At 34.6% G+C, this 72089-nt stretch overlaps 1 long non-coding RNA gene across 1 annotated transcript; it reads left to right on the plus strand.

Moving 5' to 3' along the window:
- The first annotated feature begins 17912 nt into the window (after positions 1 to 17912).
- LOC149544343 (uncharacterized) lies at positions 17913 to 25919 on the plus strand. The gene is made up of 3 exons (XR_016355772.1): positions 17913 to 18085; positions 18175 to 18256; positions 25216 to 25919. It is a non-coding gene; the product is annotated as an uncharacterized LOC149544343 (long non-coding RNA).
- The last annotated feature ends 46170 nt before the right edge of the window (positions 25920 to 72089 follow it).

The raw sequence follows: 72089 nt of genomic DNA on the forward strand, positions 1-72089 counted from the left end.
GGTGATGTGGGTAGCATTCCTTAAAGAAAAGTTTGAGGAATTTGAGAAGTTTAAGTTGGTAAAAATAGATTTGAGAATGATTTTGGAGTGAAGATTAAATGTTTAAGATCAGATAGAGGTGGAGAATTCACCTCGAATGAGTTAACACTTTTTGTGAACTGAATGGCATTAAGAGACATCTATCAACACCTAAGACTCTTGAGAAGAATGAAATTGCTAAAAGAAGAAATAGGTCTGTAACATAAGCAACGAAAACCATGATGTTTAAGAAGGATGTATCAAAGATAATTTGGAGAGAAGCAGTCAATACAACAATATACACAATGAACAAAGTGTAGATCAAAAAAGGTACAAATTATGGTTTGGACATGCAACCTTAGTAAAGTATTTCAGAATTTATGGAAGCAAGTGTTACATAAAGAGAGATGATGATATTGGTAAGTTTGATGCAAGAAGAGATGAAGGTATGTTCCTTGGTTATTCATTGACAAACAAAGCTTATAGATGTTTTAATCAAAGAATTAAGTCAATTGTTGAACTAAGTCAATTGTTGAGTGCACAAATGTAAAAGTGGATGAAAAGTTTATCTGTCAAAGAAAGAATGTTGGATTGTGATTATGAAGAAGAGGAAGCTAATCCTAAGCCTATCATTGAAAAATTTTGAAACTTTCTTTCAGACTAACAATGATCTGCAAAATGATGTTCAAATTGTTGAACAAAGAGAAGAACCAAGATCTAAACCTAGAGAAGAAGTAAGAGTTGTGTTAGTGATGCCTAATCCTAATAGGAATTTGACAAAGAATTACCCTATTAATCAAATTATTGGAAGCAAAAAAAAATGAGTTATGACAAGAAATAAAATGGATGAAGAATTGTGTTTGATTTCTCAAGTTGAACCAAAGAATGTAGATGAGGCATGCAAGCATGATCATTGGATTTGAGCAATAAAAGAAGAACTAGATTAGATTGTGAAGAATGAGATAGGGAATTGGTTCCTATACCTAGAGATAAGATTGTTATAAGAATTAAATGGGTTTTCAGAAACAAGATGAATAAACAAGGTGAGGTTGTGAGAAATAAAGAAAGATTATTATGTAAAGGATATTCACAACAAGAAGGTATTGACTATGAAGAAACATTTGCCCCTATTGCCAAAATTGAAGTGGTAAGAATGTTCTTGGCTTATGCAACAAGTAAGAAGTTCAAAGTGTATCAAATGGATGTGAAGTTAACATTTCTAAATGGAGAATTTGAAGAAGAAGTCTACATTGAGCAACCTAAAGGATTTCCTTTGATAGAAGAAAAGGATATGGTATGTAAACTAAAGAAAGTGTTGTATGGACTAAAGTAAGCACCTAGAACATGGTATGTAATGTTGGACAAGAATTTGGCAAAGTTAGGATTTGCTAAAGTTACAAAAAAAAAATTGTATTTGAAATAAATTGAGGATGGCATATTAGTTATTGTGATATTTGTGGATGACATAATCTTTGGAGGTAATGATGAAGCAAGTGACAAATTTGAGATGAGTATAATTGGTGAGATGAAATATTTATTGGGTCTACATATTGTGCATAACAATGATGGTATTTTTTTATCACAGACTAAGTATTTGAAAGACTTAACGAAAAGGTTTGGCTTGGAAAGTTGTAAGCCTTTTGGAGCACCTAGAATAAATGGTCACAAGTTATCTAGAAAAGGATGAGACACCTACAGTTGAGAAGAAGAGATATAGATCAATGATTGGAGGTTTACAATATCTAACTCATACCAGATTAGATATAGCGAATGTAGTTGGTATAGTTGCAAGATTTCAAGCAGATCCTAGAGAAGCACATTATGCAACAGTAAAGAGAATATTTAGAAATTTTAAGGATACACCTAATTTTGGACTGTGGTATGACAGATTAAGTGACTTTACCTTGTGTGCATATACTAATGCGAATTGGGCAATATGGATGATAGAAAGAGTACAAGTGGTGGAGCATTTTTTCTTGGAGGAAGATTGGTTTCTTGGCTAAGAAAGAAACAAGATTGAGTTTCATAGAGGACAACATAAGTTGAGTATGTAGTTGCAACAAACAATTGTAATCAGATCACGCCAATGAAACATATGTTGAAGGACATTGGGATAGAGTTTTTAGTTGCTATTATCGTACACTATGATAACATGAGTACAATAAGTGTGTCTAAGAATCCTGTGCTACAATCCAAGACCAATCATATGTCCATTAATTATCATGTTTTGAGAGAGAAAGTTACAACGAAAGAAATCATATTAGAATATGTGAATACAAAAGAGTAGATTATAGACATTTTTACGAAATCTTTGCCTAAGGATACATTTGAGTATTTGCAATGTATGCTTGGGGTTATGCCCCTGCCTTCTTTTGAGTAGATGATGTAGAGAGTGCATCATTCTAGTGATACATAACACTATGGTTTATATGGAGGGAATTTTAATGCTTCTTGTATGGGGGAGTATCTATGATGCACATAGTCAACAAGGACTCTTGATAGCTGGTATAGAATAGTGTCTTTGGAAACTTAAGCTGATTGAAGACTCTGGTAAGATAATTGACATAACAAAGCCTTGATCATTGATGTCAATGGGGGAGACGATCACATAAAAATATCTTCTGATATTATGGGGAAGATTTGTATTAATGGGGGAGAGATGTACTAGAGGAAGATCAAAAGCACATCGAGTTATATCAATGGGGGAGAAGTGTGAACAACTAATGCCCATCCATGTAGTGCCTCTCGTGTTTGCAGTCTGTACCCTATTGTCTATTTTGATTCGAGAGATACTTGATACTCTTATTTTGTACCTTATGATGACTCGAGGGTTGGATGTTATACTTTGATTCGGTACCATAGATGCTATATTGCTATGTTGTTTAGTTTATCATATTTGCATGTTGATGCTATTTTGAGATGACAATAGATCTATGATGATATCTAGTTATATGGTTTATTTGGACATATTTGTTGGTTATGTTATGTGATGGATTTTATGCTATGGTGATTTACTTCATTCTTGTTCTTTTACACTTTCTGCAAATGTGAGTGATGTAAATGGATTAAATAGGTATTTTGATACATGTTGCTTTTGCTATGATATTATATGCAATTGCACTTGATCGTGTGTTTTAGTGTGCAAGAATTATATCCTTAGTAGTGGCCTATGGAGTTAGTGTTTTGGCTATTCATATTTTACCAATGTCATCCTTCTGTGGTCAACGTACCCTTAGTTTAATTATTTTAATTAAAACCTTTCGGTGATTAGTAAATCCAAACTCTTTTGCGTTATGTGATTAGATCAGTGAGTGTGTATTTGCATTTAAAAGTTCGTATTTGTCACAAAAGTGTTAAGTTATTTTTGGTAATTTTGGGTTTTTGGGCTTTAAATCTTTTCAGATTTAATTTCTGGTAGCTTTGCGTTAGGCAAATTTTTGTTACAGATAATAACCTATTATTGTTTGGGTCGATTTGGAGTTTGGCTACTCCAACTAGCTATTTTTCATAATCAACTATTCACTTAAAAAGTGAATAAGTATTGGAAAAGTGAATTCATTATCCACTTCTCACTTTTAGAAATTTTGAGACCAAATTTGGAAATCCTCTTCTAAATGATTCTTGTTTTGTTTATTCTAGGAGCTCTGCGAGCGTGGGATCTTCGTGAGGTTGGTCTTGTTGGATCCAGCTCGGGAAGTTTATGCTTTGCCGTCACTTTCAGAAGATTTGGTGGATGATTTATTTTATTGCATGGGTTTCAATTTCTACCCTTTTTGTTGTTAGGTAGGGCCTTCCCATTTTATTATTTTCACTCCACTTAAGCTTTTCTTTCTTGTAGCAATATGTTAGGAGGCTGAGAACTAGTGTTTCCCTCTATTTCTGTATGTTGGTTCTGCCTGGTTGGTCGGGTATGAACATTTTCTCTATTTTTGAAATGGGGGTTTGGGATTTTGAGCTGTTATGCTAGCTATTTTTGCATACGGTGTCTGTTTCCTTTTATTTTTAGATTTGTAGGGTTTTTGCACCCAAAGGCCAAATGGGTTTTAATTTCAAAATTTGGGGTTTTTACCTTATTTTGCATGCCACCCTATTTTCTCGAGTTTTCTTAGCACAATGTGGTTTGTGGACCTGGATGATCCACTTGTATATCAGTCAGACCACTTTTACATCTTTTGTTGCATTAAGATGTGTGTTGCATTCATTCTCTTGATTCTGTTTTTAGTTGAGGGACTTGTTGCTTTGTGTTCTCATCCTGTCCTTTTGTTATGATCTTCATGATGGTGGTGTGCCACACACGAGTATGTGCATGTACATTTTCAGATGACTTGCGAGTATCGGTCTTCTATGGTAGTTCCAGAATTATGATCACTGGGGTTGGGTTGGGAATTTGTATGCCTACGAGCACTCATCGTTCAATGAGCATGGGTAGGGTAGGGTAGCATATGGAGGGGGCTTCTATCTTGCAACCTGGAAATCATGGCGCCATGGGTTGGCAGAGAGAGCTTTATACAAGTGATAACTAAAGAAAATACTAGGTGGTAATAAAACTTAAGATAATAAAATGTGTGAGCACCTGATTAAGTGTGAGGACACAATGTGTGAGCACCCATTTGAGTTTGAGGACACACGATTTGAGCTTGGGCTTGTTGATGCCAAGCGACTCTCCATGATGTCAACCCCTACATAGTAGCCCTCTAAGATGTCTAACTAGGACCTATAGTTATGCATTGTCTTTGTCTTGGATTTAGTCATCGTACTGCTTGGCGTGAGTGTTAGCCATGGATGTTTGCTTTGTGTGTGGTTGTGGTTGATTCATTATCTCCATCAGCATGGTGGGTGTGGACCTACGGGTGCCACATGGTTGGGAGGTGTAGCTACCTACACCACTACTAGGAACTGATGTATAGAGACGATCTTGTATCCTAGTACGACCATTGCTAGATGTGTTCTCTTCGTACTTCAATTTACAGAGTATGCTTCTTGTGATTTATGATTTCATTAGGATGTTATTTATCATGATTTGATGATCTTAGTTTCGATGCATTCCTTATTATGATGATTAGCATGTGATAGGTGATGTTATCTACTTGCAGGTTTATCTTATGCTTTACTACTAGCATGTTAGATTTTCTTGTGCTTTTGTTATTAGAATGTTTTAGTAGTGATGTTCCTATCATGATAGTACCAACGATTTGATCGATGGCTTGGGATGGTCTTATGATGCCATTGACAGTTGGGAGGAACTGCATACTTACTTTAGTTATTTTGTTCATTGCAATATTAATTCAATTACTGCGATGTTGCTTTAGTTCACTGCGATATTCCTTTTGTACCTTTGATTCTTACTGCTTGTTAGATGGTTAGATGTAGATTTCATCTTTCAGTAGTGTGTTTGAGTGATCATGCCTCAAATTGTAGATTAGATACTCCCTAGTGTGGAGGTTCTGAACTCAATTTTAGTCTATTTTTTGTTCTTAAGTGTTTTTCCTGTGTTCTCTGGGCAAGCTTTTATCAGCATGGTGCGATACAATATTGTATTGTAGGCCCATTGAAACTATCTTGTGTGTCCCCTAATTCTATCGCATGCCTCTTGGAGAAATATCATGCGATACGTTCCAATATCACACCTCCTTGTAAGAAATGTCATACGATACCCTTAAAGTATCGCACGCCTTTGGGAGAAGTATTGCCTAGTCCCTGAAAATGTTGCCCTCCTTCTTTAGAAATGTTGCACAATACTTTCCTGTGTTGTATTAAAGTATTGCCTGGGTTTTGTAAAAACCTATGCAAGAGGGCAGTAGACACTTTTTAGTATGGTCTGAACTTTTTAAGAGTTTATTTGGATACCCTCTTCAGTGTTCTTCAACCCTATGGTGTCACATTTTGAATTCAGAATGTGTTCGATTCAAATTTAGTTTTGTGTTCTTCATATTCAATCGTTTTGGTTAGTAGTGGCATTTGGAGATTCATTGGGTGTCAGGATGATGGTTCAATCTTCCGTTGCGATCTTTGTGATCCATGTAGGTTGTTGACATGTGCACTTACACTTGTGTAAAAAATATAATAAAAAGCTGGCTTGTATTTCATCCTTGTTCCAAGGATCTCTAGGCGAGGCATTACATCTAATATCAGAGCCCATGTTGCAACATTGGGATCTCTATGTTATGCTTCCACTATGGTTTTGTTTTTCATTATGTTTTGTTATTTTATGTTTTATTATTTGATATCTTGTCCATTCATGGTTTTAACTCTTATGCATGTGATCTGTTTGTTCTGACCTTATCTTGTTACTCCTATAGTGATGCCTCCTACACGTAGACCTGGTGGTCATGGTGATACCCATAGTGGTAACCGTGGAAATGAACATCAGGAAGAGGAAAATCAAGAAGGAGAGGGAGAACAGGATAATAATGCTAATTAAAATCTCTTGGGGGCATTGATGCCAATGCTCTAGGAAATTCTTACTCGAATGGGCCCTTGTGTTGAGGAGTGCTAGCATGATTAGGAGTGGGAAGAGGGATCTTATCATGGAGAGTCCCACCATTCAAAGCATATAGAGAAGGAACATGAGTGTGAATGTGAACATTCTTGTACACCACTTGATGAGAGAAGGCATCGATGGAGGGGCCATGGTCGAGATGATTTTGATCTCACATAGATTGAGATGATGTAGGAACTTTAGAGATCCAAACCGCTAGAGTTTGATGGCCAAGGAACAGGACTCAAGGTTGAGACCTAGTTACTTGACATGAGGCGTTGTTTCTCATTATTACCTTATCGGAGCAACATAAAGGCCCATTGTGCGATCATGCAGCTGAGGGAACATGGTTCCATTTGGTGGGGTGAAGAGAGTGAAAGACTTGGTATCAATGTCGCAGATCTCAACTGGGAGATCTTCAAGGAAAGGTTCAGAGAGAAGTTTCTGTCACCACAATATCATGAAGCTCGCATTACTGAATCCCATGAGCTTAAACAAGGCTTTATGATGGTTGATCAGTATGAGAAGAAGTTCCTTGGTCTGAAACAATATTTGAGCTACAGGCATGATGATGCACTCATCACCTAGCATTTTGCTAGAGGCCTCAAAGACTCAATCATTGGTGATGTATGTGCTCATCAACCGAGGACACTTACTCTTGCCGTTGAGAAGGAAAGAATCATTAAGAGCAATGTGGCTAGGGGATACAGTGGGAAATTTGGTCCTCATAACCAAAGTGCTCAAAATTCAGGACAGGATGCTCAGATCACTCAGTCCTCAGGCAAGGGCCAATCCCAATTAGAACACTCTCAAGGTGGTTACCATGGTAAGAGTAAGAAGAATTTTTGGGGAAAGAAGGGACAATCTTCTAGTACATCAGGAAAGAAAGAAGATAACCAAAATCGGGGACAAAAATCTCAGTAGGATCATCCTCCTCAGAGAAGTCAGTAGAATTCCAACACGGGTAGTGCACCTTACCCTAGTGCTACTCAGGGTGGCCATGAAATAGGTGCCAACTTTGGAGGAAATTATTTTTCTTGTGGCCAACTTGGCCATAAATCTTATGATTGTTCAATTAAACCATTCACTAGACATGGTAAGGGTGCAGCGAGATATGCGCCTACTGTAGGAGATGCGGGTAGGAATCACAAAGTCTTTGCAACGATTGACAACTGTCAAGCTGAGCATCAAGGTAAGGTAGTCGAGGCTACAGGTACATTGCATGGTATTTCAACTTCAGTTTTGTTTGACTCTGGTGCTTTTGATTCTTTAATTTCACCATCTCTTGTTCAATGATGTGGGCTAGTGGCAATGCATCAGGTTGATAGGTGGTAGGTTGAGTTAGCCACGGGTCCTAAGGTGGTTGTTGACTCGTTGGTTAGGAGTTGTTGTTTGAATTTGGGAACCTTCACCACCACAGTGGATTTATGCATTCTATCTCTAGGATCATATGACATTTTGTTGGGCATGGATTGGCTAGCCCCCCATTAGGTGAATATCAATTGCCATCGCAAGGTGGTACAGTGTGTGAATGACATAGGTGGGTAGGTAGAACTTTTGGGAGTTTAGAGCCCAGTCTCACTTCGTATGATCTTAGCAAATTAGTTGAAGCAGAGTGTGTAGAAGGGTTTCTAGTTGTTCCTTGTGTCTCTCAGTGATCTTGAGGAAGTTGAGAGTCATAGTGTGACACTTGATGATCACCCACTCCTTTTTGAGCATGCAGATATGTTTCTTGATGAGATTCCAGGTATGCCACCACAGCGTGACATTGATTTTTGGATTGATCTTGTACCAGGAGCAGAGCTGATTTCACAAGGTCCTTACCACATGATTACTTAGGAATTGAGTGAGCTCAAATTGCAGTTGGAGGAATTGTTGGCCAAGGGCCATATTCATCCTAGTGTATGCCCATGGGATGCATCAGTCATCTTTGTGAAGAAGGATGGTTCATTGCATTTGTGCATCGATTACCAGTAGTTGAATAAGGTGACGGTGAAGAATCATTATCCTTTACTGAGGATAGATGATTTGTTTGATCAAATGAAGGGAGGATGAGTGTTCTCAAAGATTGATCTGAAGTTGAGATACAATCAGCTTCGTATCTAGGAGGTTGATATTCATCAAACAGCTTCTCATACACGGTATGGGCATTATGAGTTCACGGTTGTACCCTTTGGGTTAACCAATGTGCCATTAGTATTTATGAGTTTGATGAATAGTGTATTTCACACTTACCTCGATCAGTGTGTCATTGTATTCTTGGATGACATATTGATCTATTCAAAGACTGAGGAGGAGTATGAAGTCCATTTATATCAAGTTTTGCAATGTTTGAGAGACCATCAGTTGTATGGCAACTTGAGTAAATGTGGGTTCTTCCAATCTGAGGTGAAGTATTTGGGACACATCATCACTGGTGATGGAATTGCAATGGATCCAAAGAAGATTCATGCTATCATGGATTGGCCAGCACCCATTAATGTCTCAGAAGTTCGTAGTTTCATGGGATTGGTGGGTTACTACCATCGCTTCATGAAGGATTTCTCACGAGTAGCCCATCCCATCACTTCTCTTCAGAGGAAAGGGAAGAAGTTTGTTTGGTCAGACCAATGTGAGGTAGCATTTAATTCTCTTAAGGAGTGTTTGACTAGTGCACCTATCCTTGCAGTGCCTGATCCTATAGGTGATTTCATGGTTTGCACAGATGCTTCGTTGGAAGGAGTGGGTGCGATGTTAATGCAGGATGGTCAAGTGATTGCTTTTGAATCTAGAAAACTCAAGGACCATGAGCTTAACCACCCCACTCATGATTTGTAACTCGCTGCCATAGTACATGCCCTTGTCCATTGGAGGCATTTTCCTTTGGGACACAAGTTTGAGTTGCATAACGATCATAGGAGCTTGCAGTATATCTTTACTTAGCCAAACCTGAATGCATGACAACATCGTTGGATGGATTTCTTATGCGAGTATGACTTTAATGTTCATTACATTAAAGGGAAGGAGAATGTCATCACGGATGCTTTGAGCAAAAGGAGACATGAGGTACTAGTGATGTCAAGTGGACTTGCGAAGCTGTATCTTGGAGGATTTGCTTAGTGACACTTGGTATCAGGAGGTGACGGTGGAGATCGAGTCTGGACGTACCCTTGAGGGGAGGTTTTTAGGTTATATGCTTGAGTTCAATGGACTACTACATCACATAGGGCATATCTATGTACCTGTGTTGGGTGATTTGTACCTTGATTTTGTCAGAAGTGCATCATGCTCTGTATTTCGCACATCTTGGAGTCAAGAAGATGCATGTTGATCTCAAACAATTTTACGTGATGTTGCTGATTTTGTTGCTAGATGTCTTGAGTGCTAGAGAGTGAAGGTAGAGTATCAGCATCTAGCAGGTCATTTGCAGCCACATACCATTCCAGGGTGGAAGTGGGATACGACATCCATTGATTTTATCACAGGGTTTCCTATGTCATCACAAAGACATGATTGTATCATGGTGATAGTGGACAAGTTGTCCAAGGTAGCACATTTTTCACCCATGAGAGCATCCCACATAGCTTCTTCTATAACACATATTTTCTTGGCAGGTATTGTTCGTTTGCATGGGATTCCTTGTCGGATCATTTCAGATGGAGATCCAATGTTTACTTCTGCACTGTGGGCATCTCTCCAGCATGCTTTGGGTGTGCAGCTCAATTTTAGTTCAGCTTATCACCCAAAGACTAATGGTCAGACTGAGAGAGTAAATCAAGTTCTAGAGAATATGTTTCTCATGTATGTTATGGATAGGCAGGTGAAGTAGGAGGACTATTTGTACCTTGTTGAGTTTGCATACAACAATGGGTATCATAGTTCTCTTGGCATGTCACCTTTTTAGGCCTTGTACGGTAGACCATGTCGTACCCCTTTGAGTTGGGATCATTGAGAGGACTGAGTTCTTTTGGGTCCAAAGATGCTTTAGGATATGGAGCAGTAGGTTGTTTGCATTAGGGAGCATTTGGTTACTGATTAGGATAAGCAAAAGAAGTATGTAGATGCCCATAGGGTGGATCATCACTTTTCTGTTGGTGACAGGGTGTTTTTGCGAGTGCATTTGAGGAAGAGCCCCATCCATTATGGAAAAGGCTCTAAGTTGGTACCATGTTTTGTCGGACCTTTTGAGATCCTCGAGAGGATTGGTCCTATTGCATATCAACTAGCATTGCCACCTTGCCTATCGCACATCCATCATGTTTTTCATGTTTCTGTTTTGTGGTAGTATATACTAAATGTGACCCATGTTCTTGATTGGGATGCTTTGTAGGTAGCAGATGGGCAACTTACTTTGGAGCCCATTCATATCTTATAGTAGTAGAGGCTGACCTTACAAGGTCGAGACATAGAGCAAGTAAGGGTCCAATAGGACTTGAGTGATGAGACCTCTGTGACTTGGGAAAATGCTACACGACTAAGGGGATTGTACCCCTACCTTTTTGTTGGCTTCCAGGAGTAAGCCTATGCTAGTGGGGGAGGATGTAGTGCCTCTCGTGCTTGCAGTCTGTACCTTGTTGTCTATTTTGATTCGAGAGATACTTGACACTCTTATTTTGTACCTTATGATGACCTGAGGGTTGGATGTTATACTTTGATTCGGTACCATAGATGCTATATTGCTATGTTGTTCAATTTATCATATTTGCATGTTGATGCTATTTTGACATGATAGTAGATCTATGATGATATCTGGTTATATGGTTTATTTGGACATATTTGTTGGTTATGTTATGTGATGGATTTTATGCTATGGTGATTTACTTCATTCTTGTATTTTTGCACTTTCTGCAAATGTGAGTGATGTAAATGGATTAAATAGGCATTTTAACACATGATGTTTCGGCTATGATATTATATGCAATTGCACTTGATCATGTGTTTTAGTGTGTAGGAATTATATCCTTGGCAGTGGCCTATAGAGTTAGTGTTTCAACTATTAATATTTTACCAATGTCGTCCCTATATGTTCGATGTACCCTTAGTTTAATTGTTTTAATTAAAACCTTTTTGTGATTAGTAAATTTGAACTCTTTTGCATTATGTGATTAGACCAGTGAGCGTGTATGTGCATTTAGAAGTTCATCTTTGTCGTGAAAGTGTTAAATTATTTTCTGTAATTTTGGGTTTTCAGGTTTTAAATCTTTTTGGATTTAATTTCTGCAATTTTGCCTTAAGTAAATTTATGTTATGAATAATAACCTATTTTCATTTGGGTCGATTCAGAGTTTGGCTACTCCAGCTGGCTATTTGCCATAATTGACTATTCACTTGAAAAGTGAATAAGTATTGGAAAAGTGAATTCATTATCCACTTCTCACTTTTAGAAATAGAATTTTGAGAGCAAATTTGGAAATCCTCTTCTAAAGGATTCTTGTTTTGTTCATTCTAGGAGCTGTGAGCATGGGATCTTCATGAGGTTGGTCTTGTTGGATCTAGCTCAGGGAGTTAATGCTTCGTCATCACTTTTAGCAGATGATTTATTTTACTGCGCAGGTTTCAGTTTCTGCCCTTTTTGTTGTCAGGTAGGGCCTTCTCATTTTATTGTTTTCACTTCATTTAAGTTTTCATTTCTTGTAGCAGTACGTTATGAGGCTGAGAACTAGTGTTTCCCTCCATTTCTATATGTTGGTTCTGCCCAATTGGTCGGGTATGAACATTTTCCCTATTTTTAAAATGGGGGTTTGGGATTTTGAGCGGTTATGCTGGTCGTTTTTGCATGTCTGTTTCCTTTTATTTTCAGATTTTGGGGGTTTTTGCACCCAAAGGCCAAATGGGTTTTAATTTCAGAATTTTTCCAAAATTTGGAGTTTTAACCTCATTTTGCGTGCCACCCTATTTTCTCAGGTTTTCTTGGCACAATGAGGTTTGTGGACTTGGATGATCCACTTGGATATCAGTCAGACCACTTTTACATCTTTTGTTGCATTGGGATGTGTGTTGCATCCATTCTCTCGATTTTGTTTTCAGTTGAGTGACTTGTTTCTTTGTGTTCTCATCCTGTCCTTTTGTTATGATCTTTGTGATGGTGGTGTGGCACACACGAGTATGTGCGCGTACATTGTCAGATGACTTGCGAGTCCAGATCTTTTGTGGTAGTTCCATAATTATGATCATTGGGGTTGGGTTAGGAATTTGCATGCCTACAGGTACTCATCATTGGATGAGCATGGGTAGGGTAGGGTAGCATATGGAGGGGGCTTCTATCTTACAGCCCAACGATCATGGCACCATGGGTTGGCAGAGGGAGCTTTATACAAGTGATAACTAAATAAAATATTGGGTGGTAATAAAAACTTAAGATAATAAAAGGTGTGAGCACCTGATTAAGTATTAGGACACAAGGTGTGAGCACCCATTTAAGTTTGAGGACACACAATCTAAGCTTGGGCTTGTCGATGCCAAGTGACTCTCCATGATGTCAGCCCCTACATAGTAGCCCTCTAAGATGTCTGATTAGGACCTATATTATACATTGTCTATGTCTTGGATTCAATCATCATACTGCTTGGCGTGAGTGTTAGCCATGGATGTTTGCTTTGTGTGTGGTTGTGGTTGGTTCATTATCTCCATTAGTACGATGGGTGTGGACCTATGGGTGCCACATCGTTGGGAGGTGTAGCTACCTACACCATTGCTAGGGACCAATGTACAAAGACAGTCTTGTATCCTAGTGCGACTGTTGTTGGATGTGTTGTCTTGGTACTTCAGTTTATGAAGTATACTTCTTGTGATTTATGCTTTCATTGGGATGTTGTTTATCATGTTTAGATGATCTTAGTTTTGATGCAATCCTTATTATGATGATTAGGATGTGATAGGTGATGTTATCTACTTGCAGGTTTATCTTATGCTTTACTACTAGCATGTTAGATTTCCCTGTGCTTTTGTTATTAACATGTTTTAGTAGTGACATCCCTATCACGACAGTACCGACAATTTGATCAATGGCTTGGGACGTGATGCGTGAGGGATGGCTAGGGCCCACGATGGTCTTATGATGCCATTGACGGTTGGGAGGAATCACGTACTTAGTTTGGTTATTTTGTTCATTGTGATATTAATTTAGTTATTGTGATGTTGCTTTAGTTCACTGCGATGTTCCTTCTATACCTTTGATTCTTACTACTTGTTAGATGGTTAGATGTAGATTTCATCTTTTAGTAGTGTGTTCAAATGTTCACGCCTCAAATTGTGGATCCAGTACTCCCCAGTGTGGAGGTTCTAAAATCAATTTTAGTCTGTTTTTTGTTCTTAAGTGTTATTCTTGCGTTCCCTGGGTGAGCTTTTATCAACATGGTGCGATACAATATTGTATCGCACACCCATTGAAACTGTATCATGCGTCCCCTGATTCTATCACATGCCTCTTGGAGAAATATCGTGAGATACTTTCTAGTATCACACCGCCTTGTAAGAAATGTCGTAAAATACCCTTAAAGTATCGCACACCTTTGGGAGAAGTATCACCGAGTCCTTGAAAATGTCACCTTCCTTTAGAAATGTCGCACGATACTTTCCTGTGTTGTATTAAAGTATCGCCTGGGTTTTGTAAAAACATGTGCATGCAGGTAGTGGGCACTTTTCTGTTTGGTTTGAACTTTTTGAAAGTTGATTCAAATACCCTCTTCAGTGTTCTTCAACCCTATGGTGTTGCATTTTGAATTCATAATGTGTTTGATTTGAATTCAATTTTGCGTTTTTCATATTCTGCCGTTTTGGTTAGTAGTGGTGTTTGGAGATTCATTGGGTGCCAGGATGATGGTCTAGTCTTCTGTTGCAATCTTTGTGATTTGTGTAGGTTGTTGACATGTGCACTTACACTTGCATAAAAAAAAAATTTAAAAATTTTTGGCTTGTATTTCATCCTTGTTTTAAGGATCTCTGGGCGAGGCATTACAATCCATGTAAGAATGAGATAGCACAAATGGAGAGTTATTCCTTTGAGTTTCAAATTTGATTGATGAAGAGGATTTGAAAAGAAGAGAGCAACAACAACAAAGCTAGATTTGATATTCTTGGAACTTAGATGTTTTTTTATCAATGTTTCCATCAATGCCAAAGGGGGAGATTGTTAGCATGAATGTTGATGGTACTCCTTTGGGGGAGTATTCTAAGCATTGGAGACCTCGTTAGCATGATTGACATGTTGCATCCATGACTATGTTTGTCATTGATATCAAGTTAGCAATGTTTTTGTAAAGACTGACATAGTAGTAGACAAAGAACAAGGTCATATAGACTTTGTATTGCAGATGAGGTTCAATGTAGTTGAGGATATGTTCTATTATGTGTTCTAATGAAGTAGACAAGTGCGCATGCAGAGACGCAAGGAAATGCAAAAGTTATTCAACAATTACAAAGGACAATGTACATGTAGAGTACTTGAGAAGTAGTTTTTGATGATTCGTTTTGTATCTCTTAATAGGGATAGAATCATGATGAGAAAAGATAGAAAGTGATAGTAGACAACCTGATGATGACATTAGAGTGTGCAAGGTAAGAGGTCACAAGTGTGAGAAGTTGTATTTATTATGAGCCGACAGTGTTTTGTAATTGTGAAAAGATGTAATGAATTGTAATATCTTAATGAGGTCCTATTATAATTAATTGGGAAAGCCTCAAGGCTGACTCAATGAATTATTTTGAGGATATGGCATAAAGGAAGGTTATTTTCCTTGTGGTGAAGTGTGAAAGAGATGTGAGTGATTTTGCAAGTGTAAATTAAGCAAGTGATATGTGAAGTTGGTAAATGTGTGTAAGTGATCAAAGGGATTAGTGTGATGTGAGCTCGAAGATTTGGTATTGAGATTTGAAGAGGTTTGGTTTGGTCATGAGGACGGAGAACAAGTTTAAGTTATTTCATTTCTATTATTCTATAAGGAATAATACAGAGATCGGTTGGATAGTGTGTTCAATGGTCCTACCCTGAAGTTGTTAGGATAGTGGGTCCATTTGTCTTCTACAACTCCTAACAGGGATTCAAATTCTCCTAATAGGGACTAATATGTACTGAATGTAATTCACTGGCTCCTAACATAGTCCATTCTCTTACAAGGAACTTTTATATTAGTACATCATTTTGTGGGTACTATCCCCACTGGGTTTTTCCCTTTGATCAAGGGTTTCCCTAGTTAACATATCTGGTGCTATTGTGTATGTGTATCTTCTTATTGTTGTTGATTATATTGTTCATATGCTTAAGGTTTATTAAGGTTGATAAAAGTTATATTGATCTGACAACTGATTCATGCCCCTATGGCTCCTAACATAGTCCATTCTCTTACAAGGAACTTTTATATTAGTACATCATTTTGTGGTTACTATCAGCACCGGGGTTTTCCCTCTGATAAAGGATTTCCCCAGTTAACATATATGGTGTTATTGTGTATGTGTATATTCTTATAGTTGTTGATTATATTGTTCATATGCTTAAGGTTTATTATTTTTGCTAAAAGTTATATTGATCTAATAACTAATTCATGCAACCCCCACCACCACGTTATCTTGGTGGACTTTACTTTCTAATGGACATTTCAAAATTCACAACAATTAACCCTCCCTATAACAAAGTCCAAGTTGTTGAGTACAAATTTTAGATGTCATGTAAGTGCTTGTGAATAGAGAAAAACATTTTAGTAAAAGAACATTCAAGTAGCTTACTAGAGAAGTCCACAGTGGTCTGTTTAGCTGGTCGTACCAATACACAAATACCAATAGCCATGGGATCAAATCCACATGAATACAACAAAAACCACTCAAACACATTTCTTGAGTATAACAACTAAACAAACCCAAATAAAATTAATCCTCAACAATTTAATACCTTTCTGTACAAGGGAAAACTTTGTGTATCATTTCTTAGAAGTTACATTACAAAATTGGTAGTTACCTCAAGCAGATATCCATAGAATTATTATGAAATGTTTATCTGGCTTCTTAAATTCAACAAATCCTCAAAGAGATTTTTAGCGAGGGTCTACAATACCTCTTTTCTATTCTTCAGGTTTTAGCTTAAGATTTTCCATTGTTGATTTCAAGCTTTATTCTACAAGAATCTTAATTATGTTTCTTCAATAATTAGACAAATACTTAATATTCTGTTTATTAGTTAAAGATAAGTTTATTGAGATGTTTCTTTTCGATAATGGAACAATGACCATTTTTTCTCTTTTGTTTTCAACTTCTAGGAGTTATTTGAAGCTGGCATTTTCATTGACTTTGTGATTTTATTGTAGAAAATTTATTAGAAAGACAAAGAGGGATAAAGAGAGGGGGAGGGAAAAAGGAGAGAGAGATCAAGCCATAAGAAAGAGGAAAGGTAGATAGATTGATAGAGAACAAAGAGATTTTATGAGGGAGATAGAAATATAAAAAGAATGGTGAGAGAGAGGAAGGGAAGAGAAAGTGAATTTCAATTTCCATGATTCCACTTTCTAAACTCCCATTCAATATTTTGAAAAAACATAATTATTCAAATTCTTTTAACATTGATTTTATCTATCTCGACTTTATAATGGAAAACATGTCTCATAGAAGACAAGACAATAAAACATAAAGTATTTGAAGACTTTCAAGTTTTTGAAATTTTTTTTGCGATTGAGGATCGGTGTTACTTTTTTCTGTATTCAAAACATGTTTATATCTTCTAATGTAATGTAGTTTGGCCTTGATAACTTGATAATGAAGGGATAAGCGTGGACTTAGAGGGGTGTAACCACTTAAAACATGATATATAAAATTAAAAATATTATAATGCCATGAAGAAATAATGTCTTTATATCTCCATGTGCTCATGTTAACATTCCAAATTCAATGTTATAGGTGCAACACCATGTGTAAAAATTTGAGGATGATAAAATGACTAAGATACCAATACCTCATGAGTATGGTTGTGTGTGTGTCAAGAAGATTCAATTGTCATGCATCTACAAGCCATCAACATAGTTTTTGCTGTATTTGCTATAACATATTACTATAATAAATTAATGACTCTACTAGCTAAAATTATACAACTAATTATAAGCTAAAAGCCATCAACATAGTTTTTGTTCTACTTGCTATAGCATATTACTATATTAAAGTTGACGACTCTACTAGCTATAATTATACAACTAATTATGGAAGAATTTTAAAATGTACAATGTTTGAAAAAAATTGATCAAATTTTTTCAAGAAGAAGACAAAATTCTCACTCATTTCTTAGAAGCTAACCCTCAATCATATGTAAAATTAATATTTTATATTGACTAATGAAAAATGCCAAACAATATCAAAACTAAATAAATGCAAAAAGATGTTGAAAAATGAAGTATTCTCATTGGACAATTGAAACAAACAATTGCTTTGTATAAATGCAATAGTTTCCTTCCCACAAGACAACTAATAGTAAAAAATATAAAATATAATATATATAAAAAAAAAAAAAAACTAGGGTTTGCAAAAAGATAAATAAACGACTTGGATTGTTAAGGGTTAGGGTTTCACCATCGTAAGGAAAAAAACGTTTCTCTGTTATTTTTCCAGTGCAGCTCCAGATGATGAAATTATCAGGTAAGCAGTGTAAATTTCTTATAAGATTCATTACTTTGCTTGCTGTTACGGTTTTCAAGTTTATGTGAGTGGTGTGGTTGAGTATGTAGGTACCGCAACTGTGTATCACAAAGTACGATGGAAATTCTTTGTTGAATTTTCTTCCTAGGATGGACGGAACTGGAAAGATCGGTAAGAAATATGCTAAAATAACTGTTTAGATTTTCAAATGTTTTGTAAAATTCTTCAAGATCCAGCTATCAGTTTAAAGAGGGCCAGAAGGGCATCACAAATATCTTTACAGTTTTAGAATTGGTAAAAAAGAGCGTGAGGTTTCTTCAATTTAAGTTTTACTCAAGCAGAGCCAGAACAGTTGTGAGTTTAATTTTAATTATATCAGATCTAAAAGTTTCTTCACTCTGTTTTAATTGCATGTTATTTTTTTTCTCCACTTTCTGTTCGACTGAGCATTGAATGTTGGTAAATACAGTTTGTAATACGTGGGGATCTGTCATATGGGCAAATTCCAACCTGAATTTGATTTTTCTTGTTCTGTTTTTGATTTATTCTAATTTGGGAGCTCCAGGATTTTTATTTACATTCTTATTTTATTCCACAGTTGTAGACAACTGTTTTTGGCATATAAGGAATGGTCAACCATCTGTCTTCCAAATTCTAGTGGACACCATTTTGAAATGTTAAACATACTACCAATATTTGTTTCTTGTACTGCAAAGATGATTCCTTACCTGCCCTGATCTGAACCATTGAATAGTTGTACATATTATTTTACACAAAAGTCTACATTGTCGATGTCGCGTTGCTCATTGTACTATATATAAGACTCCAGGCTATCAAGATATTGTTCATTACACTAGGTATTGACCTCGTTCTATATTGAATTATTGTCAACATGTGCCAAACACCTTAAGGATCATCGGAGCCAAACGTCTGTTCATTGTACTAGGTAAAACCCCCGTTTACTGTTCTACATGTCCCAAACATGTTTAGGACCAGTGGAATGAAATACAAAACAGTGGAAACCAAAAGATTGCAGCGACTTGTTGCCATCTATGCGGTCAAATGTCTAATTGGTGCTTTGTGGGGATGTCAAAACTCAAATTAGTAATATAGAAATTTTGGATAATGACTATTGCCATTTCGTTCTATTTTTAATTTTTAAATCTGGTAAGGTTATATTCCCATTCCATTCTGTTTTTAATTTCCATTTTTAAATATCTGGTGAGTACGGTTGTCATTTTTGACTTGACTTTTTGTTAAGTTATCATAAGTTTTCGTTCTTTATTTCTTTCTCTGTGTAAGGTATCTTGCTATCCCTTTGAATGACCCGGTTTACAAACTAATTTCCTCAAAATGCTTTGCTTAATTATTTGAAACTCTGTAAAAAAATTATTTTTTAAAATTTTGTTGATATGAATTATTGAAATTGCTCAAGGAGTCACCTGGTAATTGAAGGTTTTCTAATTTCTGGGGGTCATTTAAAAAAACAGAAAGTGAATCACACATGAGATCCATGTAATAACATTATAACCCTAATGGAAGATAATGTTAACAGTAGCTATTGACCACAAGGTTACCACAATCGTAAGTACAACTCCCCAGTGGATAAGAAGCAGAAAACAATCCCCGTCTGATATATTAATCCATGTAATAATCCTTATGGGAAGTTATGTTAACAGTAACTATTGACCACGAAGGCCACCGCAATTGTAACTACTACTCCCCAGTAGAGAAGCAGCAGAAAACAACCCTCTTCTGATATATTATTTCAGGAGCAGATAGGTACAAAAAATTAAAATCAACTTTAATAACTATTATTGTTCAGAAAATTAAAGAGTACATATGATTCATAGACTTGTAGAGTATACTAGAAGCCTTAACTAGCTCGCCTGGTATTGATTTTGAATAAGATGACTGACAACAGGGAGAAGAATTCTGTTTCCACATATTTTATGAAGTTCTAGTTGTAACTTTTAAGATCATGTGGATGGTGACTCACCTCTTACTCAGATGTATTTATGGTGAGCTGTAGGTAATTGCTGATTCCCTCAATGTCTGAACCACCCAAGGGTAATTGCTGGCTTCTTCATTGTTGAATCCTCGATTTTGGTGCAATGTGAAAACTCCCTAATCGAACCTGGATTCTGCTCTGCTGCTGTCAATGACACACAGAAAGTAATAGATTGCAACTCCCGTGCCTAACAGCAGGAGGCTCAAATGCTTTTGGTGGATGCTGGAAGTGTCTCTTCCCCCGTAAATCTGCTCCTATTTGTCTAGCACAACGAACTTGAAAAATCATACTCTGTTATTGCTTGCTGATCTCCAGTGCAGAGTTTACTCTGTTATTACTCCTATTTGTCTAGCACAACGAACTTGAAAAATCATACTCTGTTATTGCTTGCTGATCTCCAGTGCAGAGTTTACTCAGAATGACTGTATAGAGTGCTGTCTTACCCATTCTTTAGCCCTCTAAGGTTTCTGTCCCTAAAGGCAGCAAGTTGCCTAAAGTTGAGTGCAGCAATAATTCAGCATAAGCAGTCCTGTCCACCCACGTTGCCTTTATACCGTTCATGTTAAGATTTGAAAATACAAGCTAGCCTAGTTTAGGTGTCAAAAATCAGGTCGGTCCTTAGAAATATATTTACTATTATAATGAACTTAAAAAAGTTAATAGTTTGATTTAAATAATTTCTTGTTAGCTTGTGATATTGCTAAGAAGATTCATCTTTGTAGTCTTACACTTATGTTTCATGAGTATTGGTTCACATGAACCCATCTCTCATTAGATTGAATGGAACACTTAGCACTCATTGTATCTAGGTGATTCTTGCAAAAGTGAAGCTGAAAAGAATAAGCTGCTAGTCAATGCCTAAAGAGGGGACATGGCAATCCAAGTACGTCCAAATGGAAGGTACAACAAAAGAAACCATAGTTGGGCTTTAGCAAATGTCAGGATTATGATAAGATTTAAAGAGTTAATGACATCCCTAAGTCACATGGATTACTAACAGATAATCTCCATGATATCCATAACATTGTCATTTGAGATGATCTTGGACGATGAGAAAATTCAGCCCTTTGTTTGCTAGTAAATTACTTTCATGAAAATTAAGGTAAAAAATTTAATTTGATTAAAATGATGATATAAATATCGAGCCTTATTGAGACACTACCTGTAATGACCTTTTTTGGGATTCCCTTAGGTTTTGCCCTAGTTTCACAGAAAAAATCATTGAAATAGGAGTTGTAAGATGGCTAGAGATATAATTTTACCAATTAAAATGTCTTTTTATAAGATAATTTCTGATTGAGGTCTTGCAACACCAAAAAGAAAACAAGAGCACAAATATACATTTATAGACTAAATATAATGTTAATATGATATAATTTATCTTATACATTTATAACTTGATAAAAACTGTTTCATTTATAGCATGTGATGTGTAGCATTTTCCTTTCCTAAAGGTGGATGAAAATATTGCAAAAAGGTCCCCTAGGCCCAAACCTAGGCCCCAGGGAAGAACCCTTTGCCCCTTTGGCATCACGCTTTGTGTAGTCGACATACTTATTGGGCCTGACTGTTCCCCTTCATTATAACATCCTGCTAATATGGATCATTCCTTACAAGATAGAGCCTCTTTATTTTGTAACTCATGCCCATTCCATTGCAGACCTACCTAATGCCTTTGTATGATGTACCCCATGCTCATTCCATTGCAGGCCTTACCTAGTGTCCTAACTTCACCCTAGGCCCAAGAGCGGAATTTCTTATGTCTCTTGGTTTCATATCTTATGAGGTGGTGTACTTCGGAAGACCTTGCCCTTCTCCGATATTGCCCTTTCTCCTCTTTCCATAAGATTCATTAATCCCATTGGAAAATATACTTCATCATGCAAATCCGGACTCCATAATTTAAGAATTTTTAAAATTTATGTAGTTATGATTACAGGATGTGTATTATATGATCTTTATTATTTCACATAATGAGTCCTCTGTTTACATATATATCTTAAACAGACATATTTCATTTCATTATTGATATGTACACAATTTATCCAGATTTATATCTCTGATCTAATGCAGTAATTTACACAAGATATTATAATGTACCACCATATATATGTAATGGTGATATGAATGTCCAGATTTTATGAATATCCTATGCTCGGAAATTTATAAATTGGTCTTACTTTTATTTCTCTGATTCGCTTGTTAGCCTCCAGCAATCCTAAGCTTTAGACTTGAATATTAAAATTTTCAATAATAATGGAATATATATCAAATATGTAAATCATCATTTAACTAATATTAAAAATTAATCAATCAATTATATTTAGCTTTTTATTATTATTAAATATTACTTATAATACAAATGATCAATAATATATATATTAAATGTGTAAACATCTTACTAGTTGGCATTAATCAATTCATCTCGTAAGTATATCAAATGATACTCATTAATTAATTAAATTAAATTTAATATATTATTATAAGGATATGACTCTTTGTATTTTATATTTTGAATATGATTTACAAACTTTTTTTAACAATTACAAGATAGGTCTTCTTCTATAACTCCTGTTAAAACTCTCAATTTAGCGAGTCATTAATTATTTGTTTTTAACCTTGAAAATACGAAGCACCTCTATCAAAATCCCTTTCATGAATAGGGAAAAAAAATTACATTATGTTTTAACAATATTTAGGTTTTCTTGATTTGACAAAGATACATTTGTAATGTATTTAGCCTTGGAGATATTCCAAAAGAAATTCAATCCATGTTTGCTTGAAGTCAAAATCCCATTTTTTTGATGGAGGGTTTAGACTTGTGAGGCAGTCCAGTGAGGCACGAAGCCTGCGAGCTACCAACCAGCGAAGGCCACCACATAGACTTTTTAGGAACCTGATACGGGCCCACTTGTGCCTGAAACCTCTTTGGCTTAGAGCCAAGGATTGAGGGGCATCCACGCCGTCAAAATCACCTGGGGCACGATCCCAGCCTCATCCCTTATGATTTCGGAGCCTTGCACTCAGCAAGACTTGATCATTCAACTTCACCAATAGACCAAAGGCACATTGACTAAAAACCCATTTTTAAGGGAGGGAGCAATGAAATGTTGGACTTAATTATACTAAATTTGATAATAGTGTCCCCTCTTTGTTTAGGCAAATTTGTGTACAAGTCTATAAGAAGAGACTAACGTACATATCTTTTAAGTACAATGTTCTCATGACAGAGAATTTTGAATAACAGTGATTTTTCGGCCACCACATTCCGCGCATGGGAAAAAGTAATCCTCGAAGGAAATGCAAATGTGGGGAAGTTGGAAAGTTTTAGAGAATAATAACTATTGAAATTTCCGGTGTCAGCCTGTTTTGTGCTCATCAACAAAGGCTCCATTTGCAAGGGCCTTGGAGTCCAACTGATAACGTTGGTTACACTAGCCAACCAAACAAATTTGTTATTTAAGGAATTCTAACACGTGACTAACTGGTTGGTATCTATTTTGAAAGATAACTGTAAAGAACCTTGCATTTGCTGGATGAGTGGCCATTTCAAAATAGCGAGGTCAACACCTTCAGCAACAATGCTTTAATCATCATCCAACATCAACCATTCCAACAACGAATTGAATATAATCGTTTACATGGAATACCGACTATTGAACTGTCTGATTACAATATAGTATATTGACAATCATACAATGAAAAAAATGACTACACTATGGTGACAGCATATCAGACATTTTGTGGAACGTGATTTTTTCACATGGTTATCATTGACCATAATAAACCCTTATTGCTTTCACTTTGAAATCAATTTTACATTATATGTTGATCTTGTGCGCCAGCTCAATATTAAAATTGTTTTATCCCTGTGTAATTAATGTACTAGTATTAGCTTAACTAGTATAATTTCAACTTATCCTCCACTCAACTGCTTGTAATGCATTATTGTCTGGTCATTTTGAATCAAGGCTTTAACTTATCCCTGTGTAAACCACTTCATCAAGCAACTTTAGCTTCATGAAGATTTGGAAGCAAATTCACATTAGTCTTACTCTTTTGTGCACAAGCTTAATATTTAAAGTTGTGTTATCCCTATTTAATATTTATACTAGTCGTCTTACCTTATTTAGATATTAGCATATTTTCTACTTAACTACTACTTTGTCTGCAACTAATGCATTATCATTTGAATCAAGGCTTTATTACTTTGACTTTGTCCCTATGCAAACTATTTTAACAAGCAAATTGATTTTTATTAACCGAGGCTTGAAAGCAAATCTACCTTAAGTCTTATCTTGTGTACTACCTCTACATTTTAAACTTTTTTATCCCTAATATATATATTAGTCTTACCTTAATCAGATATTAGTATATTTTCTACTAATCCTTCACTTGTCTGAAACTAATGGAACATCATCTGGTTGCCTTAATCAAGGCCTAAACACTACACTTGAGCCTGCTCAGGCCAGCTCAGCAGGCAAATTTATTTGTAAAGTAAGACTAATACAGATGTGCTTTCAAGTCTCAGCTAATACAAATAAATTTGGTGGCTCCAGCTCAGCGGGGAAATTTATTTGTATATTAGCTGAGACTTGAAAGCACATCTGTAATAGTCTTACTTTAATCTTGTGCACTAGCTTTATATATAATATTGTTCTACCCCTGTTTAATATATTTGTTGATTTTGAAGTATGTTTTTGGTACCTAAGTGCTATTATCACATCTTCACGTAGCAAATTGTAATGCGTTGATTCTGAATTAAGATAGTCAAAGCTTCATGCATTACTGTACCTGACAAAAGGGTACCTTGTAGGAATTCCGCTTACTTTCTTAGTTCTGTAATGGCAGCCTGAAAATGGCTAAGGAAGATTTTGACGTCTTTTAACTTTTCCTTGTATGAATTTTTGTTTACTTTGTTACATAGTTCACAAGGCATGAAGTATTAAATTTGTAACTGCAGTAGGTAAGGTCTATTGTTCCACAACTACGCTTATGTCTGAGTTATCGATGCAATTAAATGTTGTTCTTGGCATTGGTATTAGTGTACTCGGTTAATTGATAGTTCAGTTGTATAATATGATTTCAATAGCTGATATAGATTTTTGTTTGTTAACAGTGAGAGTGAAGAAGCACCAGAACAAAGAAACAGAAGTAAATGTTATTCTTTTTTGCTTTTTCAATGGCGTTGGTAAAACAACTCTGGCCATTGTTGATGTTTTTAGAGGCTTTGGAAAAACAACTCTAGCAATTGTTGTTGTTTTCAAAGGCTTTGGAAAGACAACCCTGGCGATCGCTGTTGTATTTGCAAGCTTCGGAAAAACAACTTTGGCAATTGCTGTTGTTTTTTAAGGCTTGGGCAAGACAACCTTGGCGAGTGTTGTTGTATTTGCATCCTTCGAAAAAACAACTCTAGCCAGTGCTATTGTTTTTGAAGGCTCTGGTAAGACAACCCTCGCAATTGTTGTTGTATTTGCAAGCTTCGGAAAAACCACTCTAGCAATTGTTATTGTTTCAAGAGGCTCTGGAAAGACCACACTAGCCATTGTTCACAGATTTGAAAGCTTTGGAAACACATTGTTGGCGATTCATATGTCTTGGGGAAGACAAACAACACTAGCCATTTTTGGTGTCTTCATTAACTTTGGAAAAACAACACTAGCAACCGTTGATGTTTTTTATTTATGATCTTTTGTAAAACAAAGAAGTTCAGGCTTGGCAAAACAACACTAGTCATTGATATTATGGAAAGTTTTCACGAAAGAACATTGATTTTTGTGTTGAGGTTTTTATATATTTGAGAAAAACTGTTGTTTACCACTAGATTGCCAAATTGTCAAATTGTTATGATGTTTCACAAAGTTTTAATAAAAGTGTATCGATTTTTTTAAGAGGTTTGTATAAATCTAGGAAAAACCACTATGTACTACCAGATTACCAAATTAGATCTGAAAGATTACAATTTTTTTCAACTATCGTGCATATATAAGACAGTTTTTAAATCTCAAGGGACTATTTAATTGAGCATATGCATAATGAAACTAGTAAGACAGTCAAAGAGCATTGTTTCATCGAGGGAAAGGTTGCATGCATAAGTTAAGTGGTTGATCTAAAGCTAAATGAAACCAGAAAATTCTTTTGAATACCTATTTTACATTTTACTGACTAATGTAGATATCTATTGATCCAGTTGTTCACACCAAGGTCCATAGGCTCTGGAAACCAGTACATCACTTAAAAAGGAAATGAAACAACAATAATTAATCTAGTGATGTTTTCTTGAAGCTACGTATTCTGCTTTATGATATTTTTATTGGCATATTTTAATCAGTGTTTCGTGTATTTGTGCCGACTCTACAGAGTATTCTTGAGGTAGTCTTTTATTTTGACAAAGGAAACTTCGTTTGAATTGGTTATAGACAATTAGGAGTTTCATACTTGAGCGATGCGATTGAAAGTGGCAGGGGCCTCATCAGGTTTAATGAAGAGGGAGTGAAAGGTTATCCAGTTGTAATGCTAGATAAATATTTTTATTTTGACACTTACAATGTTGATTCCTTCTGTTTGGTTCATGGAATTTAAAAATTAGGATTTGTACAAACCTTGGTTTAGTCAAATCAAGGTTTTGCAAATCTTCATTCTGATTTTTGAAATTTTATTTGAACTGTTTGTTTCACTCGATGCGTGTAAAGACACGTTTTTATGCATAAGCTTGGTGTTGAAGGCAAATTTCAAAAAGTAGTCCAATCTATTGTTTTTACACCTTAAAAAATATAACCAGGTTTTGATTTTCAATTTCCATTTGCTAGTAGGAAGTTGGAAAACCTGGTCTCGAGGCAAAATTGGAAGTCCGGTCTGCTAATTTCATTTTGCCAATTTTAAAACAAATGCACAAATTTTCAAATTCGAATTTTGGAAAAGTCAATTACTATCATCTTCTAGGAACCAAACAGACCTTTATTGATGCAAATGTAAGCCCTGTACTCCAGCTCTCTCTTTTCAAGTTGAAAGCAATTTTCCTCTATTAAATATAGAGAAACAATCGATATTATATAACTTTTATTCTGCTGAAGGAGTAATGTAGCCTTTGCTCACACATTTATATATATAACTATTGCAGTCGTATCATTACAACCCATTATTAAATTGTCACAAAAGCAGGGGCATTATGCATACTCATTCATCTAATCATAATATCACTATTCTTTAACATTTACCTCGTCCTAGCAAGGCGGGGAGACCGCGGAGATCTCTTTGTGAGATCTGACGACTTAGACGAGTTCTCGCAAATGTAATAACCTGGAAATAGAGAACAAATCGGATTTAGTGAATTCTATCTTGAAACATTGGACCAGAAAATGACAAATGATAATATGTAGGAGTTGGTGAAGTAGACCGCAAAACGCATGTAATGGAAGTGTATAAATGTATTTCAGAAATGATTTGAAGTATGACCTAAGGGTCCATTTGGTTGCAGGGATAGGAATCAGAAATTAGAATTAAAAATTAGAATAGAAATGGGAATAGAGAATAGGAATGGAAAATGACAATGAGAATATGATAATTTTGTGTTTGGTTGTGCAAAACTGATATTAGAATACAGAATAAAAAATTTAATTTATTTAAATTTTTAATAGTATACACCAGCCAGTCTGGCAGAAATACTCTATGTTGCTCATGATGAATACATTAGCAGGACAATGTGGCATCTGGTTGGGGAAAATTATGGTTAGGCTGGAAGGCAGTGTTCATTCAAACGACAGATACCTGATTACGGGGTTCACAATAGGGATTTTTCATTACAGAGCAACGCTTGAGAAATGTCAGTCAACGACGATTTGAAATAGCAAAGTAAAAAGGAGGGCACGATATGCATGAATAAATTATTCATTTTCCCATTTGAACTATGCAAGGCATGTACATCTATTGGTTGGAATGAAGATCACTATTTGAGGGGGACAGTATTTAAAATACAGATGGAAAACCTATGCTGGTTTATATACGAGCTTTGTTCTGTATAGGGTTTGGCCACCATTTTCAATCATAGCCAGCGATTTTTCCATTGATTTGGGTATCAATAAAATTTAGGGGAATCCACCATTAATGGGTTGAGCATCATTTTTCGTTGGCTACGCAGGTTCAGCAGGAGTTTGAAATTAAGGCCTGTTACAAGTGGAAGAACAGCTTCCACGCTCAGCAGAGCTCCAACGCTCACCCCAGGTCAAAGCGGATTTGAAAATTTAATCAAATTTGAGAAAGCTAAAATGAATGCAGGAATAGCAATTCTAATTACAAGTATTTTTTGGAATGGACAAAAGCTCATTTTGGAGCTAAAATGGGAATACATATTCCTATTCCCTATTCCTATTATATGCACCAAACAAAGGATACAAATCATATGCTAATTTCCTATTCCTATTCCAGTTGTATTCCAGCAACCAAACGGGCCCTAATGAAATGCACGTGTCAAATCTAAAGATTAATATCCAAAGCAAGAACGTTAGGCATTGGGTCACTAAGTAGGCATATATCAGCTTTAATTACTTTTGAAGGGAAGTGCTTGGGAAAAAGGAGAATTCAACGCTCCTTGAGAATGAGTTGAAAATTATATTATAAAGGATGTGGGTTGGGGCAAAGTTTAGGGGAGAGGAATCAATTGAAAATGATATAATAAAGGATGTGTGTTGGTGCAAAGTTTAGGAGAGAGGAATCAATAGTTGAGTGGGGTTCAATATTTGATCACTCTTTTGAAATCTAAATGTTGATAAAAATTAGATCAATACTTAACACATGAAAATTTATAAATGTTCTACAAAAATTAAATAAATAAATTTATTAATAAGTGAAATAAATAACTTTTGTCTCAAAAAATATGTCATAGCTATCTAATATATGTGTTGGTGCAAAGTTTAGGGGAGAGGAATCAATAGTTGAAAATGATATTATAAAGGATGTGGGTTGGTGCAAAGCTTAGGGGAGAGGAATCAATATTTGAGCGGGGTTCAATATTTGATCATCCTCTTGAAAAATCTAAATGTTGATAAAAAATAGATCAATACTTGAACATATGAAAATTTATAAATGTTCTAGAAAAAATAAATAAATAAATTCATTAATAAGTGAAATAAACAACTTTTTGTCTCAAACAATGTCATAGCTATCTAATATATGTGTTGGAGCAAAGTTTAGGGGAGAGGAATCAATAGTTGAGTGGGGTTCAATATTCGATCATCCTCTTGAAAAGCTAAATGTTGATAAAAAATAGATCAATACTTGAACACATCAAAATTTATAAATGTTCTAGAAAAATTAAATAAATAAATTCATTAATAAGTGAAATAAACTACTTTTTGTCTCAAACAATATGTCATTGCTATCTAATATATGTGTGACACTTAAATATGCTCAGTTAAAATAATAAAATGTTTACTTAAATAAACATTGATATCTCAATGTACAAATACTATTCTTATGTGTACAACTATTGGGATAGCAAATGTATATATAGAGAGTAAATCATATCAATAATAAGTCTCATTACAATTGTAGAAGGTGAATCCTAATAAATGTCTTGTATTTTTTTATAAAATGTGTCAGATTGTTAAAAACTTTTAGTGCTCAACTACTCGACCTTTTGGATATAGGTTGTATTTTATATAATAATGTATTATTTTTGTAACAACAAATAATATCTTTTTTCTGTTAGTATTTGTTCTCTTGTGTTAAATATAAAAGTTATATATAACAAATATTTATGATTAGTAATAACCATTTGGTCTATTTCAGTTGCATATATGTTTTTGATTAAGATGAACATATTTTGAAGGGTGCCTGAAACCCTGTACAAGACTAAAAATTTTCAATAAGTTCATATACAAAGATACAACAAACAAAAGCAGGTCTGGTCACCCCTTGAACATAGGGTAACCAAGGTGACAAAAAGCCTATCACCAACCAAGATTAAAGATCCTGCAAGGGGGCATAGCCTGATATATCATGATTTTCCCTTTGATTTAGAGCCACCCTTGCACGATCGGAGGTTCATTTCTAAAGGAGGAGTAGATGGTCTTGTTTTCTTTCTTTTTACCGCAGTCCAACCATCCTCCACCTTAGTTGCCTCAGCAATCCAATCCCCAGATGAAACTGAACAATGAAGCCCAGGGGAATCCGAAACACCAACATTCTTCCTAGAAGAGCCCGTTGCCAAGTGGAGCCCAACAAAACCAGGAGGAAGGATAGGGGCAAGGCCAGGAGAGGGTAAAGGGTCCTGGCCCCCAACAGGACTAGGAGGAACATCCAGTACTAGGGCAAGAGAAGGAACAAGAACCTCCTCTAACATCGGCACCGAAAGATCAGCAGTAGAGGAAACATCCGCAGATACAACCGCTGAATCCAGAGGCGCATCACTGGACTTGGCCATCGTGTAGTGTTTAGATGAGGCCCTGACCATTAGGAAGGTGGTCGCCTAGATTTAGTCTTCACAGCAACACATCGAGCAACAATGTGACTAGTCTTATGACATTTTCTACAACGAAAATGGATACCTTCATAATCCAATATTAGGGTCCAAGAGCTCCTCGAAGAATCCAAACAAACCTTCTCAGGAAGGCCCTTAGAAATATCCATCTCTACAAAAAATCAAGCATATGTCGAATGAAGGATATCCGAAGTGTCTGAGTCGACATATAAAAAATCACCAATGGCAGCCCCAATAGCTTCATAAACTGAATCCAGCCAGAGATGCATTAGGAGATCCGATATTCAAACCTAGATAGGAACCTTGTTAAAGGATTTAGTTAGCAGATCAAAATCCATATGCCACGGTTTGGCCATAAGAGGAAATTTGTCCTCCCATGAAAAACTGTTATTGCACAAAATAGTCTTCCTATCTTTAACATAATTAAACTTTACTATGAAGAAACCTTTTTCCATTGGAAAGATGTGGACCTCACTATCTAAAATAGGCTCCCAATCCTTAGAAATCCAAGCATGAAGATTAGAAAGAGAGGGCCAGAAACCCCGAAATCTAAAGAGAGCAACAAAAGAAGAGAGCTCATCTGCCGTACCTAAAATATTATCGACTATTTCAGAGTCTAAGAGTACCCATATAGGGTTTGAAACACAATAAGAGGCAGATCTACCCCTAGAAGGCATAGAAGAAGCCGACCCAAAACCAACAACAACGGTAGGAGGCATAGCACTCCCACACCGTGAACTTGCAACCAAAGAGTAGCTACCTACAACCAACAGAGAGAGGCACGAAGCACCCAAGCAAAATGGATCACGAGCAAAGAGCATGCAACAGACTAGAAAACAACGTCAACCTTCAATCTCTAACTAGAGAAGAGCATGCAAAAATGGGCTAGAGACCATGGCAAGGGCAGCGGGAGCCAACTTGCTGCTACAGCCAGGGCATCGACAACGACAACCACGGCTAGGAAAGATGTATTCAAAAACCTAGTTGCATATATATTACATTTCATATAGTTATACAATATTCTATTAACAACAAATCATATTTTTAAATTTAATTATTAGAGATTTTTAGAGTAAGCTTTGGTTGAATGTTAAAAAAGTTGTTTTTTGAACACATTTCACAAGGTGCTCTATTCTAACAAGTTGTGTGATAAGTCACACTTTCAAACTTAAGTTGTAGGTACTTCAATGTCCATTTTACATTTGTAAAAAAAATGAAGGTCTTATGATATCCCCCCATGTAACCGCTATAGTTTGACGAAGTTAGCCCTCACGACTACTGGTTCCTCTCCCTTAATGAAATGTAATCGCATTGGAGCCCTAAGGGGTTACAATTGTAAACTTAATTACCTAATATAAAAATTGGTGTCCACATAAAATAAAATTAACCACTATATGATATTTACGTAAGCCTAACCTTCCTACTCAAATACCAAACCAATTGTAAGAGTATATTGCAATGGGGAAATCAATAGACCTTAAATATGACGATAATTGGTCATGCAATACAATTGGTAATACTATATATGTACATTCTTGAACATGACCACCATGTTATTGCAACCCATATCCCATTTGATCAATTATGAGTCATTTCTTTTATCATCACTTGCATCCACCTAAATAAATGAGTACGCCACTATTTTTCATTCAAGGGCAATCAAATCAAAAGTAAATGAGTTTAAAAAAACTTTATGGGAAAGAGTATAATTACTAAAGACGCGCAAATACGACTCAAAGCATTACAAGTATGTAAACCCTTTCTTTATGCTTGACACTCTTTTAAGTAAATTCTCTTTATTTATTTTTTCATTTTGTTCAAGATCCTAAAACCTCATATGCATACCTTTTCTACTTGTTCACAAATGAGGAAGGCAAATTGGATGATGATAAAATGCAAAGACGAGCATCCACAAGGTTGCCAAATCACAAAAGAAGTGTTGGGTTCCCTCAAGAGCCTAAAATCCTTCTTGTCGTTGTTGGAAACCAAGAGTTATACCACCAATAGTGTGCAATATTACTACTGTGAAGCCACCAAAGGTTTTAGTACAACACAAGTTGTGATCTATTACTGAAATAGAAAAGGCACTAAAAGATGTCAAGGAAAACATATCAATAAGGAATGTATCCAAGAAATGGTACAACCCAACAACCTCACTCTTGAAATGGTTGGGTGGTCTAATAACCACCTTTAAGAAAACCCCAAAAATAATAATCATTGAAGAAGATCATATAGTTGAATGATGGTTGGGTGGTCTAATAACCACCTTTAAGAAAGCCCCCAACAATAGCCATCATTGAAGATCATATAGTTGAATGATGCCAATAGATGGTAGCTGTAGGACATAGTTTGGGGATTGTTAACTTGAAGGTAGTGATGGCGCAAATTTGTGAGGTTGGACCCACTCCTGGGAAGAACAAAGTATTTGGGAAGTCTTGGTGGTTGGGTTTTAAGTCATGATACTCAAAACTCGCACAGTGAACAAATAAAGGCCTAGATAAAGACAAGCCATTAAACTTCAAATCGGTAAGATATCTTTGCATTTTATGAGAAATTGTTAAAAGCTTAAATCCATATGGTCATGCTAGAAGAAGAATTAGGAGTGTCTCATATAATTCCCAAGAGTTGAGATGGATTACCATTCTATGTTGTGTCAACACTTCAGAGAAAATAACTCTAGGCTTCTACTTATTTAAAGGGAAGAGACAATTATAAATTTACATCGTAGAATGTGAACTATTCATGAATTGGTTACACTGCTTTGTTCGGTCTATTTAGGCGGTGTTTTACCCACCATCTTATACCTACTAATTTTTGATGGCCATGAAAACCATGTTGCAATCACACCCATCTGTGAGGCAAAGATTGTAGATATTGATATATTGACTTTGCCAAATCACACCTATCACAAAGCACAACTTGTTGATGTGAGTTTGTTTTCTCCATTCAAAACTCCAAATCCAAATGAGCATAATTGCTGGGAAGATTTTTTAATATGGAAATCAAAAGTGTAAAACTTGCAGAAATGGGCAATAAATATATGGAACAAAACATTAACAACTTTTACCTTTATAACATGATTGGAATATGGCCTTTGTGGTTGGTGGAAGGGGCAAAGAAGGGTGCAGAAATTTTAGTTTCCCTGCACTATCAACGACAGGACATGCTAATCTCCAGATAAAATGTACTAAAGACAAAACAAAGTTAAATTTATTTTTTTCCAGATTCACAAAAATGTAGTGATTTTTTTCAAATTTTTTTGTTGTTTTCGACTACAAACTATGTAGATTATGAAGATCAAATGCTGAATTTTTCAGAAAAATCCATGATGTTTTTCGATTTTTTGAAAATTGGTCAACTATATAGTTTGTAGGGAGGATGGCCATGTCCACCAACAACTATCTTACCAAAAGTGGTGCATTACTATGCTAAAGTGTCGTATCATCTTATGGATTTCTTGCGGGCTTGACACAAGAATCAAAAGAAGTTGGGGTTGAGATGAGGAAAACACACTTTCATGTAAGCGAGATAGATGGCTTTTAACAGGAACTTATTATCAACAATTTTTAAAAAATTGCATGTTCTTATTACCAACTAAAAACACAACATAGTATAGATTCCATAAATCCCAATTGGTAACATATGAAAATCGTATGATTTTGTCAATGGAGCAAGTATTAAGGAAGAAGGAATTAAAGGAGATAAAAATTTGAAAGAAAAAAGATACCAAATAGACCATGGTAGCACGTCTTAGAAAATGTACACAAGGAAAAGTGCAAAGAGCAAGAGGGATAAAGAGGAAAGGAAATAACAAGAAGACACTAAAGGAATAAGAGGTAGAGGAGAGGGCACTTTAGGATAAACAAAGGAATTTGGCAAAAAAGCACATCCATTCCCTTGTCCGAACGGTGTGGATGTGGGATATGACCCAACATAAACATCCATAAATTTTCTGTTGCATTGAATTGCCTAATTACCTTACAATCTCTTAACTTTTTGTTTTCCTCCAAATGACTTTCATCACATGTCAGTAGTAGTGAATATTGCAACTCAAGTCCTTATTGCGTGCACATGCATTTTTCTAATTATCATCTTAATTGATTAAATAATGTTTATTGCTTAATTAATTTGTGTAATTCCTTGTAATTTAAATTTGAATTCACTATTTCCCTACTATTTCATATTAAAATAATTTTGATTAATTAATTAGTTTCTAATTAATATTCTTTAGATATTCTCTAATTATTCTTCGACAATTAATCAAATAATAATAATTATTTAATTAATCTCTTATCTTAGGTATAATTATATAATCATATTATTTAATAAATATTTTTCATTGTTATTATCACCAAAATTATGTGATTGCTTTAATTACTTACTTTAACATTTTGAAATTAAATAAATGACCAATATTATTTAATTTTCTATTTCTGCAAGGTAAAATAACTCCTCCAAAAATAGACAAAATTAATTAATTAATGTATTTTCCACATGCATAATTGAATAAATCTTTGGATTTATTGAATGTTATTTTTTCTTTGATTTCTACCTATTATTCGCTAACACTAATATTCAGTTTGACTAATCAATCGATTTTGTCATGTTTGATGAAATTTCTTGACTAATCAATCAATTTAGTCTTTTGTCCAAGCTAACCAATTACTTGCAATAAAATGAGTTACTTATACAATCTATCCTATTATGCAAACCCCTTGATTATCAATTAATCTCATTTCTCTGGTCAGTCAATTTAGTCATCTATTCAATAAATCCTAGTTATTAGTCCTTGCAGGCAAGGAACTAATGTTTTCATTAGACCCTTACAATTGATTGACATGAAAAATATAATGCATAATTCTGAAGTTTGGATGATCTAGTATTTTTAAAATCAAATTTTGAATCTAATTCTCTTTTTCCTATTGGCTAAAGGCATTTTTGCTAGGGATTATTCCATTTTTTTAAATACAAAAATAAGAGAAAAAGTACAAAGACAGTAGCAAATTTATTGAATTGTTAATTTATTGTCACGTCAATGAGTAAACATCTACCACCTACACTACAAAATGATCGTCGTCCATTGTGCATTAAAGAAAATCACCATTTAAAAATCTTTGACCAAAATTTTATGTTTTTTAGAATTTTTAAAATCTAATTGTATCAATTGACGATGTTTTTTCCCAACACTTAGTTGTTTACGTAATATTTAAAATTATTACCATATTTAAAGTTGTATTTATTAATAATCAACATTGTTAATGATATATATATATATATATATATATATATATATATATATATATATATATATATATATAGATAGATAGATAGATAGAGAGATAGAGAGAGAGAGAGAGAGAGAGAGAGATAGAGAGATAGAGAGAGAGAGAGAGAGAGAGAGAGATTTAAATTTAATATTTATTTAAAATAATATTAAAATGTTAATTTTCTTTTATTAATAAATATAAAATTTAATTTAAAAAAATTATGCTATTAGTTACTTTTAAAAATATTTAATTTTTACTAATATTCTTAATAAATATAAAATTTAATTTTAAAAAATTATGCTAATAGTTACTTTTAAAAATATTTAATTTTTACTAATATTCTATCTATCGACAATGTAATGACAACTACCACCTACTTTTTATATCTTCCAACATTTTACAAGGCAGGGACTGAAGCTCTCTCAGAGCTCTTGTTTGATCAATCAATTTCAGTTATCTCCTCAATCGTCCAACCTTGATTCAAGTCTAAATTTTTAAATAATGAGAATTAATTCTCATAATTTTACAACCACAATCATGAATTTCCAATGTTGTTATAATTGAGCGATTTTGAAAGCCCAAATTTGTATTGAGAAGGAGAGAATTAAGGGAGGGTTTTGGTTTTTTTGCATCGTGATTAATTGATTTAATTTTGTTGTTTTGGATGCAATTCAATTATTCATTTTTGCTTGATATTAGTTGTACTATTTGTAGCAATCTAGATCTTTGTGGTTGGATTTGACTTGGTTGTTATAGTTATTTGATATTCTAGCCCCAACTACATCAATTCCAAGTAAGTGACCAACATGCCACAACTAACATCAAGGGATTATAATATTTATCCATTGCATTCTCAAGGATCCAACCCACGTTGCTAACATATCCTTTAGCTATTTGGATGTCTTGAGTTTGGAATGAATGTCTAAGTGAACAAAATTAGGGACAATTTGAAGAGTGGACATAAGTATGGACAATCTAAAGAGGCACACCATTTATGCTTTGGTTTATGATTGATTTTACCAAATATGAACTACATTTATGTGTTATATATGTATATATGGGTATGAATTGTACATGTGTTATCAATATATGAAAATGAGTTGTGTTTATTTATTATCAATATATGGAGAGGACAAGCCTTTTCTTATGAATATGATGATCATGCCAAGAAGTCAAAAAGTGCATGATCATAGAAAAAGATGTGTGTTTGTTGATGTAAGTTCCTTTTTTATTTTTAAAGTCTACTTGCCATATGTATGACATGTATATATCCTACATGACTAATTGTTTCCATTTTGGCATGCTAATCAATACCTTCAATGACCCATTGGAATAACTTGCCCAATGTCTCGTCTAGAGTGGACATTGTGGCCAGTTTCTATTCCATCAAATTGACCACCCTTTAGGCCAACTTTTTCTCACAAATGGATTGCCACCATCACACTACACTCTTAACCTATGTAATCCTACACTCTTCTTTGTAGTGGGATGAACTTTGTCCCTTTCCCTTACTTCCACCGCATTGCTCACAAATTTCAAGTATAAAATCATTAAAACCTCTTGAATTTTTGTTATTTGAGCCAACTTTTGTTCTATTTGCTACCATGCCTTGTGGAGCGTTAAAGTCATTTCACATCCACTATGAATGAGGATTGGGACAAGGACACTTTGTTTAAGGGTGTCTATAATGGCCAATTAAATTATAAAGCTCATCCATTCACTTTGAATGTAGAGTTCAATATTATTGAATACTACAAGGATTTCAATTAACTAAATGTCCCTATTGAATAAACCCCATACAAGGGTGCACTTTGATGTTGACTTTGAAAGAAATGTTGTTGTTTTGTGCATTTTTCATAAATATCAAATTGATATAATGGTTGTTCACACATATAGGATTCCACACATGGATTGACTCATCTTACATATAATTTTACATTTGATGTGTATACAAGGTTTTCATTTCTTATAGAAAAATGTGTGAGAGATATGTGAATGTGTAAATTAAAAGTGTAGACAGAAGAATGCAAAAATTATGATTACAATCAATCCATCTATAGAGGGTGGATACAATTTATGGAGTAGGGAATACAGACATAGTTACATTATGTATACGATTGAGTCAAGTACATTACAAAATAAATTGAAGGGCATATGTAAACAAACTAAAAGCTAAGTTAAAAATATTACATAAAATGTGGTTGTGTGTGTGTGTGTGTGTGTGGTAATCCACTTGGTCATTATATTGAAATTCCCAATTCCCACAAAATAATTATTCCTATATATATGTGTGTGTGTGTGTGTGTGTGTGTGTGTGGTCATCATATTGAAATTCTTACAAAATAATTATTCCTACTTATATACATTTATGCATACATTGTTAGATAACTTCTTACAAAATAATTATTCCTACTTATATACATTTATGCATACATTGTTAGATAACTGAGAGTGAGGGGGAGGGGGGATGAATCAATTATATCCAGTTATCCTATAGGCCTTAAATATACTTTACTTCAACTCAAACACTTTACTCTTTTAAATTATTAGCTTGTAACTAGATCTAACATCATAATATAAATATAAACTTTGCATCAAGTTGTCATTTAATATACCAAGTATCAGAGTAAAATTTCAACTTATACCGAGTTGCAACAATTAAAAATAAACATGCAACATAATAAGAATTCACATATTTTTGGCACTAGTATTTAACGTGAAAATCCTATAAAGGGAAAAAACCACCTAGCAATAGATAACCCAAAAATTTTACTCTTTTGAAGTGAACTTTGTTAGGAGCCTATCTTGTTAAAAGTTACATACACATCAAAAGATGTGACCTTGTTAGAGGATTTTTACCAAAGATCATTAAGACCTTATTACTCCATGAAACATCTACAGAGTGATCTTCTCTAAAGGATTTAAAAAACATTCAAGTAGAATGTTACCATATAGGATTTCAATAAGACTGTTAGGTTCACTCAGTTAAGAGGGTTTCTACTACAATCGTTAGAATGCAATAGTGAAATGATCTATTAGGTTTAGCACTACCTTTTCTTGTTCAGATATCTGCTTCACTCAATCTATTTGTTCTTTCTCCCTTCTTATCCTTTATGGCTGATCCACCCACTCAAACATTAACTTAATGTAGTGCTTGCCCCTAGTTTACATTTTTTTATTATTGCCAAACTCTTTTAGGCCAGTTTTATGTTTGATGATTAGTAGCATTATCTTTCAGATTTTAGTTATTGTTTCATATTCAGTTGATTTTATGATGAGACTATTTGGTACTCTATACTTCATGTATGCATGTGTTGATCTTAGATTGATTTTGACAATTGAGTGTCAACACACTTAAGCCATTTACTTAGTTCATGCTGAACTAGTGATGCATGCCAAGTACAACATATAAATATAGACCATTCCCAATTGCAATGAGTGCCAAGTCACTCAAGTGCCGAGAAGATAGACCATGTTGAGTGATTCAAGTGTCGAGTGAACGATAGATGCTAAGCAGCTTAGGTGCCGAGTCAGAACAAGAATATAGTGCATGCCGAGCATCAGAAAATTCATATGCCGAGTGACACAAATTGGACATATTTGTTTGTTATGGCACAAACAATTATGTAAACCATTTTTCAACCGACCTAAGGATAGATTCTGATCTTTTGGAGATAAGGACAAATCTATATGTGGATTCCCTATGTAATTACATGCAACCAATCAGAAAATGGTAAGGTTCAAGTGGGAAAATGGATGAATCTCAACTATAGATTCATGCCTAACCCTAACCTACCTAAGTCTTTTTAAGGAGGAAGAAACCCTAAACTTTATATGGAGTAACATGGAGTGAATGATTGAATGTGGTTTGCAGAGAATTCAAGGTGACTTAGTAGTAAGAGTGTATTGCAGAATCAGTTAGAGAAGAACAGAGGATAAAGAAAGATACAATATTGATACATCTGATCATACAGGATCAAGGACATTGTGCAGAGTTGATCTGTTACTAGGCAAGCAAGTGCCAGTCATAAGATCTATACCGAGACATTCTAATAGGTGATTTCAGTTAAATCTCCTAGGTGGAGTAATCCTAATAAGCTTTACCAAATCCTTTAATAGGGTGGCATTCCAAGTGAATGACCTAAAGTCCTCTAACCAGGCACACTTCTAATAGGGTGTTGAAATCCTCTAACAAGGTGGGACTTAACAGTCTTTGTAAGCCTTTAACAGGGCAGATCATGATTCATGGTCAAACCATTATAACCTTAAATGACTACACTTTATTGTTGCAGTAGCAAAGATTTGTGGGTGTCATCCCCACCCCAGTTTTACCTTCTCAATTGGAGGGTTTCTGGGTAATCATATCTGGTGTTAAATATGTGTTTGATTATATGTTTACATTATTGATGCATATGCTTTATATGCTATTTCAGTGTATTAATGCATGCGATATATGAATGGTGAAAGTTTTATGGGTCCAAGTTTAAACTCCTGATTCACCTCCCCTCTCAGAAGTTTATTCCTTTCCTACTTGTAATTCCAACAATTGGTATTAGAGCTAAGTTCTCAGAAGGAGAATCTTTGCAACTTTGAGAAAATATCTTGAGATGGAGATCTACAAGTTGGGAAAGACTATTGAGAACTAGGGGATTGAAATACATCTCATACTACATCAATTGGATGAGGCAAGAGAGGAACTAAAGAAATCCTTAAAGAGAAGGAAAGAAACTAGTGCAGAGAATGACACACAATACAAATAGATCGACACTACCAAGCTATTTGCAAATGGAGACTCCAATGAATTTGATGCAACAGTTGCAGATTTGATGGATAAGAATAGAGCACAAGCTAAAGAAATTAGAAATCTCAAGCTAGAACAAGAATCTCAAGCCATGATGCTATGTGAGGTAACTGAACAAAAGAAGAGAGTCATAGAAGACAAGGCCATGATTGAAGAATACAAAAGAATCTTGAACAACTGATTGGAAGAGAAGTCAATAGAGCTCACTAAGATCTCAAACATGCAATTAGATACCTTAAGCCAAATGATGAATGCTCATCATGAGTTGAATGTCAAAGACATTGAGATACTATCATTGAAGTTGTAGAATGAACAATTGCAGAATGATCTAAAAAGAGAAACAAAAATTGCTGAAAGTTTCAACAAGCCAAATGTAGCCATCAAGTACTTTGAACAATTACTAAAATCCCCTAGACCCAACAATGATGTAGCAAGATTAAGCTACACAAGCACTAAAGAAGGAGAATCATCCAAGGTTGCTAAAGAAAGGAACATCAAAGGTAAGAACTCCAAACTTCCTTGTCGCTTTTATGGAAAGAAAGGACATAATGCTAATATGTGCAAGAGCAAGAATGAAAATTAGAATGTCAAGCCTAAGAACATGACTCATTGTCTTAAGTGCAACAAACAAGGCCATCAGACACATGAATGCAAAACTAGAACCATGCATACATCAAGATTTGAAGGATATTGCTACAATTGTCAGAAGTATGGACATAGAGCTTTTGAATGTAGATCCAAATCCACGTGGTCATCAAATAGGTCAACAAAAGTAAGAAACAATAAATTTTTTTATAATTGGGATTATAACATAAGACAAAGCTGTCATTATTGTCAAGAATATGGACATATCCCTGAGAATCTTCAGTGGCAACTATAAAAGATGGTTGAGTCAAACTACATGTTTTAGCTATTTGAAGATTGGTCACATTAGTAAGCATTGTCCAACTAGAGCAAAGGCACCAAGTTGTGAATTCAACAAAGGAAAATGCAAGGTAGATGTTGAACACATCAGAGGTGAGATGAATAAGACATGGAAAAAGAGAGATGGTTGTAGTACATCAAATGGAGAAGGGATCACTTCACCTAATAGGTCAAGTGGTCACACCTCATCAAACTAAGTAATCAAGAGGTATGTGGGACTGATATTTAAAAGTGTTATATCATACATTAGTTCCTAAAGAAGTTAGTACTGAAAGGACTACATTAGCATGAATGAATATGAAAGATGTTGAAAAATTCAAGATTAAATCTTTAAGTTTTCATGTTGTTGACGAGCATGGAAAGTTTTCAATGGATGCTGAGTGGAATGCTAGTTGATGCTGAGCTACTAGACTAAGTTAGTTGATGTTGAGTCTGTAGTAGCCGTCAAGTAATGTTAATATTAATGGATGCCGAATGATACTGAAATCAAGTTGATGCTGAGTTTACAACTGTACAAGCACCAACATTAAGTGCAAGGGGTTTGAAGGATATATGATCAATGTCTTCTCATTATTCATCATTTCAAATTTGAGCAAGAGCAAGCAGAGTAGAAGGCGACTCAAAAACTTGTTCACACCATTCACAAAGATCTCAACAACAATTTCACACCAACTCTACAAGATTTCCAAGGTATTTTTGACAAGCTGAGCTATGCAGTTTACATTTGCAAAACCCTAGTTTGATAGAATGACATCTAGCTCAAAGAATGTAGAAGGGAAAGATGTTTTGAATGTTCAACTAGTTAGTAACGAAGTAAAACAACTAAGTTTCAAAGCCATCTTTGATATAGCCTACAAACAAGATCCCTATGGCACACTTGTAATGATCTCGCCTAATGTTATTATGGTTCAGGATGTAAGGAAATGTTATAATTGTAAAATTGGTAGCATTGGAGACCTAGAATTCAGAGAAGCTTATGATAGATTATGTGATAATGGTGTTCTAAAGGAAGAGTGTAAAATTGTTGAGAGAAAGGGTTTGACTCGTGCCCTAGATATTCCTAGTGTTTTCAAGACCGAATGGATTAGAATTGTTTTAAGTTGAATACATGATGGATCCTTATAGCTAGAAGGTGGACCGATAAAGATTACCAAGAGGATAATTCACAGGGTTATTGGTTTTCCAACCCTAGATCGGCCCAAGACTCTGCAAAGTGATTCCAAGGAAGTAATAAAGAAGAATACTAGAGCTAAATGGAATAAAAGAGGAATGACAATATATACCATTACTAATCCACTAATAAACTTTGCTATTAGGGTTATTTCTCACAAGTTCTATCAATCTAGCAGATTGAATGGTGTGCCCTGTTTTGCAGTGGATATTGGCTACAAGATTGTGAAGAAAGATCATACTTATGATCTAGTTGAGCTTTAACTACAATAATTGATGGAAAACCTTGGAGCTATAAGGAAAACCAAAAGTGCACAATGCAAGTTTGGTGCAATACTTGTCTATATATTCTTCTATGTACAAAATACTTTTCCCTCCTTTAGCACATTTTCCCTCCTTTGGCACAGTAAGCTAGAAAACAAAGAGGTCAGTTGCTGTGTAGATAAATGAGTACATTGAACAAGTGGGAGAAAACTTTGAAACTATCATGACAAATTATTTTGAAGACTTTAAGAAGTCAATGAAAGAAAGACTCAGGATACCTGTTTCTTTGGTTGAAAAATATTACAATGACATATGTTTCTTTGTGGACATTGATTTCACATATGTACAAGATGCTACACCTAGGGTAATATGGCTAAGACCCTTAGGTTATGAAATCAATATTGATGAAGCCTTAGCAGCAATCATAACACTTCTAGTAGAGGAAGTTGACAAAAATGCAAAAATGTTTGGGAACTATGATGTGATGAAATCTAAGGTTGAAATGGAATTAAAGACAATCTCTACATTTAAGAAGAAAGATAAGCTAGTAAAGAAGATAAAGGCCAAATTTGGTGAAGGTGTAGATGAGGAAGAAGATGAAGAGGAGGAAGAAGAAGAACAAGAACAAACACAAGGACCTCTTGCATTGACCCAGGACATGGGAGAGGACAAGGAAGAAGAAGAAATAGATGGTGCTAAGGAAGAAGGAGCCAAGGAAACACTCACACAAGTCGAGCCAAAGAAGAGAAAGGCTAAGGCAAAGAAAGTTGTAAAACCTAGCCCAACCAAACCTACTGCTCCTACCACTAGATCCAACACACGTGCAAACACATAGAAGGCAAAGGAGAAGAATAAGGCTACAGGACAAGGAGGCCAAGTGTAGAAGAAACAAAGAAGAAAATATGTTGCACAACCTAACTTAGAGGAAGAAAAGACTAAATTAGAAGATACAAGCCAATTCAGAGTGGTAAGTCAGAAACCACAATCTGATCTTAAAAATATATGTGAAAATGTCAAGAATAATGCAGATTTATCTGGTTTGAAGAATATTGATTTTGAGGAACTTGGAAAAGAAGAAAAGATTCTAGTAGAAGAAGCATTGTGTGCTATGATGTTTAAATTCAAAAGTACTCCACTAGAATTTGATAATGCTATACCAAAAAGCTTATATAATATTGTGAAACATAAGTGGCATTACTGTTTAAATTTGGAAAAATAGATTAGAGAATCAACTCTAGCCTAGGTAATGCTAGAACTAACAAAAGGGCAGATTGCTAAGGCAAAGAAGAAATATGGAGTTAGGTTTACACCTAAGTATAGAGCCTTCAATATTCTTCAAAACAATATTGAAGATGTTGTGAAGAAGTCAACCCAAATGTGGAAGCTTATCTATGGATTGACAACTATGAAACAAGGAGAAGAGGACCCCTTTGAGGGTAAGAATGATGATGACAAGGAAGATGGCAAAGAAGAAGAAAATATAGTTGAGGAGGAAATATAAAGGAAAGATGATGACATGGCAACAATTGAACAATAGCTAGATGAACAGAGTGTGCAAGACACACAAATGCTGAGTGTCAGTCCTCCTCATGACACAAGTGTAACTGTAGAAATCATACATATCAAGGATTTCTCAAAAGCATCAGCTCAAAACATCAATCCATTACCTATAGATGATTTGAAGAAGATTCTAGACCAATCTATACTCCAAGCACAATTATGTGAAAATCCAATTTTGGTCAGTGTAGAAGAACTTCAAAAGATAGTAACTAAAATTACAAGGGATAAGGTGAATACACAAGAACCACCTTCTATCATCCCTTTAGTTACTCAAGTACAACCTCCAATCCAAACAACAATAGATACATCTACTAAGGTTGATACTAATATCAAAGTTGACACAATGGAGCAGAGATAAACTAAAGAAGAAAAAGGGACAACAATAGAGGAAGCAAGATAGATAGATTCATCTATACCTGAAACACAAGAACAAGGTATCAGTCAAGTTATTGTAAGAGGTCAATACAAGCCTGAAGAATATGAGCAATCACCGAAAGTAAAGGAGCAGGAAGCCACCAAGCATTGGTAACTTTACAGACATCCGACACTTCTCCTACAAAAGTTCTTCAAAAGCTGAGCACAGAAGCTATACCATTCCAAATCTCAGTGCTAGGCTCAAGCTCTTCAAAAGTTGCTAAAGTAACTCACTATGGAGATATCACTCTTGATGAAGAGATAGTTATACCAAAATTTGACAATGACACAATGACACTTGAGCAAATAGGCATTTTACAACAAGCCTTAGAAAATAAGAAGCATCAAGAAATGCTTAGGAGAGAGCACAGGTAGAAGCAAATGCTTCAAGACATTAAAGACATCCTTTTAGATGCATTTAACTTGCCTACTCCAGAAGAGACCAAGCTACTACTAGAGCAACTATTAGACATAGTGGAAAAGGTCAACAATGAGGACATTGATACAAGGGCTAAACTTTTAGAGTGGTTAGAAAAGAAATTCCAGAGCAAAGTCAATGAGAACATATCTAGTGAGATAGCACTGACTCAAGTTGCATTGGCAACAAAGGTTGAGGATGTTAAGAAGGTACTTGAGAATATATTCTCATTGTACACCAAATTGTGTGATCCTACACTATTCACCCAAGAGACCATACATCATATTCTGAGCCTGGAGAGAAATCTCAACACATCAGGTATAAGGTTACCTCAAAATCTAGCTCAAAGAGAAGAATTTTAATACATTGCTTCAAACACAAAGTCAATTAGCTGTGTTAACAGCAAAAGAGGCTAATGTAAGAGCCAAATTGACAAATATACAGGCGTCTCTCACCCCTCACATGGAAATACTGTAGAAGGAACTGAAGAAAGACCCCAATCTTTCTACTCTAGATGGACTAGTACACTTTGTTGTCGAGCTTGTTATCCAAATCAAGTCACTAGATGTTGCATGTAATAGCTAGGATGCAACTCTAAAAATCGTAATGTAGGTCCATAAATCATTTTTGGACAAACACACTGTACGTGTATAACCCATTTGACATAAGTGTCAAAAGGGGGAGAATATCCTATGGGGGAGACAGATAAAAAGGGGTAGAAAACAAAAAGGGAGAGAACAAAGAAAGAGGGAGCAATAAAATGTAGAGATAGAAACAAAACATCATGAAAGAGTATAAGTGCATTGAAGTCAAAGAGTATTAGTAGAAACAAATCTACTCAAAATGGAAAACATATTTTGAATGTAGGAGTTGATGAAATCCAACTCCATAGCTCACCAAGATCACCTGCATGCAAATAACCTGTCAAGGAGAAACCAAGAAAGGAAGAGGTGGAGTTTGGAAAAACCCTAAATGGACATGAGAGAGAACATAGCAAAACAATGAAAATGTATTTACAATGAGAATGAGATGTGAAAATACAATGAGAGAGACCGAATATAAAGGCCTCACGGAAGCTTGTAGAACAAGCTAGAAAGTGGTAGAAGATAAGGTTGACAACTAAGCACTCTTCCACAAAAAGGTGGAACATGCTAGAAGAGAACAAACTCTCGTGTTGTCAACAACTCATCACTACAACTATTAACTACTAAATATTAAATAAATACATTAACTTAAGTAAGCTTAAGTAAATAGAATAAATAATTAATAATTAATTATTTACTCTAACACCCCCCCCCTTAAGTGCAACTTAATGGAATGCCTTAAGCTCACTTGACAAAGGAAGAGGGCACAAAAACTAATCCATCCTAATACAAAGCTAATGTCATGGAAGGGACACTCACTTGACAAAGGAAGAGGGCACAAAAATGACAACTATCCCCCCCATGGTGCTTTATAAAAATAGTGCAAGTACAATTGTCTCAAAACAATGTTCATGAATTCGAAATGCAAAAGTGGCACTTTATCTCAGTGCGTATACATAAAAGTTCTTACAAATAATGTTTACAATGATCAGAAAAGGAAAAAAGCTGATACAAAAGACAATACAACTCAAAACAAAAGAAACCATGCCAGAAAAATGATCCTCGAACCTGAAACACCCAAGATATCTACCATAGAGCAAAAACACCAAAAACATGATTGAAAGAGCATGGGCTAGAATCTGAAAAAAAGATCACATTTATGAAAAGATGACAAAATCAACTTTCCAAAAATATAATGTTTTCAAAAAATGGACATGGGACACAAAAGCTATGCATGCCAGAGTCAAAAAAAGAACTTTAGAATTCAATTGCAAAAACGAGCAACAAAATTGCATCAAAACCTAAAAATACCTACACCAATTCTCTGTCTCGGAACCATCTTTCTGACACTTCTTTCGGATCAAAAAAATACCTTAGTATGCTCATGATATGACCAAAAAATCGCAAGTAGGTCCAAAATGACCCTGGATAGGTGCAAGAGGCTGATGATGTAGTGCTAATGTCATGTTGATGTCAACAATCCACTAGAAAAAAATTTAATGGCCTAGAGGCCATTGCGGAAAAAAGGCCATGTGGATGCCACGTGGAAAGTACAACTAACGTGGCAGGGTCCACGTGGCACTCGTGCCATGTGTTAGTACCAAAAACTACCAAGTGTCAAAAGCACTGTGCAGTGTTGACTGTGCAAAAAATCCACGTCACTGCTGAGCTATTGGTGATTGTACATGGGCGGCGGGAACCAACAGAGCGGAGGAGCCGGGTGCAGGTGGCCAGCAGAGGTGTTGTTGCCTAGTGGGAGCGATGGCTAGGCCGCGATGCTGCTATGGTGGCTCAGCAGCTGTGCAACCAGTTGCAGTGGCCTACGGGCTGAGCATCAGTGGTGGCGAATGGTTTTTTAATTTTTTTAATATTTTCCTTTGCAAATTTGTTTGTACGATCGTATGACAGCCTCTTGGGGTCCTAACATTTTTTTTTGGACACCTTGTTACCAAAATCAAAAAGTTTTATATGAATCTTGACTTCAAACAGCCTTCCAGATCTAATGGCAGTGTCCGTTTGGGACCAAAGTGCTTCAAAAAAATGTTCTTCCCCCAGATTGAAGAAAAATACACAAACAAAAAAGTGTTTATGTCTCCGAATCATAGCTTCAAAAAACCTTCAATGAAGCAGTAGTAGGGCGGCTCTAATACCATGTAGGAGTTGATGAAATCCAACTTCATAGCTCACCAAGATCACCTGTCGAAAGGAAACCAAGAAAGGAAGAGGTGTAGCTTGGAAAAACCCTAAACGGACATGAGAGAGAACATAGCAAAATAATAAAAATGTATTTACAATGAGAATGAGATGTGAAAATACAATGAGAGCCCGAATATAAAGGCCTCATGGAAGCTTGTAGAACAAGCTAGAAAGTGATAGAAGATAAGGTTGACAACTAAGCACTTTTTCACAAAAAGGTGGAATATGCTAGAAGGGAACAAACTCCCATGTTGTCAACAACTCATCACTACAACTATTAACTACTAAATATTAAATAAATGCATTAACCTAAGTAAGCTTAAGCAAATAGAATAAATAATAAATAAATAATTATTTACTCTAACATTGGATACATAACAGACATATTAACTTAAGGGGAGTTATAAATTTTAAGGTATATAGGTTATTACAAAATTTTGAAAATTTTGAAATTTTGTATATAAGCCTAGTCATGGATATGTTATACTCAAGAAGATTAGATTGACTATGTGTATTCAAGTGTTTTCGATACTCATGTCAAAGGGGGATATTGTTGATCTCAGATTGGTTTTGACAATTGAGTGTCAACACACTTAAGCGATTTACTTAGTTCATGCCAAACTAGTAATGCATGCTGAGTATAATATGTAAATATTAGATCATGCCAAGTTGCAATGAGTGCTGAGTCACTCAAGTGTCAAGATGATAGACCATGTCGAGTGATTCAAGTGCTGAGTAAACAATAGATGCTGAGAAGTTCACGTGCCGAGTCATAACAAGAATATAGTGCATGCCGAGCATCAATAACTTCATATGCCAAGTGACACATGTTGGAAATATTTGTTTCTTATGGCACAAATAATTATGTAAACTATTTTTCAGCCAACCTAAGGATAGATTAGGATCTTTTGGAGATAAGGACAAATCTATATGCAGATTCTCTATGCAATTACATGCAACCAATAAGAAAATGGAAATGTTTAAGCGACAAAATGGATGAATCTCAATCGTAGATTCATACCTAACCCTAAGCCACCTAAGTCTTTTTAAGGAGGATGAAACCCTAAACTTTATATGGAGTAACAAGGGGTGAATGATTGAATGTGGTTTGCAGAGCATTCAAGGTGACTTAGTAGTAAGAGTGTATTGTAGAATTAGTTAGAGAAGAACATAGGATAGAGAAGGATACAATATTGATACATCTGATCATATAGGATCAAGAAGGACATTATGTAGAGTTGATCTGTTACCAAGCAAGCAAATGCCAGTCATAAGATCTATGTTGAGACATTCTAATAGGTGATTTCAGTTAAATCTCCTAAGTGGAGTAGTCCTAATAGGCTTTACCAAATCCTTTAACAGTGTGGCATTCCAAGTGAATGACCTAAAGTCCTCTAACCAGACACACTTCTAACAGGGTGTTGAAATCCTCTAACAAGGTGGAACTTAATAGTCTTTGTAAGCCTTTAGCATGATAGAACATGATTCATGGGCAAACCATTGTAACCTTGATTGGCTACGCTTTATTGCTGCAGTAGTAAAGATTTGTGGGTGTCATCCCCACCACAGTTTTACCTTCTCACTTGGAGGGTTTTTAGGTAATCATATCTGGTGTTAAGTATGTGTTTGATTATATGTTTACATGATTGATGCATATGCTTTATATGTTATTTCAGTATATTAGTGCATGTGATGTATGAATAGTGAAAGTTTTATTGGTCTAAGTTTAAACTCCTAATTCACCCCCCCTCTCAGAAGTTTACTCCTTTCATACTTGTAATTCTAATAACATGATGATTGTTACAGTGATTTCAGTTATTGATGATGATTAGTTAGATGGATTATCATGTGTTTTCTTATGGATACTTATCTCATACTGCATGTGTATTGTGTGCGTGTATATTTTTTTTATGTATGACATTTTTGATGTGGTTAAGGAAAGGAGTCATAGTCATCTGCTAGTCAGGATCTACATGATGCACCACTTCTTGCCATTACCTGTTTAGCTTAGTATATACGTGTTTGTACATGCGTGAATTTTATGCAGATTGCAGGTACCAGGTATTGACTTTCCTAAATTTCCAAGATGAGTGTACCCTATCACATTATCTTAATGGTAAGAGAGGAGATAAATTCTTAAGTCCAAATCTTAACCTTTAAACCCATTTGTCCTAGAAAATTAGGACAAGTATCTAAGTTGATACCTTTCGAATGCATTGTATGACGTAAATTCATGATTATAACCCTTTAGTTTGATCTTGTATACATTACCCTTTAGTTTGATCTTGTATGTGTTTTTCTATGATGAGTTTTCGTATTTCATCCTATAGGTCTTTGGTGATTTTTTTCTATTAATTAAGTCAGATTAAAAGATAAAATTAATGATTTAATTTAATGAAAAATTATTATGATATTTTATTATTTTTTATATTTAATTAATTTGGCAGTTAATCAAATAAAAATAATTAAATTTAAAGATAAAATTATAAGTTTAATTTTAGAGCATAATAATATTAATTTAATTTAATAATAATATATTTAAGAGATCTTTTTAAATAAATGCTAAATGTTATTGTTACTTAAGTTAATAAATATTTTTATCAATTAACAATTCAAAAATAAATTAAAGAATGGAAAAGATATCAATTTATTAAAGAGTTTTAAGATTGCATAAAGCATGCATGAGATTAAAATTTAATAAATTAATTAAAAAGAGAAGTCAAGTGAATTTAATTAAAATATTTTATATTGCAATAAAGGTACATGAAAACTAAAGGAAAGATAATAAAGAGTTAAAGAGTGGTGAGCAAGGAGTCCTCTCGGGTCATCATATAATTAGTGCCCCAAATTTAGGAGAGAATTCCTTATCACCAATTGAGGGTTCACTTTCGAAGGACCACAAATTTTGGAGAAGGAATTTTCACAGAGAAGGTTTTGAGAGAAGAAATTTCTCTCACAAATCTTTTGAGTGTTTGTGATTTTAGCATTAGAACCAGGTAGATTCTTGTGTTTTGATTAACCCAATTAATTACATTCTTTATTTTTCCTGTCTTCTTTGTGACTATGAATTGTTTGTTCAAATTTTCTTGTGACAAATCTTTCAATATTATATTTTGGATTTACTAAGAATGGTTGTGGGTTTCTTCTGAATACGTGAAGATCATAGTATTGTTAAAACCCTCTTTCAATAGATTTAAAATGGAAAATTTAACAGGAAGGGTTTGAATGGAATATAAATTTTATATTGTAGATTTGATTAGTTTTCCATATTTTCTCTATCAGAGAATTGCTAAGAATTCTGTAAAAAAATAATATATATATATATAGATTTAGGGGGGGTATGTTAGGTTTTGTTTTAAATAACAAAATTAAAAAATAAAATAAGGGAGGGGCTATTACCCCACCTCACCCTTACCTGTTTGGACAACTTAATTGCTGTTGACGTAGGGTACTGTGACAATGGTAGTACATAGTACTACCACATCCCCAGGTCCCTATGGCGGTCGCAGGGTGGCGACGAGCCTCTTTAAGGCCGACGAGCCTTTATAAAAACACACCGATTGTTTTAAATGCTATTTTTTTATATATAATTTTTATAATTTAATTTATTTATTTTTAAAAATTGTTTATTAAAAATTAATAATATTAACTATTAATTTTTTATATATTTAATAATTTTTTGAAGAAATTTTGTTTTGATTAAGCAACATTTTTGTTTTTGTTTTGATTAAGTAATAAATTTTGTTAATATTTATTATTTTAATAAATAATTAATGAAAGATTAATATTATTATTTTATATAATTATTAATTAATTTAATTAGATGTAATTTAATTAAGTTTAATTAATAATGGAAGTTGTTCAATAGTCTTAAAAATTATTTAATTATTATTAATAATTCTAATTTTAATGAAATTGTAAATTATTTTATTTAAAATCAATGAGTATCATTTTTAATATTTTAAATAAATAATTACGCTTAAGTCATTTGGAACAATGGACTTAAAATTGAATTAGGGTAATTGTGTAATTATTCAAATATACAAATGGGGTAAATAGTAAGAGTTAATTGGTAAATTGTAGGTATTTGAAAATGTACATTGAAGGAAACTAAGACGTTACTGTTAACTCAACTATGTGCTTTCAAAATCAAACCAAACTATGAAACTACCATGTTATCTGCATGTTGTCTATGTTTTGAGTTTGTGTTGACTAGAGTGTCGACTAGTTTTAGGACGTCTACCAAAGGCTTGGAAGTTTTGTGAATGTAGTATTATGCTGATTTGATCTTGATCTTTTTAACTCAACCATGGTAATGTGTTGGTATGCTCTATGATGAGTTTGATTATATTGTTGGTTATTGCTTTCAATGTCTTTGTGGGATAGTGAGATAAATGCTATGATATATTTGACTTAACCATTTTGAGTTCTTGATCAATATTTTTGGGATACTTTTTAGTTGCTTGTAGAGAACTGATGGGTTATTGTGAATTATCTTTTGATGCTTTCTAGTCAATTGTATAGGATTGAGGTGATATTATATGATTTTTTGATTTGTGATTTCACGAACTTAGGGTAGGTTATCTATATGTAATATCAGGAAGTGGCTTGCATTGGAGGCTGGGGCCCTAAGTGGCTGCTAGGGTAACCCATTGTAAGTTGTTTAATAAGTGAAAACACTACACTAAATGAGAGTAAAATGAACCTAATAAGAGTCTTTGTATGTTCTCGCCCATGCCTCGAGTGCTAGTACAAACTAGGATGGGAGTAGAGAGAACACTTGGTTTCGACCATGCATTGTTAATATGCCTTGTTAGTACAAAATGATACTAGTGTCACATAGAGTCACTAGGGTGCTATGGTCAAGTTAGACCGTCCGGTTAAATCTAGTGTTGATTTGTTTGATGAAACTTGCCCACTTACATAGTAGATTTTTTACATGTTTGTGTTTGCCTCTAGGTCTAGATGTCATTTTATCTTGGAACCTTTGAGTTAGATTACTTTTAAGATTTTCTTGACTTAGATATTACTTTTGATTTTTGGATTGATATCTTGTTTGAGACTTGAGGCTATCTCCTTAGCACGGTGGGAGTGGGCCTTTTTGGGTTACCACGTTGTTGGGTGGTAGTACTTTTTACTCTTACCATTGAGATCTATCCATTGGTGCTATGCTTGGAGTTCCTTGTCTACATTTCCTTTCATTCTATCTTTGTGTATTATAATGGATGGTTATATTTTTATGATGGATGTATTCACTTATTGTATTGTACTTTGTTTCATGGATCTGAAAGGGATGATGTAATCTATTTTTATAAATGTACATTCTTTTAGCCTTTCATACCCTATGACATGTATAGTGGATGATTGAGCATTCCAAATTTTATTGCTAAGTGGCATTCGAAACAAATGTATATTATTTAAATAGACTTGGAATTGTATTATTCTATCATGAGGATGTGGTATTTATTAGACTTAGTATTAATTAAATTTAAATGTGATTCAATGTCTTGGGATCCTTAAGGAATGTAATTTGTTATGTTTGCTTATGTATGATTGTATGTTATTGCTTCCACTACTTTATGATTGATGTGTATGTTATTCTTTCTTTAAAAAATATGTTTGGAAAAACTTAGTAATACTTTATGTTAGTTGTTTTTGATCTCTTGGCGGGGCATTACACTTAACACTCCTCTTTCTTGATCTTCACAATTCAGCTTTACTCGGTTATCCTCTAGCTATCAATATCCTTCATCAAATTGAACAAAAATAATGAACATCATGCTCATCCCTTAAATACATAACTTTTTTCTTTATCATTCAATCATACATATTTCCATATCTATATAACAATTATAAAATTTTTCTCATGTTTGCATATCGATATTTCATATATTTGTGTTGACATCTTTTGGATAAAGAATATCCTTGTTTATATCTTCATACAATGGTTTTCTTATATTTTTCCATTTGTTCATGTCCTTAGTTTTTCCACTTAATCATAATCGTCAATCCTTATCCAGCTTAGATTCAATGAATCTAGACACTCAATTAACACACTTTCACCTTGAAATTTGTGCTTCAATTAAAACCATCTATTCACCTTCATCCAATCATCTTTGAATTACTCTAGCCATTGATTTCATAATTAAATTCTTGAAACTTCTTGAGCAATCTTTATTTTTATCAAATATCGACCTTAGACTACATCTTTGATTTTGTTCCTTGCTTGGTTAACATTAGATCTCGCTCGGTCAACACTAGACTTCCTTTTCTTCTTCATCAAGTGCTTGGTGACACTTGTAGTAGCTTGGTTAATATTATTGTGGTTCGTCTTTCACTGACCAAAATGTCTTCCTTATACATGATCTCGACACTTAATCATATCATGTAAAATAATCAAACCAACTTTATACTATCAGAGTCTAACTCATTCAAGTGCTCATTGAATACCATATACTTATCATCATTTTAATCATTATACTTTCTTTAAATCCCCTTCATCAATCAAATGATATGGCACCCTACTGAATTAGCATAATGTCTCACCACTTAAGTCTTGACATCAATGACAACATAACAATTGATATGACTCTTTTACATACATCAATGACATTATCATTTGGGCTTAACATACATATATACATATATGCATACATGATTTATATAAATGTGTGTGTATATCAATATTTTATAACAAAGATGAGTATATTATTCTATAAATTTGTGGTTTCTTTTCTAAATTTTCATATTGTTCATGCCTTGGATGAATAATCATACTAGAAATGGTTGTTAGCATTAAAAACTACATATTGTATACTTTTGAAGTTGTGGTGTGCACATATTAGCTCATTTGCCCTGCAAATTGACAATTTCATATAAACCTATGAATATAGTGATGGAAATATGACAACAAACAACTGGGGAGGGGATGTTGAATCAATTGTCTCAAAACTTATAGAACTTTCCAAACTTAAACTATAAACATCATAACTGAACAATGACAATACAACCAATGATCCACAACACAAAGATTTTTTTGTGTTTCGAAAATATTGTTAGGGGAAAATAATGACAATGATGAAACCACAAGAGGATATACTCTATTAAAAGTAATATACCTTGCTAATGGTATTACAATGGGAATTCACAAGCATTGATGCACACTTCCTAGAGCTTACTACTCAAATATATAAATGGAAGACAACCCCTGCCTTACATTAAATATGTGTTGTAATCTACAAATCATGAACTGCACAATAGCATCTTCAATATTCTTGCATCATTTCTATTGAATTATACATTAAAAATTCTTTTGCATACTAGATTTTTTCATCCATTTGTAGATCTCTCATATGCACTCTTTTATATAATCCACATATTCGCTCATCTCACATACTTACAAAATCATTTCATTAATTAACACAATTAATCGATCTTGGAAATATCAACAAGGTAGGATTTACCACCTAGTTACTAAAACACAAGAAGACATGATACAATATTCAGTGCAAACCAATGAATGTTGGCTTGGGCATAACATAGATCATAATCTTTGTCCTTGAACATGATAAACACCTAAGAATCAAGCCCCCGTCATTTACAACATGTTACATACACAAGGTTGACTAAGAACCTGAAGAACATGAAATGTCCAACTAAATTCTTAAAATGCAAGCACACCAAATAGTGTAAACTAGTAACATGACAATATCATGATCCAAAAACATACACAAGCATCATCAAATATCACAAAAATATCAAGATTAACTCAAATCCACAAAATCACTAACATCTTCACTCAAAACCTCAAGAACACTAACAAGAATAATTGTTAATAAAAATAAGCTTGTAGGTCTCCAAATCACAGATGGAGGTTACTTTGCATATCACCACAAAAAAGCATAACATAATAAATAAATAACAACAATTTTCAAGAATAAGACATTGCCTTTGTATTATCTCCAATAAAATAGAATTACAACATTTAGATATATGATATGCACAACTAGATGGACATTTTCCTTATAATATTCAACAAGCCATAGCCACCTTATATATTCCCTGAACTATCATAGAAAATGCTATGGGCCTTCTTTATATAGGTAATTTTTAACAACCCAAGTAGGTTCTAGAAAATTTAAACCTAAAATTTAAGGATGACCATCCATAATACATTTTTATTTTTATTTTATTACATTAAAGTAGGCTTGAACAACTTTTGAAACTCGAGATTTTGAAGGAATTTCATTTTCTTTGGGTTTAGGTAATGCAACTTTTAGATATTGGAACTCATTTCTAGTCGAATCGATAGGATATTATAAGACGATTTTGGAAATGACATGAACTACTCTACAATGATTATTTTGTACAAGCTTTGGTCAACCAAGGTTTGACCCATTTTAGAGTCTCTAGAGCCTTCAGAACTGAGTTTAAAGTTTTTGTACCTTGTTGCTAATACCAATCTTTTTTAATATCTTCAAAAGTAGACTTGATCTTGTAACATACCTTGATTGGAAAGATGATATATCCAAAGTGAACCTCGAGGGAAGAAAATTAGAGTATTCTAAGCTCCAACGATCAACTTACTAAAAAAGTAAGCTTTAAAAAATAATTTCACACTAAGTTAAAGCTTATTGATAAGACAAATAGATAATATTTTTGAGTGATGCAAGATTTTCATCACACCCAGGATGCTCTATATTATGAAGTAAATTCCACACTTCACAATTGAGAAGAGTGTGCATAGGGGAGAATAAATTTTGCATAAATATAATTAATTTTAGAGTTAGAAAATTGATGGCGAAAAATTAAAATAACAATACACTATAATAAGAAATTATACACGATACCACACTATTTTTTCCCCCTTGATTAGAGGGGAAAAAATCCAATGTGGATGACATCCATGAAATGATATATTGATATATAAGTTCCTTGTGAAAGGATGTGATTTGTTAGGAGTCATGCAATGTATTTAGTTTAATTATCTTCGTTAAGGGACAAATCCATTTTAGGACACCTTGAACATTGTTAGAAGGTTCTAACCTATTAGGAGCTCATGAGAACAAAAGGTCCACTACCTAAGTAATCAACTAGGAGTGAAAGATAAATCTTTGAGGATAACATATCCAATAAACATGAATTGACTTCTCTCTAACTTACTTGCCAAAATAGTTGCTTTGAAGTCCACTAGGAATGATAGATTCCACTCACATCTTCTTAAAGTATCTGACAACATCTCAACTCTGCTCCGATGATTCAACATGAAGGAAATAATCAATGAGGTTGAACTGTTAGTTTTCCCCATTGCATAATTGAATACATAGGACCATAGTAAGGCATATATGTCTTAAGAAATTATAGAACATTACATGAAGCCACATGCTATAATACATATTTAAATTTTCCAATAATAATCATCATGCTACAATGATATGGTCAGCTGCTAGTGAAATACATAAAATGTTACACATGAATGACATTTTTCAGAGTTTACCAAACAATTCACAAGTCCATATATATACTCACCAAATAGTCTTTTATTACCTTCCATGCTCACCAATAAAATATTTCTTCTATTCTATCCTACTTCTTGCATTTTCATTTGCACAGTTTTTGAGACCTTGGGGTTAGCTCCTTTGGGCCAACCCTAGAATAGGTCACCTTATTCTTAAATAGGTCAACCCAAGTTGACCTATTGTAAAATAGGATGAATGAGATCAATCTATTCCTTGGGGACTTAAAGTCCCAGAGATAGTTTAATCTCAGGGTCACAAATTTGGAAATCGGGTGCCCCTATCAACTTGCTTTATTTTCAAGCTTGAAAACTAGTAGAAAAGGAAGCCTAGACACCTCATTTTCACACTTATCTTTCATCATATTGATCCATTAGACATGCAAACATTTCAAGGAATTTACAATCACTTAAGAAAGTAGATATTGATCAAGCATTCAAGGTATTCAAGATTCAAGGATCCTTTGTAAGCATTTGCTCTTCAAGATGTAACATTTGTTGGCGATCAAGAGAGGAGATTTACATTGCAACATTCATCATCTTCTTCATTGATGCACATTTACATCCATGTATCTGCATTTGTGGATATTTCCTATACCCTTCATTATAAATTCAAAATAAAAAACATACAAGCATTGAAAAATCCTTATTGACAAGGGTTTGATCAAGCAAGGTGAATATTTACATTTTCTTGCTTCCTTTCATGCTTTATATCTCAATTTCAAGGTTGATTCCTCAATGTAGGGCTTGACCATTATAGACCCTCATAAAACCAAGTTTTACTATGTACAAGAGTAGGCTATCTAAATTATGGTTATAGATCCAAATATTGCTTGTCAATTTTTCTATATTATCTTGGGAATAGATCAATTGCCTTGTAAAGTGTCCTTCCACTTTACCGCCAAGTCAATCTATTCTTGGAGGTCTAAGAAAAAAAGATTTTATTGTAATTGTAAATTTATAGTAAAAAATTCAACCACAAGTTCAAATTTGTGATTCTTTAGAGTGAAAAGATATACTCACACATTTTGAGGTAAGTCATATTAGCCCCAAGTGATAATTTAACTAATAATGTTTTTATTGCATATAAAAGAATCATATCAGTTATCATGTTGTCATTGATGTCGAGCCTTAGTTGATTAGACATTGTGCTAATTCAATAGAGTACCATATCATTTGATCAATGAAGAGAATTTGAGGAAAGTATGATGATGGAGTTGATAAGTATTTGTATTCATTGGGTACTTGAATGAATTGGACTATGACAATATAACATTGGTTTGATTATTTTACAATCATGTAATGTTGTGATGAACTTCATGTATTCACCAAGCTACAGAAGTCACACCAAGCAACTAGGTTAAAAAGGAGATACAATATACACCGAGCACTTGGGAAAGAAAAGTTAAAGTCTAGTGTTAACCGAGTGATGTATTTCTTAAGTAAGTTGCAATGTTCACCGAGTATGAACTGGAAGAACAAGTTAAGAAAGATTGAATCCAAGATTGACTTATGGTGAAAATAAAGAATGATCGAGAAGTTCAAAGGATGAAGTCAACATTAGTTATGAGATCTACGGATGGAAAAATATAATGAAGATCCAATGAAGGAGATTTAAGCAAGATAAGGATGAGAGAAAATTCAAGGAAGTTCTTTTTTTTAGTGTTTAAAATCGTTGAATCTAAGATCTATGGTCGTGATTAAGAGACAAAATCTGGAAGGATCTACAAGGTAGAAGTTAACTATTTAAGGGGATGAACGATACTATTTTTAGTTGCTAATTGATGTTCATAAAGTGTGAATTATCTAACGTGAAGGACAAAGAAGAATAAGGTGAACCATGTAGAGAAGAAGAAGAAAGATCAAGCAAAGGAAGTGCAAAGTGAAAGTGAAAGAGTGTGAATCAACTAGATAGAGATCAAAAGAAAGAAGATAGAGCAAAGTAGAAATCTGAATAAGAAAGGTACTGCTAAACCTAGGAGATCATTTGACATTTACTTTCTTACCATTGTAGAAGGTAAAATCTCTTAACCAATTGGACCTAACAAGTCTTTGAAATCCTATATGGTAACATTGATTAGTGATGTTTATAAGTCTTTTAGAGAAGGCTACTATTTAGTAATGACAAGGAGTGATAAGGTCTAGATGATCTTTGGTTAAAGTCCTCTAACTAGGTCACACTAAAAATGCACATGTAACCTTTAACAAGGTTGGCTCTCAACACAACCTACTTGATAAGAGTGAAATATTTGGGTTGTTGGTTCGTAGGTGGTTTTTCCCTTTATAGGATTTCCAAGTTAAAATATATGTGTCAAATATGTGATTGCTTATGTTTTGCAAGTTGATTGTCATGTTATTTACTTATTGCTACAACTCGATATAAGCTAAGTCTCTGATATTCAGTAAAGTAATGAATAGTAAGATAATAGTTTAATACGAAACTATCATAAGTTTGATTTGAGGAGTTATTGTTGTGACAAATTAAGAAGTTTAAATTGGTACAAAGTGTTTTAAAGAGATGTAGGATAACTAGATATAACTAATTCACACCCACCCCCCCCAATTATCTAAAAAATGGTATTAGAGCTTAGAGCTTGGAGGAAGAAGTTTGGAGGAACTTGAGCTAAAGATCCAAAGATATACAAGAGAGAGGTACCTAAGTTGAACACGGAGACTTTCTCGTCATGGTAGAATAGATTGAGGTTACACTTAGCTAGAATTGGAGACAATACTACACACTAGCTAGACAATTCATATGTTGATTCTACCTCTCCTATGGCCACGGAAGAGATGTCAAAAAAGAGAGAACACAATAGTCTGATGATTGAGATTGTGTCTGCCATAAATGATGTTAGGAATTGTACTAATGGTAAAGAGATGTGGAGCAAGTTGGCACTTGTGCATGGTGATGATAATGTGTTGAGAGAAAAGCCAAAAATTCTGAGATACAACTATGATGACATGCGAATTAAAGAAGGACAAAGTGTTGTGCAGTATGTGAAATGAATCAATGAAGTTGTGAGTGTAATAAAAGTTGCAAAAGGAGTCATTTTTGACACATAAGTTGTAAGTAAAGTTCTTAGGACTCTTCTACCTATTTATGCTATTAAGTATCTGCAATTCAAGTAGTCAAAGCTATGTTCAGTAATGATCTTACACGTGATGGTTTAGCTGGCTGGTAAACTACATTTCAGTTGAGTAATTTTGATAATAATGTGGTTACAATTGGGAATGATTTCAAGTCTTCACTAACCATTGGTATTTCAAAGATAGAGAAGAGCCATATGAATGAAAGTGAGTCTAAATCTGAAGAGGGTATGGATGATATTGAAGCATTGCTTACAAGGAGCCTATAGAGAAGAAAAGGTAAATTACCTTTGATATGTTTTAAGTGTAATGAAGTACGTCATTTTGCAACTATGTGTCCTAACAAGAGAAAGAGTGACATAAATGATAAGATGGATCAAAAGTATTGGAAGAGAAAAGACTATAAGGACAAAGGGAATACATCCTACAATATTGCTAAGGAAGACCACACCGAATCAGATACCGAAGATGAGAAAGCTAGATTGGAAGTGGTGTATGCTATAGTTAAGAAAGGTTCAAATGAGAAAAGGTATGATGATGATAAAGCTCTTATTTAACACATTAGGAAGAATGATAAATTGATCATTGATATTGGATGCTCACATCATATGACTAGAGATCTTCATAAGTTTGATAGATTTGAGGAATGTGATAGTGGAATAATTAAATTAGGTAATGATGTTTCATGTCCAGTGAAAGGTAGAAGATCATTGATGCTGAATGAAATTAGATTTGATGATACATATTGGGTGCAAGGACTAAAATACAATTTGTTGAGTGTTGCTCAGTTGAACAATATAAGTCATAAGTTGGAATTTCAGAATAGGAAAGTCAAGATCTATGATGGTGATGGTAGTCTGATTGGCATTGGTGAATAAAATAAAGATAATCAATTTTATCTTGATCCTATAGTTGATACATATTTATTTTCAAGAGTTGAGGATGTGTCATTGTGACATAAGAGGTTGTGTCATGTAAATTTTGAAAATATGGTGAACTTTAGTAAAAAGAAAGAGAGTTAGAGGCTTACCAAATTCACATAAACCTAAGAATGCTATGTGCAAATAATGTTAGCTCGATAAGATGACAAAGTCAATCTTTTCAAGTAAGACCCATACTTCTAATGACATCCTAGAATTAGTGCATACTAATTTTTGTAGACCAATGAGAGTAGAAATATATTATGGTGATAGATATTTCATATTGGTTGTTGATGACTATTCTAGGGTGCTGACAATTATGTTCATGAAATTGAAGTCACGTATTTTTGATATGTTCAAATGGTTTAAAGGTAGAGCTGAAAAAGAAAATGGTAAAAAATTAAAGTGTTTGAGATAAGATAGAAATGGCGAGTTTATGTTTGTTGAAATTACTAACTTTTGTGTTGAGCATGGTATTAAGAGACATTTGTTAGGACTAAGGATACCACAACAAAATGGGTTTCTTGAAAGGAGGAAAATATCAATTGTGGATTGTGCAAGAACATTGCTAATTGAGAAAAGAATTGCTCAAAAACTTTGGAGAGAATCTATTAGCACTATAGTCTACACTCTCAACCGAGTTCAATTGAAGAAAGAAAGAAACAAGACACCTTATGAACTCTTGTATGATCATATACCTAATGTGATTTATTTCAAGATATTTAGAAGTAGATGCTACATTCATAAAGATGCAAGAAATGATAAATTTGATTCAAAATGTGATGATATGAAATGTCCCTTTTCTGATTTTACATGATATTTCCAACCTTTAATCAGATCTTTAAGATCAAACAACTAATATCACAAAGATTCTCCAAATTTCTCAAGAAACCCCAAATCGGGTATGCTAGAAATTGTGCCAAAAGCTTCACAGCTTCACCAATTATTAATAAATATGAAAGTGGACATTTTTACAGAAATTTCAGCAGCATAACAGCCTACAAAATGACATTTCCAGGTCCGTATAACCTTTACACAACAGTTCTCAAATGTAGGACAAAAACTATGCTCATCGGGCTCCCGAAATTAACACAAAAATGCCCGGAAACACCACACAACACTAATAAAATATCTCAGAAGTTTAATCACGCCCCAATACATATATTCAGCTCTATTTTAATAGCTTAAAGTCTGAAATACAGTAGCAACCAAAACTGATATGAAATACTCAACTGAAAATACCAAACTCATGCAAAAAACACACCCAAAAACCCACAAATCTACACTGTTTAGCACAAAGGCAAACTCTGTATGAGCATGCACATGGAATGGCTTCAAACTCCCATCCTTAGCCTTCCTGAAAACCTGCAAACTCCCGTTCTTGGGTCTCCCTGGAAACCTGCAAACTCCCGTTCTTGGGTCTCCTTCTCCATAGGTTTGGCAGCCTCTGAAGAATAAACAAAGAATGAGCAAAAATCAAGTTCTCCCATCAACCCAAAATGCCTCCAAACCCCTTAAAAGAGGGCATAATTGTAACTCACATCCAAGAGAGGTTAATGAAACATATTTTAATAATAATTTTCATTTATTAGTCCAACGGTTTCCAAAGATTAACCCCCTTTTTCCGAAACTTCACTTTCTTGGGCCTGCCTGCCTTAGCAAAGATTATTATTTTTTAATTATTTGAAAAGGGGACATGACAAGTCCTCCCCTCCCAAACATTGCTTGTCCTCAAGCAATGGTTGAACAATAAACCAATCAATCCACTTGGATCCCAAATGTAGTCATGAACTATACTACTACCAATTAACACAGGCTCCTGCAATATCCTCTGCAATATGACCAAGAGGAATCCATAATCAAACTGACAATTATAGCTCAACCAAACTCCGAAATCACTACTACCACAATAAAAAACCCATGAGGCACAAACTCTTAGAACATCAGAACCCAAGCAAAGTGGACAAATCAAACTACCAACACAGTAAATACCATCAACGCATCCCACTGGCCTATATGGAATGCACAATCCAACTCTGCAACAATGGTGAATGCTCTCAAATGAAACTGTACCAAGTATGGAGAATCCACACACTGTACAACTCCTGCAGTCAACACAACTTTGCAAATCACCGGCCACTATCTCATAACCATAACTACCATGCACCCCTGATGGTGAAAAGCCATCACAAGATAAATAGAAAGAATTGGAACCCAAACCAAATCTTCCTGCCATCAACTCCTCAACACAAGGATCAAATGCTAACTGATGTACATACCTTGCAATATAATGTTGATAAAAAAAACCAACCTTAGTCAACAACTCACCATGAACAAGTGATACAACCCACTGTGACTGATCACCAGCTAAGTCAGGAGATGTCATAGCCAAAGGAGTAGAATCAATAACAACACCCGCTGAAGCATCACTCTGAAACTCTTTCTCTAAGTCATGTATTATCAAGCTGTCAACTGTAGAACCTATCGCCATGTCATGCCCATCACAACTCTCATCTTGAGGCATCAAATTGTCCCATAACTGATGATAAGCACTAGGAACCAAAGTACATCTCTGTATCATTATCTTATCAACATGGTCATCAAAGGTAAATTGATGAGCATACCTCACAGTGTAATGCCGATAGAATGCACCAATCTCAGTTAGTGGCTCAGATTGTAATCCATATGAAACTAACTGCAATTGATCATTAACCATGTTGGAACTAACTACTACCTCCGAAGATATCACCAAGGGAGTAGTGTTACTAGTAGGAACCATGCCAACTGCCGACTCACCAACATCACACATGATCTTTGATAAATCTCTAGTCTTTGTGCCATCAATACTAGAGGCCACCACCATGTCAGGCATACAACAATCTGCTACAACACCCAACTCAACTGAACCTAACTCTAGTGGGAATGAACCTGATATTTCAATGTTAGTATCAAGAATGGATGCATCCCCATCTCCACTGTCTCTGACAATCTCGGCCATGGACATCCTCGGATCACCAAACACCACTGCTTGTGACTGTATAGAATCAGGTGAAGACTGTAGTTGCTCTAACTCCATGGTCACCTTAGCCAAATGAAACTGTGACTCCTTGAAAGCCAACTATGTACTCTCAAGAATCTCAGAAGTCACCACAAGCTGCTCAGTAAGCTCACTCACCTCATCTTCCTTGGCCAACAATGCATCATATGCTATACTGCCCCACTTCATAAGATAATCTCTGTCGGCTACCAACTGCATATAATCCTGTCTCAGAATCTGGATAGCCTCCCATAAAGAGTGGAACTCTATCAAGGAAAGATAACTGCCTCCCTGCTCATCACTAGTAGGAGAACCCCATCCATAAACTGCTAACAACTGACGAGAAGCATCAAAATGCTGGCAAGTGATAGCAATGTCTTGGTCACTAACTCTCAACTGATTAGACACATGATGGCACTGGCTTGACTGTCTCCTACAAACCTCCTCTGATGCACTGTCTAAAGGAGTATCCTCAAAGTTACTAGTCTCTAGAGTATTACCATCCATATCCTGTGAATCAAATCTAAAACTCATATCAACATACGGAGTATCAAAAACATTAGCATTGCTGTCCAACTCCTCTATACCCAAGGAAACTAAGTCTTCAAAATTGCCCACTGCATCCTCCTAGATGTCATCAATGCCAATATGATCCTGGGACTCATCTATACACACTGCCAAATATGAAAGATCATCAACACATTCTAGCAAGTATGGTCGACTGGATATATGAACAAAGCCCAACATTGGTGTATAAAAACTAATACCAACATTGGACAAGCTGCTAGCACAAGAAAAGACAACACCGTGCAATCTGCTAATCAAATCCATGATAGCACCCAAACAAACACTGCTACCAAAAAGTGTTAAAGATCTCCTGTGAACTGAATACCAAATGCCAATATAACAATCTTGAGTCCATATCTGTAAACTAGAATCAGCTGGTAACTCAAGCAAAATCCTCACTTGAGTAATATGACCAATACCAACTAACTCCACATACCTATCATGATGAGATAATGAAGTCAAAATACTATCTTCACTCACCTTGAGCTGGCGGGATAAATCATGTGAAGTACTACCTGCCTCAACCTCATGTGATGAAGCATCTAACTGTGCCTGGTACTCTTTCTCAACAAAGTCATGAATGCTCAATGTTTTCTCATCTCTACCAGGTATCTCACCATCCTGCACAACAACATCCTCATAATCATTATCTGAACCCACTACACTGTAGTCACTGCCTGTTGTAACTATACCATCCTGAATACCTGTGGCATCACCCTTTGACAACCTGTAAACAATTGTCTCAATTTGAGTATCAAGTTGACCGTTACTATCAATCTGTGTAATATCCTTTCCCACCACCTCTTGTGGCAGAGTAGAATCTGAGACCTCTACCTGGTTATCAGTTAGTTTCTCAAACTCCTCATGCAAGTTCTTGGGAATTGTGTCATCTGTCCTGTGAGAAAATCTGCCAAATAGAAATCCAGTCAACTTATCCACCTTAGCTGGGTCAGATAACATGTCATTCATTATACGGTGGTGCTCAACCAACTGTTTAGACATGTCATGGCTTATTTTCATAAGTTTATCTCGAATGTCTAAATAACCATCCTTTCTACTATTTTTACTCTGGCTATCAATTGTCCAAGATCGTTCCCTCTGAGACTCTGTACTATACCTATCCATTCTGGATAAAGTAGAGTGTAACCCCAATAGGATATAACTTCTTAAAACACCAAGAACTAACATGCAAATGATTAGAAGTGGCATGCAACCATAGATTTGGACATGCAACTGATTAGAAGCAACATGCAACCACCAAATTATGACATGCAAGATCTGGGTAGTTGTCAAAACTGACATGCAAGATCTGGGTAGTTGTCAAAACTGACATGCAAACTTCTACAACCACCAAATTCACCAAGAACTAACATGCAAATGATTAGAAGTAGCATGAAACCATAGATTTGGACATGCAACTGATTAGAAGCAACATGCAACCACCAAATTATGACATGCAAAATCTGGTTAGTTGTCAAAACTGACATGCAAGATTTGGGTACTTGTCAAAATTGAAATGCAAACTTCTACAACCACTAAATTCACCAAGAACTAACATGAAAATTATTAGAAGTAGCATGCAACCATAAATTTTGACATGCAGCTGATTAGAAGCAACATGCAATCATAAATTATGACCTGCAAGATTTGGGTAGTTCTCAAAACTGAAATGCAAGATCTGGGTAGTTGTCAAAACTTACCTGCAAACTTCTACGAACCCTCAGGCTGGCAAGATCATGGCTCTGATACCACTGAAATGTCCCTTTTCTGATTTTACATGATATTTCCAACCTTTAATCAGATCTTTAAGATCAAACAACTAATATCACAAAGATCCTCCAAATTTCTCAAGAAACCCCAAATCGGGTATGCCAGAAATTGTGCCAACAGCTTCACAACTTCACCAATTATTAATAAATTTGAAAGTGAACATTTTTACAAAAATTTCAGCAGCATAACAGCCTACAAAATGACATTTCTAGGTCCGTATAACCTTTACACAACAGTTCTCAAATGTAGGAAAAAAACTATGCTCATCGGGCTCCCAAAATTAACACAAAAATGCCCGGAAACACCACACAACACTAATAAACTATCTCAGAAGTTTAATCACGTCCAAATACATATATTCATCTCTATTTTAACAACTTAAAATCTGAAATACAGCAGCAACCAAAATTGATATGAAATGCTCAACTGAAAACACCAAACTCATGCAAAAAACACACCCAAAAACCCACAAATCTACACTGTTCAGCACAAAGGAAAACTCTGTATGAGCATGCACATGGAATGACTTCAAACTCCTGTCCTTAGCCTTCCTGGAAACCTGCAAACTCCCATTCTTGGGTCTCCCAAGAAACCTGCAAACTCCCGTTCTTGGGTCTCCTTTTCTAATTTTACATGATATTTTCAACCTTTAATCAAATTTTTAAGATCAAACAACTAATATCACAAAGATCCTCCAAATTTCTCAAGAAACCCCAAATCGGGTATGCCAGAAATTGTGCCAAAAGCTTCACAGCTTCACCAATTATTAATAAATCTGAAAGTGGACATTTTTACAGAAATTTCAGCAGCATAACAACCTACAAAATGACATTTCCAGGTCCGTATAACCTTTACACAATAGTTCTCAAATGTAGGACAAAAATTATGCTCATCGGGCTCTTGAAATTAACACAAAAATGCTCAGAAACACCACACAACACTAATAAACTATCTCAGAAGTTTAATCACGTCCCAATACATATATTCAGCTCTATTTTAACAGCTTAAAGTTTGAAATATAGCAGCAACCAAAACTGATATGAAATGCTCAACTGAAAACACCAAACTCATGCAAAAAACACACCCAAAAACCCACAAATCTACACTGTTCAGCACAAAGGCAAACTCTGTATGAGCATGCACATGGAATGGCTTCAAACTCCCATCCTTAGCCTTTCTGGAAACCTGCAAACACCCATTCTTGGGTCTCCCTGGAAACCTGCAAACTCCCGTTCTTGGGTCTCCTTCTCCACAGGTTTGGCAGCCTCTGAAGAATAAACAAAGAATGAGCAAAAATCAAGTTCTCCCATCAACCCAAAATGCCTCCAAACCCCTTAAAAGAGGGCATAACTGTAACTCACGTCCAAGAGAGGTTAATGAAACATATTTTAATAATAATTTTCATTTATTAGTCCAACGATTTCCAAAGATTAACCCCCTTTTTTCGAAACTTCACTTTCTTGGGCCTGCCTGCCTTAGCAAAGATTATTATTTTTTAATTATTTGAAAAGGGGACATGACATGATAGTATTTCTCTTGGTTATTCTTCTAAGAGAAAGACCTATAAATTTTTGAATAAGGCTAGTAACTCGATGATGAAAGTGAAAATGTAAGACTTAATGAGTTTGTAAGCTAGGACGATGAGGATAGAAAAAAGGAACCAGATGATTATAATAATTTTTAAAAATGTTTATGAAGATGTACCTGGAGTGATGCTTGAGCAGTAGAGAGTCATCAAGCGTCATTTTGTAGTACTCGAGTTATAGACATAACAACTCAAACAAGATGTTGAGCCCCAATCGAGTGAAGATAATGTTGTAAATCAAAGAAATGAATGTGTACTAGAAAAATATGTGAGAAGGAACCACTCACCTAAACAAATCATTGGAGAGTAAAGTTCTAGAGTTATGACGAGAAGTAAGTAGAAAGATAGTACATGTTTAATTGTTGAATTTTAACCAAGAATTGTTAAGGATGCACATTATAATGAAGATTGGATAAATGCCATGAATGAAGAGATTGATCAAATTGAGAAAAAACAACACATGGACATAGGTACCGAGACCTAATAATAAGAATGTGAGTGGAACAAAGTGGATCTCCGTAAAAAAACTAAATGACATTGGTGAAGTTGCATGGAACAAGGCTAGATTAGTTTACAGAGGTTATTCCTAAGAAGAAAGGATTGACTATGGTGAGACTTTTGCTCCTTTTGCAAGATTAGGAGTCAAAACTTTGTTGGCTTATGCTATTTACAAGAAATTCAAAGTTTATTAAATGGATGTCAAGTCAACATTTCTAAATGTAATACTTGAAGAAGAAGTGTCCATAGAAAAATCAGAAGGATTTGTTGAACATGATCAAAAACACATTGTTTGCAAATTGAAAAAAGCTTTGCATAGACTAAAACAAGAACTAAGAGCATGGCATGAAATGTTTCATTAATACTTGATTAAAATTGGATTTGTTACAACAAGTGAGAATAGTAATCCGTATTTGAAAAGTGAAATTGAAAACATGGTTGATTGCTGAAATTTTTGTGGATGATATCATTTTCGGTAGGAATGATTTGTTTTGTAAATCATTTGCTGATCAAATGAGCAAAGAGATTTAAATTTCTATGTTTGGTGAGATCAATTTTTTCATTGGCCTAGAATTTCATCAAATAAAAGATGGTATATTTGACCCATTCTAAGTATGTGAAGGAGATCTTGAAAACTTTTGAAAAGGATGAGTGAAGGACAGTTGGTACAACTATGGTTACTAGATGCAAATTATCCAAGGATGATATTAATGTTGAGGTAAATGAAACATAATATAGATCAATAATTGGTAAACTACAACATGTTGTACATAGTAGACTTGATATTGCATATGTGGTTGAAATTTTTGTAAGGTTTTTATGTAATCCTAAGGAAACACACATGACTATTGTTAAAAGGATATTTAGATATCTAAAATGAACCGAAGATTTTGGATTGTGGTATAAATAAGATGATGACTTTACACTTAAAGACTACACTGATGTAGATTGGGTTGGTAATGTGAATAACATAAAGAGTACAAGTGGTGAAAAATTCTTCTTAAGAGAAAGATTGATTACATGGTTGAGCAAAAAATATAGTTGTATTTCACAATCTACTGTTCAAGTTGAGTATGTTGCTATTGCATTTAATTGTTCTAATATTGTTTGTATTAAGAAATTATTGGAAGGAATGCAAAAAGAAGTTAATTAGTTTGTTACTATTTACTATGATAATACTAGTGCAATAAACATATCAAAGAATCTAGTGATGTATGCTAAAAAAAACATATATCTATCAAACATCACTACTTGAGAGAGCAAGTACAAGAGAAACAAGTGAGGCTTGAATATGTGAAATCCAAAGAACAAATTGTAGAGACATTTACCAAGTCATTTCATAAGGATTCTTTTGAGTATCTAGAGGTAAGTTAGGTGTCCTTCCCATATCCAAGATTCATAAATCAATGATGCATGTTGCATCAATTCATGGATGATCAGATATGTCTTTGTGGAGTTGATGCAAGAGTTCAATCTTTAAGGATGTTTTCTGAAGATGTGAAAGTGATTGTAATGAAACTGATGTAAACAATACATGCAAGGTACAAGGTATTACTAACAGATTTTATAAGTTTCACATTGGAACTTATATTTACCTTTGGCATTATTGTCAAAGGGGGAGTTGTATATTATGGAGAAGAGTTATGAGCTACTAAGGGAATGATATACTAAGGAGAAGAAAAAGATTAAAGAAAAGAATGAAGATGTTGTTGAACTAAAATAGAAAAAAGAGTACACCGTAAGGGGGAGAATTTGTGAAGATGAAGATTGAGTGAACTTGGTGTTGAATTCTATTGTAGAGAAGCATAATAAAGTTAGAGAGCTAAAAATTTGTTTTTTTGTTCATACATTAATTTGATTATCTTATGTGTAATGTTATATGTAATGTAAAATCTTATGTTTATATGTTGTCATCAATGTTATAGAGGAAGATTGTTAGTCTCAACTAACAATGTAACAAATAATATTGTTTTTGTATGTAAAAGAGTCATATAAGTTGTTATGTCATCATTGATGTCAAGCCTTAGTTGGTTAGACATTGTGCTAATCCAATAGAGTAATGTATCATTTGATTTGATGAAGACAATTTGAAGAAAGTATGCTGATAGAGTTGATAAGTATTGGTATTCAATGGGTACTTGAATGAATTGGAATATGAAAATATAATTTTGGTTTGATTATTATAAAATTTTGTGATGAGGTTCATGTATTCATTGAGATATAGAAGTTACAACAAACAACTGGGTTAAAAAAGTGATACACTATACATCGAGTGACTTCCATATCACCAAGGGTCTAACATAGAAAAGTTAAAGTCTAGTGTTAATTGAGTGATGTATTTCCTGCATAAGATGCAAAGTTTCTTTGAGTATGAATAGGAGGAATAAGTTAAGAAAGATTGAATTTGTTGAGATCTAATTGAAAAGATCATTGTTAAGATTATTGAAAGAGGGAGATTGCCAAAGAAGACTATGTGTTTCAATCATTGTTTTTTCACTGATGTGAAACCTGCTATTTTTTGGTAAGACAACTGCTTATAAGATTCAAGTACTATCACTTATTTTATTGATGAAGAAGATTTGATCAAAAGATGTAACAATAGAACCTATAGGAAAGGTTGAGTTATGATTATGTAATAAAGTACAAGGATCAGTTAAGACAACGATGACATGATATATTGATAATCTACTTAAGGTTACAAAGGTTGGTTAAATTTAGAAAGTTTAGAAGAACAAGTTACACAAAGTTTGTCTGCCAAGCTTGACTGAGTGGATAGTAGGTGCCGAGAAAGGTTAGTGCAAGATGAGTAGAAAAATTAGTTGGAGCTGAGTAAAAGTTCATTCTAATGTATGTCGAGAAAAATAGTTGATGCTAAATAAAATTTAGTTGATGTCGAGCACCAGTAAACTTTAGTAGGTGCCGAGTAATTTCACAATGGAT

The sequence above is a fragment of the Cupressus sempervirens genome, chromosome 8 (genome assembly GCF_028749045.1).
Source record: "Cupressus sempervirens isolate cs-2001-9-10 chromosome 8, ASM2874904v1, whole genome shotgun sequence".
NCBI classification, from domain to species: Eukaryota; Viridiplantae; Streptophyta; class Pinopsida; order Cupressales; family Cupressaceae; genus Cupressus; species Cupressus sempervirens.